The sequence below is a fragment of the Ranitomeya imitator genome, chromosome 4 (genome assembly GCF_032444005.1).
Source record: "Ranitomeya imitator isolate aRanImi1 chromosome 4, aRanImi1.pri, whole genome shotgun sequence".
Lineage (NCBI taxonomy): Eukaryota > Metazoa > Chordata > Amphibia > Anura > Dendrobatidae > Ranitomeya > Ranitomeya imitator.
In genome coordinates this window covers 587,735,593-587,807,681 of record NC_091285.1, presented here as the reverse complement: position 1 = coordinate 587,807,681, position 72,089 = coordinate 587,735,593, and positions in this window count along the sequence as shown.

The window sequence follows — 72,089 nt, the reverse complement described above, 5'->3', positions numbered from 1 at the left end:
GAAGGGGAAGAGTGTGGGTGGAGCTATGTGCATGAATAGTGTGGTGGTGATTATGTTCGTGTGTGTGCCGGTGTCTGCGTGAATCTGGGTCTGTGTGCTGGTGTGCCAGTGTCTGCATGAATCTGTGTCAATGTGCGGGTATGTGTGTGTGTGTCCCTGTGTAAGCAGCCATTGTCTTATAGGATTACTGCTCCCATCCAGCAATGAATGCTCACAGTGACAACATTGCCGATGATGGGAAAGTAGTCCCATCAGAAAATGGCTGTGCTCAGTAGTAAAAAAAGCAAAAACATACAGAACATACAACATATAGCATAGAGTACATACACATAACATACAACACATTACATAGAGTACCTGCTTACCAATCACCTAGTCCCCGAAGCCCTCGATTCTCCTGTAATAAAAATAACATGATAAACCAACCTATATTTACCTTTCCGCCGTGGTGCAGTTAATAACAAGTGTCCCACGACGATCTCCCTTGTAGAACACTGACATCGGCCGATGTCAGCGCTCTACAGGGGCCCCGCGATGAACTGACAGCGGGGGTAATCCTCCACGATGTATATCCCTCCGCCGCTGCTGGGAGAGAAGACACTTGAGTTCATTCTCTCGCCGGCAACGCTGTGTGAGAAAATTCCCACGCAGCATTGCCGTAAAGTGAGACAATAAACTAAAGTAACCTCTTTAGTGATGCACTGCAGGAGCGATTATCTCCTGTCAGTGCATCACAGGAGGCCTATAGAGCATGGACATCACTCGATGCCACTGTTCTATAGGGGATATCGTCGTGGGACACTTGTTATTAATTGGGCTGCGTGGGAAAGGGAGTATACGGTTGGTTTATTATTTTTTGCAGGTGATCAATGGTGGATGTAAGTATTGGTGAAATTAAGAATATTAAAATTATTTTTTCTGGCTGTGTCTTTTTTAACTCTTTCACTACTATAGGATTATTAATGTATAGGTATCTTATTGACGCCTCTCCATTATTAATATCACCTTACAATCAAAGGTGACATTAACCCCTTATTACAACAAATGCCGCTGCTACAGGGCAGTGGGAAGAGATAGGCTAAGTGCTGGAATTGGCGCATCTTACAGAATAAGACATCCGACCTGCCACTGCATTTTAAAATGGGAATACAATGGGAATAAAAGTTCTCCATTCTTCTGATCAGTGTTGTTTCCAATGGTCACATTCCACTGATTGATTTGTTATCACCTACCTAACCTGTGAATCATTGATTACTTGTTTTCACTAAAGAATATCTTTAATGTAAACTCCCATAATTGTACATCCCAGTTACAGTATGTGCAGGAGCCTTCTGTGTTTTACAGTCGACACTCCACAATAACAGGGATAACAGCTAAAAGATAGCTGACATTTATGACATCATATTATTTATCTTTCAGCTCCCATTTTAAATGCCTGGTTGTTTAATTATTTTGTCTCACTTCTCTTTCTGCTTTTTTATCATGATCTATTTCTCCTCGCATCTACTAGCATTTGTCAGAATATTGTTTTGAACTCATCTATCTAGACCTTCCTTCCACAAAAGAATTGGCTCCTGGTGGGACGTGTTTTTGAGTTTATTTCACTTAGACACCACTGTGCATAATTTACTCCAATGTGGTCATTTTATATCTTTTTTGGCTGTATACACTTATTTTGAATATTTTTCTTATATTGTACATATTAGTTGTGTTGAGTATCTGATAACAAACTGCATTCGAATCTACAGTACTTGTTTATTATTTTTCTTATTTTGGGCGAAGAACAAAGATAAGGAAGGTCATATTTGTAAGATGATGAAGCAAGCGCAATCTGTACAGATGAAGACATTCAGCTATTTAAATATTGCACAGCGGTGCCCAAGCTATTTGTGTAGCGTGGTCACTTTTAAGGCAAATGAGCTGGCGCCTCTGCAAATAATGCAAGAGCTCTTTGCTAATGGCATAGAACACAGTGTGGATTGATTGTTTGTAGGAAGGTGTGCGTATGGCGGTGGGTTTTTATACTGCACATACATGTATTTAGTATGTGAGTGTGCATGGTGTGTGCTAGTCTCTTAATTAGTAAGCGAGCATATGAGCTGAATGTGTGTGAAGGTATGTCTGTCCCTGACCGTCCATGTGAGCAGGGGCAGACATAACATTGGTGCAACTTCAGGACCAAGAAGTAACGATACCCACTTCTATCTCCGAAACAGGTGGAATGGTGTGTTATCAGAAGCTAATGGATTGCAATGGGTCCATATATTGCTTTTGGACAGGGGTCCGCTTCTGTCTGTGTCTTCTCTTGCATATTAGTAAAATAGTTCAGCAGTGTCCTTAGTAAGAAGTAAGAAGTTAGTTTTCCTTACACTGTGGTTGGTTTAATCAAAATCAATATAGCTCACAAGCTGGGACTGTTCTGTCCAGCAATATAATTGCTGTCTAAAGTTTAGTCATATTTTTATGTCTCTGTTATTACAGACATTGTATTTTTTGTGTGCATTAATCCTTCCTATATTTTATATTATAAGGTAACAGCACCATCTCCTGGCGGTTTTGATGTATACATTTTAGTTTAGTTTACAATGTATTATGGGAAGTTCCTAGGACACTGTGGGATTTTTCCTGTTGCACAGTGGTCTTATTATGACACTGTGAAGGGAACAGCAGCCATTGTTCATCCATGCCTTTGAGAAGAAAACACCACTCGCTTTTTTCGTATTCTTTAAACACCCTGCTCTAAGCATAGTTGGTAAGCATTATCTACGTGTTACAGTCCTGTGTTTATCAATACATTTGCTGTACTAAGTAGGTAATCATTAGTGTTGAGCATTCCGATACCGCAAGTATCGGGTATCGGCCGATACTTGCGGTATCGGAATTCCGATACCGAATTCCGATACTTCCCGCGTATCGGATACCGGAATCGGAAGTTGCCGAAATTCAAACAGCACGCAGCAGCCAATGAGGAATGAATTGAAGTGTGGGCATATCCTGTTTAACATGGTGGGCATGTAACTACTGGCAAGGCTGTGATTGGATGCTGAAATGATGTCACTCAGCACTATAAAAAAACGCTGCCGCCATTTTGCGCTCACTCTGCTGTGATTTCAGTTAGGGACAGGACGCTGTGTTCTAACTGAGGGCCAGTTGAGATCGCTGATTGCTTTATTTTCTTTTCCAAAGGCTAATTTAGCAAAACGCTGTGTGTTCTTCACTGTTCACCTTGCTCTTGCCTTGCAGCGCTGTTTTAACAGCGTTCTGCAAGGTCTCTGTGTGTGTGTGTGTGTGCAGCTCACTCTGTAGTCTGTGTGCAGCCATATACCCGGTTGTATTCAGCTCAGGGGGGGTTCACACTGCCTCACACAGTTGTCCTTTTTTGCTCCTAGTGCAGCCTGCTGCACATTTTTTCTCAAATTTCCTATTAGTGTTTTTCCACCCGTCTCCAGCTAAATTGTGGAAAAACACTACATAGGATAACCTAGAGGGGGTTTTTTCGGGCCTTGCAGCGCCGTTTACGGCTGTCTGCACGGTCTCGGTGTGAGCGCAACTCGCCCTGTAGTCTGTGTGCAGCCATAGCCGGTTGGATTCAGCTCAGGGTTCGTTACTGCCTCATACCTTGAAAAAAATTTTCCTTTTTTTCAACTAGTGCAGCCTGTTGAAAAATTTTTAAAAAAATTCCTATTAGTGTTTTTCCACCCGTCTCCAGCTAAATTGTGGAAAAACACTACATAGGATAACCTAGAGGAGGGTTTTTGGGCCTTGCAGCGCCGTTTACGGCTGTCTGCACGGTCTCGGTGTGAGCGCAGCTCGCCCTGTAGTCTGTGTGCAGCCATAGCCGGTTGGATTCAGCTCAGGGTTCGTTACTGCCTCATATTTTGATAAAAATTGTCCTTTTTTTCAAATAGAGCAGCCTGTTTAAAATTTTAAACCAAATTTCCTATTAGTGTTTTTCCACCCGTCTCCAGCTAAATTGTGGAAAAACACTACATAGGATAACCTAGAGGGGGTTTTTTGGGCCTTGCAGCGCCGTCTACGGCTGTCTGCACGGTCTCGGTGTGAGCGCAGCTCGCCCTGTAGTCTGTGTGCAGCCATAGCCGGTTGGATTCAGCTCAGGGTTCGTTACTGCCTCATACCTTGAAAAAAAATTTCCTTTTTTTTCAAATAGAGCAGCCTGTTTAAAATTTAAACAAAAATTTCCTATTAGTGTTTTTCCACCCGTCTCCAGCTAAATTGTGGAAAAACACTACATAGGATAACCTAGAGGAGGGTTTTTGGGCCTTGCAGCGCCGTTTACGGCTGTCTGCACGGTCTCGGTGTGAGCGCAGCTCGCCCTGTAGTCTGTGTGCAGCCATAGCCGGTTGGATTCAGCTCAGGGTTCGTTACTGCCTCATACCTTGAAAAAAAAATTCCTTTTTTTTCAAATAGAGCAGCCTGTTTAAAATTTAAACAAAAATTTCCTATTAGTGTTTTTCCACCCGTCTCCAGCTAAATTGTGGAAAAACACTACATAGGATAACCTAGAGGAGGGTTTTTGGGCCTTGCAGCGCCGTTTACGGCTGTCTGCACGGTCTCGGTGTGAGTGCAGCTCGCCCTGTAGTCTGTGTGCAGCCATAGCCGGTTGGATTCAGCTCAGGGTTCGTTACTGCCTCATATTTTGAAAAAAATTTTCCTTTTTTTCAAATAGAGCAGCCTGTTTAAAATTTAAAAAAAAATTTCCTATTAGTGTTTTTCCACCCGTCTCCAGCTAAATTGTGGAAAAACACTACATAGGATAACCTAGAGGAGGGTTTTTGGGCCTTGCAGCGCCGTTTACGGCTGTCTGCACGGTCCCCGTGTGAGTTAAACTTGCTCTGTAGTCCGATTTGCAGAAAACAAAAAAAAGTAAAGTTCACCAAACACCACTTAACACTTGTGTAGGCCACATTTGAAAAATAATAAAGTTTAGTCCACACTTTACAACATTAGTGTTTCTTACACCTGTTAGGAGGAGCATTTCAGGAATAAGCACACTAAGGCCTTAGTACTTTTCTGCTTATCTTTATCTGTCAACCAAGATGAAGAGGGCAGGGAGTAAGGCACGTGGGCGTGGGCGTGGGCGCGGAGCAGGGAGAGGACGTGGTGATTCTGTGCCTGCTGCGGCCACCGGTGACTCGTCGTCACTCAGTTTCAGCAGGGAACAGTCCTTCATGCGCAGCTTTGTCGGAGAGCGCCGTGCACCGCTGCTGCGTGAAGATCAAATTGAAGCCGTTGTTGGGTGGATGGCAGCTAACGCCTCGGCATCGACTTCAGTTAGTGCCACATCCTCTCAGGCACAGAGCACTGGAGAGCAGCCATCTGTCTCTTCACCACCTGCCAAATTGGCCAGGCAGTCAGAGAGCCCAGGACAGGAGCCGTCTCTACTAGAGTTGAGCGACCTTGACCTTTTTAGAGTCGAGCCGGGTTTTGCGAAACCCGACTATGTCCAAAGTCGGGTCGAGTGAAATCGGCCGATTATGACGTAAAGTCGGGATCGACCGAAACACGAAACCCAATGCAAGTCAATGGGGCAGCATAGTCGGCAGTGAGTGGGGGCCAGGAAAACACCTAGAGTGGCCATTTTAATGTCAAAACCATCCATTCTTCTTAATGAAGCTTGTCAAGCGTAATTTACCTTATAATAATTGGAAGGCATTTGAAATTGGGGGTCATTTGGCTAAAGTTGTGGGGGGTAGGGCTGGTTCAAGTAATTAGTGGGCCCAGGAAATCTGGACCACGTCACGGCAGTGGAGCAGGGAGAGGTAAGTATTTCAACTTTGCAAGTGCTGTGAACCTGAGCAAGCAGGGGGGGCCCACTCGTTGGCATTGGCACTGGCACAGGGCCCCTCAAAGTACAGCGGTGTGTTTGCACGGCGGGGGCGCCTCCCACCGGCAGCAACACTTTTGCGTACTATGAGAGGCCCTGTGCCAGTGACGTCGCCAACTAGTATTCCTCCCCCCACCTGATGAAGGAACCTGCACTTTCATCTGCACCTTCCTCTTTGTCCCCGTGTAAGGTGGTATGGTATGCGGGAAGAGCAACCTGACTTTCAGCAGGGTCACAATGTTGTTGTGTAGCGTGCACGGGGAATGTTGCGTTATGGGTCAATGTACCAGCAGACTCATCTATCACTGGCTGGGCAATGGGCACGATGAAGTGGAAACACAGATATAGGCCCAAAGAAGAAAGTGGGCTAAATGCAGTTCAAAATTGGTAACACAGGAATAACCAGGGGGCATTGCAGTGGAGGACAACTGGAATGAGAGGCTGACACAGAGAGTAGGGCCAAATCAGTAAGTAGTCGAAATGCAGTTCAAAATTGGCAACCGTAGTAAACAGGCGGCACAGCTTTGTTCAGTGGAGGAGAACAGCAAGGAGTGGCAGACACCGATAGTAGGCCCCAAACCAACTAGTACGCCAAATGCAGTTGTTCCATTTAACCACAATTTAATGAGAGCCTGAAGATAGAAGCTCAGGAAAGGCAACCTGGGGAACACCTTGGAGTGTAACACACCATCTCTCTCCACCCCATACCCATTTTGTATGGCCTAATGCAGTGTACTTTTCTACAACTACTAAACGAGAGTCGGAAGACCGAAGCAATGGCAAGGAAACCTGGGGAACACCTTAGAGTGTAACACACCCTCTCTCTACACCCCATACCCAATTTGAAGGCCTAATGCAGTGTAGTTTCCAAGAACTACTAAACGAGAGCCGGAAGATCGAAGCTCAGGAAAGGCAACCTGGGGAACACCTTGGAGTGTAACACACCCTCTCGCTACACCCCATACCCAATTTGAAGGCCTAATGCAGCGTAGTTTCCAACAACTACTAAACGAGAGCCGGAAGATCGAAGCTCAGGAAAGGCAACCTGGGGAACACCTTGGAGTGTAACACACCCTCTCGCTACACCCCATACCCAATTTGAAAGCCTAATGCAGCGTAGTTTCCAACAACTACTAAACGAGAGCCGGAAGATCGAAGCTCAGGAAAGGCAACCTGGGGAACACCTTGGAGTGTAACAAACCCTCTCTCTACACCCCATACCCAATTTGTAGGCCTAATGCAGCGTAGTTTCCGACAACTACTAAACGAGAGCATGAAGATCGAAGCTCAGGAAAGGCAACCTGGGGAACACCTTGGAGTGTAACACACCCTCTCTCTACACCCCATACCCAATTTGTAGGCCTAATGCAGCGTAGTTTCCGACAACTACTAAACGAGAGCCGGAATATCGAAGCTCAGGAAAGGCAACCTGGGGAACACCTTGGAGTGTAACACACCCTCTCTCTACACCCCATACCCAATTTGAAGGCCTAATGCAGTGTAGTTTCCAAGAACTACTAAACGAGAGCCGGAAGATCGAAGCTCAGGAAAGGCAACCTGGGGAACACCTTGGAGTGTAACACACCCTCTCGCTACACCCCATACCCAATTTGAAGGCCTAATGCAGCGTAGTTTCCAACAACTACTAAACGAGAGCCGGAAGATCGAAGCTCAGGAAAGGCAACCTGGGGAACACCTTGGAGTGGAACACACCATCTCTCTACACCCCATACCCAATTTGAAGGCCTAATGCAGAGTAGTTTCCAAGAACTACTAAACGAGAGCCGGAAGATCGAAGCTCAGGAAAGGCAACCTGGGGAACACCTTGGAGTGTAACACAACGTCTCTCTACACGACGGAAGGGCTGATTCTTAGGAAGGAAGGCTGTTGGAAATAAGCATTGCGCGTCCGAGGGTGATTATATTCTTATTAGGTATATACTCACCCTCGGACGCGCCCTGCTTCTTTATTTGGAATGAATGTTTATTTGCAATGTGGTGTTGACTTTCTCTATTATTTTGGTAATTAATGATTTTATTATTTTCATTATTTTGCATCTTCTCGGCAATAATATAAAGAAGACGCGACAGGACAACACTCGGTGGATGCCATATGTGTGTTTTCAATTTAAAAAAACTTTCAGTTAACTACTTGCAGGAGAAAGTAATTGTAGCTGGTGGCCATTTTTAGTACTGTACCAGATTAGAGTTGTGTGTTTGTTTTTAATGTTAAAATGTCTGCATTTGATATCTCACCAGTATTTTCTTTTTTATAAGCAAAATACTTATTTTTATATTTTCTGATGTTGGTTCCAGGGGTACACGGCCAGCAGTGCCCTGGTCAGTGTAGTAGTAGTTGAAAGAATGGACCGCAGACAGGCATCGAAGGCCTAAAATAATAACACATGGCTGTAGGCAATTTTAAATTGGTTACAGGGGTACACGGACAGCAGTGGTGTGGTCAGTGGAGGCCTAGTGGAAGGAGTGACCGCAGACAGGCATCGAAGGCCTAAAATAATAACACATGGCTGTAGGCAATTTTAAATTGGTTCCAGGGGTACACGGGCAGCAGTGACCTGGTCAGTGTAGTAGTAGTTGAAAGAATGGACCGCAGACAGGCATCGAAGGCCTAAAATAAAAAAATTGGGCTGGCTGTAGGCAATTTTAAATTGGTTCCAGGGGTACACGGGCAGCAGTGGTGTGGTCAGTGGAGGCCTAGTGGAAGGAGTGACCGCAGACAGGCATCGAAGGCCTAAAATAATAACACATGGCTGTAGGCAATTTTAAATTGGTTCCAGGGGTACACGGACAGCAGTGACCTGGTCAGTGTAGTAGTAGTTGAAAGAATGGACCGCAGACAGGCATCGAAGGCCTAAAATAATAACACATGGCTGTAGGCAATTTTAAATTGGTTACAGGGGTACACGGACAGCAGTGACCTGGTCAGTGTAGTAGTAGTTGAAAGAATGGACCGCAGACAGGCATCGAAGGCCTAAAATAAAAAAATTGGGCTGGCTGTAGGCAATTTTAAATTGGTTCCAGGGGTACACGGGCAGCAGTGGTGTGGTCAGTGGAGGCCTAGTGGAAGGAGTGACCGCAGACAGGCATCGAAGGCCTAAAATAATAACACATGGCTGTAGGCAATTTTAAATTGGTTCCAGGGGTACACGGACAGCAGTGACCTGGTCAGTGTAGTAGTAGTTGAAAGAATGGACCGCAGACAGGCATCGAAGGCCTAAAATAAAAAAATTGGGCTGGCTGTAGGCAATTTTAAATTGGTTCCAGGGGTACACGGGCAGCAGTGACCTGGTCAGTGTAGTAGTAGTTGAAAGAATGGACCGCAGACAGGCATCGAAGGCCTAAAATAAAAAAATTGGGCTGGCTGTAGGCAATTTTAAATTGGTTCCAGGGGTACACGGGCAGCAGTGACCTGGTCAGTGTAGTAGTAGTTGAAAGAATGGACCGCAGACAGGCTTAGAAGGCCTAACATAACAAACTTGGGCTGGCTGTAGGCACTTTTAAATTGGTTCCAGGGGTACACGGGCAGCAGTGGTCTGGTCAGTGGAAGTCTAGTGGAAGGAGTGACCGCAGACAGGCTTCCAAGGCCTAACATAACAAACTTGGGCTGGCTGTAGGCACTTTTAAATTGGTTCCAGGGGTACACGGGCAGCAGTGGTCTGGTCAGTGGAAGTCTAGTGGAAGGAGTGACCGCAGACAGGCTTCCAAGGCCTAACATAACAAACTTGGGCTGGCTGTAGGCACTTTTAAATTGGTTCCAGGGGTACACGGGCAGCAGTGGTCTGGTCAGTGGAAGTCTAGTGGAAGGAGTGACCGCAGACAGGCTTCCAAGGCCTAACATAACAAACTTGGGCTGGCTGTAGGCACTTTTAAATTGGTTCCAGGGGTACACGGGCAGCAGTGGTCTGGTCAGTGGAAGTCTAGTGGAAGGAGTGACCGCAGACAGGCTTCCAAGGCCTAACATAACAAACTTGGGCTGGCTGTAGGCACTTTTAAATTGGTTCCAGGGGTACACGGGCAGCAGTGGTCTGGTCAGTGGAAGTCTAGTGGAAGGAGTGACCGCAGACAGGCTTCCAAGGCCTAACATAACAAACTTGGGCTGGCTGTAGGCACTTTTAAATTGGTTCCAGGGGTACACGGGCAGCAGTGGTGTGGTCAGTGGAGGCCTAGTGGAAGGAGTGACCGCAGACAGGCATCGAAGGCCTAAAATAATAACACATGGCTGTAGGCAATTTTAAATTGGTTCCAGGGGTACACGGACAGCAGTGACCTGGTCAGTGTAGTAGTAGTTGAAAGAATGGACCGCAGACAGGCATCGAAGGCCTAAAATAATAACACATGGCTGTAGGCAATTTTAAATTGGTTACAGGGGTACACGGACAGCAGTGACCTGGTCAGTGTAGTAGTAGTTGAAAGAATGGACCGCAGACAGGCATCGAAGGCCTAAAATAAAAAAATTGGGCTGGCTGTAGGCAATTTTAAATTGGTTCCAGGGGTACACGGGCAGCAGTGGTGTGGTCAGTGGAGGCCTAGTGGAAGGAGTGACCGCAGACAGGCATCGAAGGCCTAAAATAATAACACATGGCTGTAGGCAATTTTAAATTGGTTCCAGGGGTACACGGACAGCAGTGACCTGGTCAGTGTAGTAGTAGTTGAAAGAATGGACCGCAGACAGGCATCGAAGGCCTAAAATAAAAAAATTGGGCTGGCTGTAGGCAATTTTAAATTGGTTCCAGGGGTACACGGGCAGCAGTGACCTGGTCAGTGTAGTAGTAGTTGAAAGAATGGACCGCAGACAGGCATCGAAGGCCTAAAATAAAAAAATTGGGCTGGCTGTAGGCAATTTTAAATTGGTTCCAGGGGTACACGGGCAGCAGTGACCTGGTCAGTGTAGTAGTAGTTGAAAGAATGGACCGCAGACAGGCTTAGAAGGCCTAACATAACAAACTTGGGCTGGCTGTAGGCACTTTTAAATTGGTTCCAGGGGTACACGGGCAGCAGTGGTCTGGTCAGTGGAAGTCTAGTGGAAGGAGTGACCGCAGACAGGCTTCCAAGGCCTAACATAACAAACTTGGGCTGGCTGTAGGCACTTTTAAATTGGTTCCAGGGGTACACGGGCAGCAGTGGTCTGGTCAGTGGAAGTCTAGTGGAAGGAGTGACCGCAGACAGGCTTCCAAGGCCTAACATAACAAACTTGGGCTGGCTGTAGGCACTTTTAAATTGGTTCCAGGGGTACACGGGCAGCAGTGGTCTGGTCAGTGGAAGTCTAGTGGAAGGAGTGACCGCAGACAGGCTTCCAAGGCCTAACATAACAAACTTGGGCTGGCTGTAGGCACTTTTAAATTGGTTCCAGGGGTACACGGGCAGCAGTGGTCTGGTCAGTGGAAGTCTAGTGGAAGGAGTGACCGCAGACAGGCTTCCAAGGCCTAACATAACAAACTTGGGCTGGCTGTAGGCACTTTTAAATTGGTTCCAGGGGTACACGGGCAGCAGTGGTCTGGTCAGTGGAAGTCTAGTGGAAGGAGTGACCGCAGACAGGCTTCGAAGGCCTAACATAACAAAATTGGGCTGGCTGTAGGCACTTTAAATTGGTTCCAGGGGTACATGGGCAGCAGTGTATGGTCAGTGGAAGTCTAGTGGAAGGAGTGACGGCAGACAGTCTTCGAAGGCCTAACATAACAAAATTGGGCTGACTGTAGGCACTTTTAAATTGGTTCCAGGGTAACACGGCCAGCAGTGGCCTGGTCAGTGTAGTAGTTGTAGAAAGAAGGGACCGCAGACAGGCTTCGAAGGCCTAACATAACAAAAATGTCAAAACAATGGTATTGTCAGTGCCAGGCATTGAAGGATGTCAGCGGCTAGACTACACATTGGTGAAGCTGTGAGAGATAATTTTGCTAGTGGTAGAGCACTGTTTGAGCTGGGGGGGGGAACTGTCTTGTGGCCGGCGGTACAGGCACAGGGCCCCTCATATTACAACGGTGTGTCTGACGTTGGGTGCGCACCACCACCGCCAGAGACACTTTATTGTACTATGAGGGACCCAGTGGCAGTGCCGTCGACCAAAAGCGGCCACACCCACCTCTTCAGACAAACAGCACTCTCAAGGGTCCAAGCGCAAAGTGGCGATAGCACGGCCCCGTGTGGGGAGTTTGGCCATTTCGTGAGGTGGAAACATGTCGTATGCTGGACAATCAGGTGAAGAAAATTACGAGATTGGAAAAGTCATTCAGAATAGTCCACAGGCAAGACCTTTTCATAGGAAAGCTAGGTGTCAGCCGGGCAGGGTGGGGCAAAAGATTTTGAAATCCAGTTGTGGTTCATTTTAATGAAGGTTAGATCATCTACATTTTGGGTAGCCAGACGAGTCCTTTTTTCTGTTAGTATTGAACCTGCAGCACTGAATACTCTTTCTGATAGGACACTAGCTGCCGGGCAAGCAAGCTCCTGCAATGCATATTCTGCCAATTCTGGCCAGGTGTCTAATTTGGATGCCCAGTAATCAAATGGGAATGACGGTTGAGGGAGAACGTCGATAAGGGATGAAAAATAGTTTGTAACCATACTGGACAAATGTTGTCTCCTGTCACTTTGAATTGATGCTGCAGTACCTGTCCTGTCTGCGGTCATAGAAAAATCACTCCACAACCTGGTCAGAAAACCGCTCTGTCCAACGCCACTTCTGATTTCTGCCCCTCTAACACCTCTGGTCTGCTGGCCCCTGGAGCTCGTGTGAGAACGATCACGGGCGCTGTGTGCAGGGAATGCCAGAAGCAAACGGTCAACAAGAGTTGATTGTTTTGTTGCTAATATTAGTTCCAAGTTCTCATGTGGCATAATATTTTGCAATTTGCCTTTATAGCGAGGATCAAGGAGGCAGGCCAACCAGTAATCGTCATCGTTCATCATTTTTGTAATGCGTGTGTCCCTTTTGAGGATACGCAAGGCATAATCCGCCATGTGGGCCAAAGTTCCCGTTGTCAAATCTGCGGTTGTGCTTGGTTGAGGGGCAGTTGCAGGCAAATCTACGTCACTTGTGTCCCTCAAAAAACCAGAACCCGGCCTTGCCACGCCACCAATTTCCCGTGCCCCCGGGAAAGCTTCCTCATTAAAAATATACTCATCCCCATCATCCTCCTCATCCTCCACCTCCTCTTCGCCCGGTACCTCGTCATGTACACTGCCCTGACCAGACAATCGCTGACTGTCATCAAGGCTTTCCTCTTCCTCTGGTGCAGACGCCTGATCCTTTATGTGCGTCAAACTTTGCATCAGCAGACGCATTAGGGGGATGCTCATGCTTATTATGGCGTTGTCTGCACTAACCAGCCGTGTGCATTCCTCAAAACACTGAAGGACTTGACACATGTCTTGAATCTTCGACCACTGCACACCTGACAACTCCATGTCTGCCATCCTACTGCCTGCCCGTGTATGTGTATCCTCCCACAAAAACATAACAGCCCGCCTCTGTTCGCACAGTCTCTGAAGCATGTGCAGTGTTGAGTTCCACCTTGTTGCAACGTCTATGATTAGGCGATGCTGGGGAAGGTTCAAAGAACGCTGATAGGTCTGCATACGGCTGGAGTGTACAGGCGAACGGCGGATATGTGCGCAAAGTCCACGCACTTTGAGGAGCAGGTCGGATAACCCCGGATAACTTTTCAGGAAGCACTGCACCACCAGGTTTAAGGTGTGAGCCAGGCAAGGAATGTGTTTCAGTTGGGAAAGGGAGATGGCAGCCATGAAATTCCTTCCGTTATCACTCACTACCTTGCCTGCCTCAAGATCTACAGTGCCCAGCCACGACTGCGTTTCTTGCTGCAAGAACTCGGACAGAACTTCCGCGGTGTGTCTATTGTCGCCCAAACACTTCATAGCCAATACAGCCTGCTGACGTATGCCAGTAGCTGCCCCATAATGGGAGACCTGGTGTGCAACAGTGGCAGGTGCGGATGGAGTGTTTGTGCGACTGCGGTCTGTGGACGAGCTCTTGCTTCTGCAGGAGGACGAGGAGGAGGAGGAGGAGGGGGTGCGAACGGCTACAGACAACTGTTTACTAGACCGTGGGCTAGGCAGAACTGTCCCAAACTTGCTGTCCCCTGTGGACCCTGAATCCACCACATTTACCCAGTGTGCCGTGATGGACACGTAACGTCCCTGGCCATGCCTACTGGTCCATGCATCTGTTGTCAGGTGCACCTTTGTGCTCACAGATTGCCTGAGTGCATGGACGATGCGCTCTTTAACATGCTGGTGGAGGGCTGGGATGGCTTTTCTGGAAAAAAAGTGTCGACTGGGTAGCTCGTAGCGTGGTACAGCGTAGTCCATCAGGTCTTTGAAAGCTTCGCTTTCAACTAACCGGTAGGGCATCATCTCTAACGAGATTAGTCTAGCTATGTGGGCGTTCAAACCCTGTGTACGCGGATGCGAGGCTAAGTATTTCCTTTTTCTAACCATAGTCTCATGTAGGGTGAGCTGGACTGGAGAGCTGGAGATCGTGGAACTAGCGGGGGTGCCGGTGGACATGGCAGACTGAGAGACGGTGGGAGATGGTATTGTTGCCGCCGGTGCCCTAGATGCAGTGTTTCCTACTACGAAACTGGTGATTCCCTGACCCTGACTGCTTTGGCCTGGCAAAGATACCTGCACAGATACAGCAGGTGGTGCGCTAAATGGTGGTCCTACACTGCCGGAAGGGATGTTGCGTTGATGACTAGCTTCATTGGCCGAGGGTGCAACAACCTTAAGGGACGTTTGGTAGTTAGTCCAAGCTTTCAAATGCATGGTGGTTAAATGTCTATGCATGCAACTAGTATTGAGACTTTTCAGATTCTGACCTCTGCTTAAGGAAGTAGAACATTTTTGACAGATGACTTTGCGCTGATCAATTGGATGTTGTTTAAAAAAATGCCAGACTGCACTCTTTCTAGCATCGGATACCTTTTCAGGCATTGCAGACTGAGCTTTAACCGGATGGCCACGCTGTCCTCCACCAGGTTTTGGCTTTGCCACGCGTTTTGGGCAAGATACGGGCCCGGCAGATGGAACCTGTGGCGATGTTGATGCCTGCTGCGGCCCCTCCTCCTCCTCTGCTTCAGAACTGCTGCCGCCTGCACCCTGTTCCCCCAATGGCTGCCAATCGGGGTCAAGAACTGGGTCATCTAATAACTCTTCTTGTACCTCCTGCGCAACTTCGTCTGTGTCACCGTGTCGTTCGGTGGTATAGCGTTCGTGATGGGGCAACATAGTCTCATCAGGGTCTGATTCTTGATCAGCACCCTGCGAGGGCAATGTTGTGGTCTGAGTCAAAGGACCAGCATAGTAGTCTGGCTGTGGCTGTGCGTCAGTGCACTCCATGTCAGATTCAATTTGTAATGGGCATGGACTGTTAACTGCTTCACTTTCTAAGCCAGGGACGGTATGTGTAAAGAGCTCCATGGAGTAACCCGTTGTGTCGCCTGCTGCATTCTTCTCTGTTGTTGTTTTTGCTGAAGAGGACAAGGAAGTGACTTGTCCCTGACCGTGAACATCCACTAACGACGCGCTGCTTTTACTTTTACCAGTTTCACGAGATGAGGCAAAAGAGCTAGAGGCTGAGTCAGCAAGATAAGCCAAAACTTGCTCTTGCTGCTCCGGCTTTAAAAGCGGTTTTCCTAATCCCAGAAAAGGGAGCGTTCGAGGCCTTGTGTAGCCGGACGACGAACCTGGCTCCACAGCTCCAGACTTAGGTGCAATATTTTTTCCCCCACGACCACCTGATGCTCCACCACTACCACTACCCTCATTACCAGCTGACAATGAACGCCCCCGGCCACGACCTCTTCCACTAGACTTCCTCATTGTTTTAAAAACGTAACCAAACTAACGTTATTTGTTGCAGTCACACAACTTACACGGTGAGCTATAACTTCAGTATGATTTAGCTACCCCTTTACAGGTTGGTGAGACCACAGCGAAAATCAGGCCCAATGTTACACACTCTTTTTTTGGTGGCTGCAAATTAGAGAGATGCCCCACACGCAGGACTGTCACTGAAGCACAAATGTTAATATTAATGTCACACTATTATTTTTTTTTTATTTTTATTTTTTTCAGGAACACTTTAGAAACCCCCCAAAAAAAAAAAAATAGATTTTTGCAGGGAGAATTTAGAAAACAAATGTAACAAACTATATGCTTTCTATGGGCCACTGAGTGAGAGATGACGCACACAGGAATCAGGAGTGGCACACAAGCCCAGAGGCCAATATTTTTCTACCAATGATTGATGGAGTTATTTTCTCTGGTAGATTTTGGAACCCAAATCAAGGAAAAAAAATGTAGGCTTTCTATGGACCACAATTGGAGAGAGAGAGAGAGAGAGATGGCACACCCAGGAGTCAAGACTGGCACACAAGCAGAAAGGCCAATATTAATCTCCCATTTTTTTTTTTTGGTTGTTTTTTTTTTTTTTTTTTTCAGGGAGACTTTAGAAAAAAAAATAATAAAAAAAATATGATTTTATCAGGAAGAATTTAGAAACCAAATAAAATAAAATGATTTTTTCAGGGAGAATTTATAAAACAAATAAAACCAAAAATAGGCGTTCTATGGCCCACTGACTGAGAGATGACGCACCCAGGAGTCAAGACTGGCACACAAGCAGAAAGGCCAATATTAATCTCCCACTGTTTTTTTTGGTTGTTTTTTTTTTTTTTTTTTCAGGGAGACTTTAGAAAAAAAAATAATAAAAAAAATATGATTTTATCAGGAAGAATTTAGAAACCAAATAAAATAAAATGATTTTTTCAGGGAGAATTTATAAAACAAATAAAACCAAAAATAGGCGTTCTATGGCCCACTGACTGAGAGATGACGCACCCAGGAGTCAAGACTGGCACACAAGCAGAAAGGCCAATATTAATCTCCCACTGTTTTTTTTTTTTTTTTTCAGGGAGACTTTAGAAAAAAAAATAATAAAAAAAATATGATTTTATCAGGAAGAATTTAGAAACCAAATAAAATAAAATAATTTTTTCAGGGAGAATTTAGAAAACAAATAAAACCAAAAATAGGCGTTCTATGGCCCACTGACTGAGAGATGACGCACACAGGAGTCAGGAGTGGCACACAAACCCAGAGGCCAATATTTTTCTACCAATGATTGATGTAGTTATTTTCTCTGGTAGATTTTAGAACCCAAATCAAGGAAAAAAAATATAGGCTTTCTATGGACCACAATTGGAGAGAGAGAGAGAGAGAGAGAGAGAGAGAGAGAGAGATGGCACACCCAGGAGTCAAGACTGGCACACAAGCAGAAAGGCCAATATTAATCTCCCACTGTTTTTTTGGTTGTTTTTTTTTTTTTTTTTTCAGGGAGACTTTAGAAAAAAAAATAATAAAAAAAATATGATTTTATCAGGAAGAATTTAGAAACCAAATAAAATAAAATGATTTTTTCAGGGAGAATTTATAAAACAAATAAAACCAAAAATAGGCGTTCTATGGCCCACTGACTGAGAGAGAGAGAGAGATGGAACGCTTAGTACTGGCACACAAGCCCAAAGGGCAATATTAATCTCCCTTTTTTTTTCCAGGGAGAATTTCTGAAACCCAAAAAAAAAATAAAATAGGCTTTCTATGGCCCACTATTTGTGAGAGAGATGGGACGCTCAGGACTGGCACAGATGGCACGCTCAGGACTGGCACAGAAGCCCAGAGGCCAATATTAATCTCCCTTTTTTTCTGGGAGAATTTATAAAACCAAAAAAATATTTAAATAGGCTTTCTATGGCCCACTATTTGTGAGAGAGATGGCACGCTCAGGACTGGCACAGATGGCACGCTCACAACTGGCACACAAGCCCAGAGGCCAATATTAATCTCCCTTTTTTCAGGGAGAATTTCTAAAACCCAAAAAAAAAATAAAATAGGCTTTCTATGGCCCACTATTTGTGAGAGAGATGGGACGCTCAGGACTGGCACAGATGGCACGCTCAGGACTGGCACAGAAGCCCAGAGGCCAATATTAATCTCCCTTTTTTTCTGGGAGAATTTATAAAACCAAAAAAATATTTAAATAGGCTTTCTATGGCCCACTATTTGTGAGAGAGATGGCACGCTCAGGACTGGCACAGATGGCACGCTCACAACTGGCACACAAGCCCAGAGGCCAATATTAATCTCCCTTTTTTCAGGGAGAATTTCTAAAACCCAAAAAAAAAATAAAATAGGCTTTCTATGGCCCACTATTTGTGAGAGAGATGGGACGCTCAGGACTGGCACAGATGGCACGCTCAGGACTGGCACAGAAGCCCAGAGGCCAATATTAATCTCCCTTTTTTTCTGGGAGAATTTATAAAACCAAAAAAATATTTAAATAGGCTTTCTATGGCCCACTATTTGTGAGAGAGATGGCACGCTCAGGACTGGCACAGATGGCACGCTCACAACTGGCACACAAGCCCAGAGGCCAATATTAATCTCCCTTTTTTCAGGGAAAATTTATAAAACAAAAAAAAAAATTAAATAGGCTTTCTATGGCCCACTATTTGTGAGAGAGATGGCACGCTCAGGGCTGGCTGGCACAGATGGCACGCTCAGGACTGGCACACAAGCCCAGAGGCCAATATTAATCTCCCTTTTTTTCTGGGAGAATTTATAAAACCAAAAAAATATTTAAATAGGCTTTCTATGGCCCACTATTTGTGAGAGAGATGGCACGCTCAGGACTGGCACAGATGGCACGCTCACAACTGGCACACAAGCCCAGAGGCCAATATTAATCTCCCTTTTTTCAGGGAAAATTTATAAAACAAAAAAAAAAATTAAATAGGCTTTCTATGGCCCACTATTTGTGAGAGAGATGGCACGCTCAGGGCTGGCACAGATGGCACGCTCAGGACTGGCACACAAGCCCAGAGGCCAATATTAATCTCCCTTTTTTTCAGGGAGAATTTATAAAACCAAAAAAAAAAATAAATAGGCTTTCTATGGCCCACTATTTGTGAGAGAGATGGCACACTCAGGACTGGCACACAAGCCCAAAGGCCAATATTAATCTCCCACTGTATTTTTATCAGGGAGAATTTATACACCCCACAAAAAAAAATACAGAAAAATGAAAAGGCTTTCTATGGCCCACTATGTGAGAGAGATGGCACACACAGGGATGGCACTCTAGCAGAAATGCCAAATTGCCAATCTTAATCTCCCACCAAAAAAAAAAAAAAAAAAAAACAGGGAATGTCCTACAATTACTATCTCCCTGCCTGCAGTAATCTCAGCCAGGTATGGCAGGCAGCTACTATCTCCCTGCCTGCAGTAATCTCAGCCAGGTATGGCAGGCAGCAATAAGGAGTGGACTGATGCACAAATGAAATAAAAAGTGTGGACAAACAAAAAAGATAGCTGTGCAGAAAGGAAGGAACAAGAGGATTTGTGCTTTGAAAAAAGCAGTTGGTTTGCACAGCGGCGTACACACAGCAATGCAGCTATCAGGGAGCCTTCTAGGGCAGCCCAATGAGCTACAGCGCTGAGGGAAAAAAAAAAAAAAAAAAAAATTCCACTGTCCCTGCACACCGAGGGTGGTGTTGGACAGTGCAAATCGCTGCAGCACAAGCGGTTTTGTGGTTAATGGACCCTGCCTAACGCTATCCCTGCTTCTGACAAAGCGGCAGCAACCTCTCCCTAAGCTCAGATCAGCAGCAGTAAGATGGCGGTCGGCGGGAACGCCTCTTTATAGCCCCTGTGACGTCGCAGACAGCAAGCCAATCACTGCAATGCCCTTCTCTAAGATGGTGGGGACCAGGACCTATGTCATCACGCTGCCCACACTCTGCGTTTACCTTCATTGGCTGAGAAATGGCGCTTTTCGCGTCATTGAAACGCGACTTTGGCGCGAAAGTCGCGTACCGCATGGCCGACCCCGCACAGGGGTCGGATCGGGTTTCATGAAACCCCGACTTAGCCAAAAGTCGGCGACTTTTGAAAATGTTCGACCCGTTTCGCTCAACCCTAGTCTCTACTTCTGTTCTCTGAATCTCTTGGCTTGGAAACAGGGGGCCAGCCAAGCAGCATTGGAGAAATGGAAGAAGAGGCAGTGTGCAGTGATGCCCAACAGCTTTGTCTCTCTGACTGAAGAGGCGGGTGGGCCAGTGCCTGCGGTGACCACAGCGCAGTACGCATCTGATGATGAAACTCAGGTGCCGCTTTCTGGTGCGTACTGTGCTGCCGAGACTACCCAGGAGGAGCAGTTGGTGGCAGAGGGTAGTGGAGATGATGAGGTCCTTGACCCATCGTGGCGTGAGGAACAGGAAGGTGGTGGGAGCAGCTCAGAGGAAGAGATTCCCCTTACGGGCCAAAGAGGGAGAGGGAGGGGGAAGACTGCGGAGCCTGTAGCCTCCATTTTTGCGCCCGTTAGGAGCCTGTCTCTTTCCAAAGCCAAAAAGGGCGCTCCCAAGACTTGCAGTGCCTGGTCCTTTTTTGACACAGTTGCAGATGACATTTGTTTTGTCAAATGCAAGCTGTGTCATCAGAAAGTCAAAAGAGGTAAAAGTGTCAGCAACCTCAATACCACAAATATGTGGAAACATGTGCGGACCAGGCACACGGTGGAGTTACAGAAACACAGTGAAGACGTAGGCCAACCAACAGCGGCAGCTACCACCGCTTCAGCTCGTGTTGCCTCTTCCTCCACTGTTGTCCAGACACCTCGTGTAATTCCACCCACAGCACCACCTTCCCAGTCATCCTCACACTCCCAGTCTACTCTACAGCCATCGGTAGTACAGGCATGGGAGAAAAGGCGGGCATTCTCGGCCAACCACCCCCGAGCACAGGCTCTGAATGCAGGCATTGCCAAACTGTTGTCCCTGGAAATGCTCTCATTCAGGCTGGTGGAGACTGACAGCTTCCGTGACTTGATGGCATTGGCAGTCCCACAGTATAAGGTGCCCAGCCGCTTTTACTTCAGCAGGCAAGCTGTCCCTGCCCTGCACAGGCATGTTGAGGGAAACATAAAACATGCGCTACTGAACGCCGTCAGTAGCAAGGTCCACCTCACCACCGATGCGTGGACCAGTCAGCATGGACAGGGGCGATACGTTTCCCTCACTGCCCATTGGGTTAATGTTGTTGAGCCAGGTACAGATCGTGCGAGTGGCGCAGGACGTGTCCTGCCCACTCCAAGGATTGCAGGAATCCAGTCTGTACGCATTGACTCCTCCTCATACACAAGTTCCTCAGAATCATCTCTGCAGGAGCCGTCACAGTCCACCTCCCATGAACGTTTACCTATGACCGACATGAGCACAGCCGTGGCCAAACGTCAGCAGGCCGTCTTGAAACTAGTTTCATTGGGGAATCGAAGCCACACAGCGCAGGAGCTCTGGAATGCCATCAAGCAGGAGAGCGATGTGTGGTTACTGCCAGCGAATCTCCAGCCAGGCATGGTAGTGTGTGACAATGGCCGAAATCTGGTGGCAGCTTTGGCCCTTGGCAACCTCACTCACATCCCATGTCTGGCACATGTGCTCAATTTGGTTGTGCAGAGTTTTCTGAGGGACTATCCGGATCTTGATGCACTGCTGCACAAGGTCCGCCTAGAGTGTGCTCACTTGCGGCGTTCCAGCTTGGCAAGATCCCGCATTGCTGCTCTGCAGCGCCGATTCTGCCTTCCGGAACACCGCATCATATGTGACCTACCTACCAGGTGGAATTCCACGTTACATATGTTGGAGCGGTTGTGTGAGCAGCAGCAAGCAGTTATGGAGTACCAGCTGCATCAGGCGCAAAAAAGTCGCAGTCAGCGCCGATCACACTTCACAACCACAGAGTGGGCCACTATGAAGGACGTCTGCCTGGTTTTGCGTCCTTTTGATTATTCCACGCGGATGGCAAGTGCAGATGATGCACTAGTCAGCATGACTGTCCCCCTTATCTGCCTGCTTCAGCAAACTTTGCAAGGGTTAAGGGATGATGTTGTGGAAGAGGTGGAGGATGAGGAGTCACCTTTTCCATCAGCTTCTGGACAGTCAGCGCCACGTGGTTCCTCACAAAGGGGTACGCAGGGGCCACTTTGTGAGGAGTATGAGGAGGAGTCAATGGAGGAGGAAGAGCTCCGTCCAGAGGAGGGAGCGACACAATTGTCCAGTGGTCAGTGTGTACAGCGAGGGTGGGGTGATGACGAGCGGACAGAGATCATGTCTCAAGCAGGGGACAGCGTTTCTGGGCCAGTTGGCAGTCTGCAGCACATGGTGGATTTCATGCTGCAGTGCCTGAGAAACGACCGCCGCATCGACCACATTCTCAACATGCCTGATTATTGGGTGTTCACCCTCCTCGATCCTCGCTACCGGGACAACGTCCAAAACCTCATCCCAGCATTGACCCGGGAGCGTAAAATGCGGGAGTACCACGACACACTGGTGAATTCCATCATCTTCTCCAGTCCAACTGAGAGGAGTGCTGCTAGTGCTTTACAAAGCAGCTCAGTGCGTCGAGGCAGTGGGGGAGGCTCTGCCCAAAGAGGGAGCAGAAGCAGTGCCTCTGCCCAAGGCAAGCCCAGTATGGCACAACTGTGGCAAACTTTTGTGTGCCCGCCCCAAATGTCTACACCATCACCGGCGGCTCCAGTCAGCAGGAGGCAACGGTTCCGTCAGATGGTGACAGACTACATGGCTTGCCCTCTTACTGTACTCCCAGACGGCTCTTCCCCGTTCAAGTTTTGGGTCTCTAAGCTGGATACATGGCCAGAGCTAAGCCAGTATGCATTGGAGGTGCTGGCTTGCCCTGCGGCTAGTGTCTTATCGGAACGTGTCTTTAGTGCCGCAGGTGGTGTACTAACAGACCGTTGCATGCGACTATCCTCCGATAACGTTGACCGGCTTACTTTCCTGAAAATGAACCATTGTCATCCAGGTCTCCTGCTGTGTTCATCTTTCTACCACCTGAACTGCTATTCCTGGGCTCCAACACCGCCAGTTGCGGCTCAGAAGTGCAGGCTGCACAGTAAAAACATACGACCCAGTGTTATTGGGTTTCAGTAACGTCAGCTGATCCCCAGCTGTGTAGCCGGCAATGTGTCCTGCGACCGCCACGCTGGCACAACATCCTAAATGGAAGGGAACCTGTCCCCCCCCCCCCGTCATTTGTTACTGAAAGAGCCACCTTGTGCAGCAGTAATGCTGCACAAGGAAAAGGTAGCTCTTTTAGTTTAGCTCCTTGCACACGCAGAACTTAACACTTATAAAATGTGTTCACTGATACCGTTATACTATCCCGGAGCTGGGACTTTCCTTCGTAATGTGACGCAGCACAGCCGTCATTCCTACCCCCTTGCTGCCATGCGCTGCCTCCTCAACGTTGTTTTAAGCTGTCACGGAGGCTGCGCTGTTCTGTTATCCCTTGGCCATGCCCTATTTGCGCTGCCTGTCTTCTGACATAATTTGGTGTCAGGCTGGCTGCGCCTGTGCGGCCGCGCTGCCCGAGATCCCGCCTCGCAGTGTCTTCTGATTGAATCACACTGCGGGCCTGGGATCCATGGGCATGCGCAGTGCATATCTTCCCCTCGGGCTCTCGCTCATCTCCCTCCGCCTTCTTTAGACTGTGCGCTGTCAGCTGATCCCTAATAGCATGCCACGGCCGTGACACCGCACAGTCTGAAGAGGGGAGTGAGAGTCGAGGATATGCACTGTGCATGCCCATGGATCCAAGGCCCGCAGTGGGATTACGTTAGATGACACTGCGAGGTGGGATATGGAGCAGCGTGGACGCACAGGCACCGACAGCTGTGCTGCGCCCCATTACGAAGGAAATTCGCACCTCCGGGACGGTTTAACGGTATAAGGGGACACATTTTTAGTGTTTACTTCTGTGTTTGCAAGGAGCATAATTAAAAGAGCAACCTTTTCCTTTTGCATCTTGCTGCACAAGATGGCTCTTTCAGCTACAAACGTCTTGGGGGGGGTTAAAGGTTCCCTTTCAACTTGCTCCAATCAGGCTTCGGCCTACACTCTGTTCCTCTGCTCCTCCTGCTGTCCCTGGGCTCTAACACCGCCAGTTGGTGCCTGGAAGTGCTGTCTGCACAGTCAACAGTCGCTCCTCTGTTATTGGGGTTCAGTAACGTCAGCTGATCCCCAGCTGTGTGTGCGGCAATACCTCCAATCTGCTCCTCCTGCTGTCCCTGGGCTCTAACACCGCCAGTTGGTGCCTGGAAGTGCTGTCTGCACAGTCAACAGTCCCTCCTCTGTTATTGGGGTTCAGTAACGTCAGCTGTTCCCCAGCTGTGTATCCGGCAACGTGTCATGCGACCGCCACGCTGGCACAACTAAAATGTAAGGGGACCTGTCCCCCCCCCCCCTAGGCGTTTGTTACTGAAAGAGCCACCATGTGCAGCACTAATACTGCACAAGGAAAAGGTCGCTCTTGAAAGTATGCTCCTTGCAAACGCTGAAGTACACACTCATGTAATGTGTCCCCTCACACCGTCCAACCGTCCTGGAGGTGGGACTTTCCTTTGTAATGTGACGCAGCACAGACGTCATTGCTACCCCCTTGGCACCGTGCGCTGGCTCCTTAGCGTTGTTTGATTCCGTCATGGACCCTGCGCTGTTATGTTATCCCTTGGCCATGCACAGTTTGCGCTGCCCGTCCTCTGACATCATTTGTTGTCGTCCTGGCTGCGCCTGTGCGTCCACGCTGCCCGAAATCCCACCTCGCAGTGTTGTCTAATGTGATCCCACAGTGGGCCTGGTATCCATGGCCATGCGCAGTGCATATACTAGCCTCTCACTCCCCTTCTTCACGCTTCTTCAGACTAGGCGGCGTCAGCTGATCCCTTATAGCATGCCACGGCCGTGACGCCGCACAGTCTGAAGAAGCAGGAAGGAGGTGAGTGAGAGGCGATGATATGCACTGCGCATGCCCATGGAACCCTGGCCCGCAGTGGGATTACATTAGATGACACTGCAAGGTTGGATCTCGGGCAGCTTGGACGCACAGGCACTGCCAGCCTGACACCTAAATGATGTCCGAAGACGGGCACCGCTAACTGTGCATGTCCAAGGGATAACATTACAGCGCGGGCTCCGTGACAGAACCAAACAACGTTGAGGAGGTGGCGCACGGCACCAAGGGGGTTGGAATGACGGCTGTGCTGTGTCACATTACAAAGGAAAGTCCCACTTCCGGGACGGTTTGACAGTATGAGGGGACACATTATATGAGTGTGTACTTCAGCGTTTGCAAGGAGCATAATTTTAGGAGCCACCATTTTCCATGTGCAGTATTACTGCTGTACAAGATGGCTCTTTCAGCAACAAATGCCTGGGGGGGGGTTAAAGGTTCCCTTTCAACTTGCTCCACTGCAGGCTTCGGCCTACACTCTGCTCCTCTTTGATTCCCTGGGTTTCAACACTGTCAGTTGCCACCTGGAAGTGTTGTCTACACAGAAAAAACACTAGCTGATGTGTCAGTGGGGTTCAGCACCGCCAGCTGTTCCCCTGCTGTGTAGTCGGCAACGTGTCCAGCACAAGCCACGCTGGCACAACAGACCAAAAGCTGCCACCAGTGCAGGCTTCGGCCTACACTCTGCTCCTCTCCTCCTCCTGCTGACCCTGGGCTATAACACCGCCAGTTGTAGCCTGGAAGTGCTAGCTGCACAGAGAAAGACAACCGCCAATGTGTCAGTGGGGTTCAGCACCGCCAGCTGTTCCCCTGCTGTGTAGCCGGCAACGTGACCTGCAAACGCCACGCAGGCACCTGAACTGAAATTGAAGGAAGCCTGCCCCCACCCCCAGGTGTTTCTATGTATAACAGCCACCTTGTACAGCAGTACTGCTGCATTTGTACAAAGTGGCTGACTTTTTCTCCTTGCCCACGTGGAACTCAACACGTACAAAATGTGTCTCAGTAGAGACCATTACATTGTCCCTGAGGTGTGACTTTACTTTTCAATGACACGCAGCACCCCCCTTGGTAGCGCTGCCCGTCTTCTGACATCATTGGTTGGCTGGCTGTGCCTGTGCGCACGCCCTGCCCAACACAACGCCCCTCGTTGTCTCATTTATTTTGACAGCGAGGGTGTGATTGATGGGCATGTGCACTGCATATGTTCGCCTGTCTTAACTCATCTCCTTCCGCCTTCTTCAGACTGTGCGGCCTCATGGCCGCGGCATGCGACAAAGGGATCAGCTGAGGCCGCACAGTCTGAGGCAGGTGTAAGGACATGAGTGAGCGGCGAACATATTTACTGCACAAGGCCATGAATTCTAGACCCGCAGTGTGAATTTTAGAAATCACACTGTGGCTCTGGGATTCATGGCCATCGATAACCGCACCGGCCAACATGAAATGAGGTCAGAAGACGGGCAGCGCTCACAGGGCATTGCCAAGGGATAACACAAGAGCGCAGACTCCTGTACAGCAAATAACAACGCTCAGGAAGCAGCGCCCAGCACAAAGGCGTTATTTTTCGACACCTGTGCTGCGTGTCATTAAAAAGACAAGTCACGCCTCCACTACAGTTCAACTGTATACTGGGCTAAATTGTGTACGTCTTTCATTCTGCGTGTGCAATGAGCAAAATGTAAAGAGCAACCTTTCACTTGTGGAGCATTACTGTTGCACAAGATGTGGCTCTTCTAAAGTTAAACACCTGAGGGTGGGTTAAAGGTGACCTTTGAAATTGGTTCAATTAGGCTGCGGCCTACACTCTGCTCCTCTCCTCCTCCTGCTGACCCTGGGCTCTAACACCGCCAGTTGGGGCCCGGACGTGCTAGCTGCACAGAGAAAAACACCAGCCAATGTGTTAGTGGGGTTCAGCACCGCCAGCTGTTCCCCTGCTGTTCAGCCGGCATTGTGTCCAGCACAAGCCACGCTGGCACAACCGACCAAAAGCTGCCACCAGTGCAGGCTTCGGCCTACACTCTGCTCCTTTCCTCCTCCTCCTCATGCTGACCCTGGGCTCAAACACCGCTAGTTTTTGCCCGGAAGTGCTAGCTGCACAGAGAAAGACACCGGCCAATGTGTCAGTGGGGTTCAGCACCGCCAGCTGTTCCCCTGCTGTGTAGCCGGCAACGTGACCTGCAAATGCCACGCAGGCACCTGAACTGAAATTGAAGGAAGCCTGCCCCCCACCCCCAGGTGTTTCTATGTATAACAGCCACCTTGTACAGCAGTACTGCTGCATTTGTACAAGGTGGCTGACTTTTTCTCCTTGCCCACGTGGAACTCAACACGTACAAAATGTGTCTCAGTAGAGACCATTACATTGTCCCTGAGGTGTGACTTTACTTTTCAATGACACGCAGCACCCCCCTTGGTAGCGCTGCCCGTCTTCTGACATCATTGGTTGGCTGGCTGTGCCTGTGCGCACGCCCTGCCCAACACAACGCCCCTCGTTGTCTCATTTATTTTGACAACGAGGGTGTGATTGATGGGCATGTGCACTGCATATGTTCGCCTGTCTTAACTCATCTCCTTCCGCCTTCTTCAGACTGTGCGGCCTCATGGCCGCGGCATGCGACAAAGGGATCAGCTGAGGCCGCACAGTCTGAGGCAGGTGTAAGGACATGAGTGAGCGGCGAACATATTTACTGCACAAGGCCATGAATTCTAGACCCGCAGTGTGAATTTTAGAAATCACACTGTGGCTCTGGGATTCATGGCCATCGCTAACCGCACCGGCCAACATGAAATGAGGTCAGAAGACGGGCAGCGCTCACAGGGCATTGCCAAGGGATAACACAAGAGCGCAGACTCCTGTACAGCAAATAACAACGCTCAGGAAGCAGCGCCCAGCACAAAGGCGTTATTTTTCGACACCTGTGCTGCGTGTCATTAAAAAGACAAGTCACGCCTCCACTACAGTTCTACTGTATACTGGGCTAAATTGTGTACGTCTTTCATTCTGCGTGTGCAATGAGCAAAATGTAAAGAGCAACCTTTCACTTGTGTAGCATTACTGTTGCACAAGATGTGGCTCTTCTAAAGTTAAACACCTGAGGGTGGGTTAAAGGTGACCTTTGAAATTGGTTCAATTAGGCTGCGGCCTACACTCTGCTCCTCTCCTCCTCCTGCTGACCCTGGGCTCTAACACCGCCATTTGGGGCCCGGACGTGCTAGCTGCACAGAGAAAAACACCAGCCAATGTGTCAGTGGGGTTCAGCTACGCCAGCTGTTCCCCCGCTGTGTAGCCAGCAACGTGTCCTGCAAACGCAACGCTGACACAAAGCTGCCTCCAGTGCAGGCTTCGGCTTACACTCTGCTCCCCCTGCTTACCCTTTGCTCCAGCACCGCTAGTTGTGGCTTTAGGAAGACAATCTTGAATAGGCAACGCATCCGGGTTCCAGCACCGTCTGCTGGTTCTCGCCAGTGTCTTTGTCACGGGTACTCCCTCCTGCCCAGCCTGGTTCCAGCACCGTCAGCTGTTTCCGGGTAGTGTCAAGGTCACTGAGACGCCTATGCGTTGCCCCGTCGTGGTGCGGTCGGGTTAGCCAACTCCAGGGTGCCTCCAGTTTAGGAGCTTCCTATGTGGGCTGCTTGAACTGGTAGTCAAGGCTGGTTCTGTAGTGCCAGTAGGCCCAGCTCCCCCTGTAGGACTGTTGGGGTTCGGTAACTGCGGCTGCCTCGCGGCCTAGCTGTTCTCTCCTCTCCTGTGGGCCTTGGGGCCCACCACCTGGTTCCAGCACCGTCAGCTGGTTCCGGGCCGAGCCTTTGGCTTAGGTGCCTCCTCCTGGGTATCCGAGTTCCGCCATCGCCAGGCGGTCCTTGGTAGTGCTTTTAAGCGCGGGCACCTACAGCTTAGTAACCGGGTTCCAGCACCGTCAGCTGGTCTTCGGTGCCATTGGCTCTTGCACACTGGGGCAGCGCATCTGGGTTCCAGCACCGCCAGCTGGTTCTCGGCAGTGTTCTTGTCACAGGTACTCCCTCGTGCCAAGCCTGGTTTCAGCACCGTCAGCTGTTTCCGGGTTGTGTCAAGCTCACTGAGACGCCTATGCGTTGCCCCGTCGTGGTGCGGTCGGGTTAGCCAACTCCAGGGTGCCTCCAGTTTAGGAGCTTCCTATGTGGGCTGCGTGAACTGGTAGTCAAGGCTGGTTCTGTAGTGCCAGTAGGCCCAGCTCCCCCTGTAGGACTGTTGGGGTTCGGTAACTGCGGCTGCCTCGCGGCCTAGCTGTTCTCTCCTCTCCTGTGGGCCATGGGGTCCACCACCTGGTTCCAGCACCGTCAGCTGGTTCCGGGCCGAGCCTTTGGCTTAGGTGCCTCCTCCTGGGTATCCGAGTTCCGCCATCGCCAGGCGGTCCTTGGTAGTGCTTTTAAGCGCGGGCACCTACAGCTTAGTAACCGGGTTCCAGCACCGTCAGCTGGTCTTCGGTGCCATTGGCTCTTGCACACTGGGGCAACGCATCTGGGTTCCAGCACCGCCAACTGGTTCTCGGCAGTGTTCTTGTCACAGGTACTCCCTCGTGCCAAGCCTGGTTTCAGCACCGTCAGCTGTTTCCGGGTTGTGTCAAGCTCACTGAGACGCCTATGCATTGCCCCGTCGTGGTGCGGTCGGGTTAGCCAACTCCAGGGTGCCTCCAGTTTAGGAGCTTCCTATGTGGGCTGCTTGAACTGGTAGTCAAGGCTGGTTCTGTAGTGCCAGTAGGCCCAGCTCCCCCTGTAGGACTGTTGGGGTTCGGTAACTGCGGCTGCCTCGCGGCCTAGCTGTTCTCTCCTCTCCTGTGGGCCTTGGGGTCCACCACCTGGTTCCAGCACCGTCAGCTGGTTCCGGGCCGAGCCTTTGGCTTAGGTGCCTCCTCCTGGGTATCCGAGTTCCGCCATCGCCAGGCGGTCCTTGGTAGTGCTTTTAAGCGCGGGCACCTACAGCTTAGTAACCGGGTTCCAGCACCGTCAGCTGGTCTTCGGTGCCATTGGCTCTTGCACACTGGGGCAACGCATCTGGGTTCCAGCACCGCCAGCTGGTTCTCGGCAGTGTTCTTGTCACAGGTACTCCCTCGTGCCAAGCCTGGTTTCAGCACCGTCAGCTGTTTCCGGGTTGTGTCAAGCTCACTGAGACGCCTATGCGTTGCCCCGTCGTGGTGCGGTCGGGTTAGCCAACTCCAGGGTGCCTCCAGTTTAGGAGCTTCCTATGTGGGCTGCGTGAACTGGTAGTCAAGGCTGGTTCTGTAGTGCCAGTAGGCCCAGCTCCCCCTGTAGGACTGTTGGGGTTCGGTAACTGCGGCTGCCTCGCGGCCTAGCTGTTCTCTCCTCTCCTGTGGGCCATGGGGTCCACCACCTGGTTCCAGCACCGTCAGCTGGTTCCGGGCCGAGCCTTTGGCTTAGGTGCCTCCTCCTGGGTATCCGAGTTCCGCCATCGCCAGGCGGTCCTTGGTAGTGCTTTTAAGCGCGGGCACCTACAGCTTAGTAACCGGGTTCCAGCACCGTCAGCTGGTCTTCGGTGCCATTGGCTCTTGCACACTGGGGCAACGCATCTGGGTTCCAGCACCGCCAGCTGGTTCTCGGCAGTGTTCTTGTCACAGGTACTCCCTCGTGCCAAGCCTGGTTTCAGCACCGTCAGCTGTTTCCGGGTTGTGTCAAGCTCACTGAGACGCCTATGCGTTGCCCCATCGTGGTGCGGTCGGGTTAGCCAACTCCAGGGTGCCTCCAGTTTAGGAGCTTCCTATGTGGGCTGCGTGAACTGGTAGTCAAGGCTGGTTCTGTAGTGCCAGTAGGCCCAGCATCCCCCGGTAGGACTGTTGGGGTTCGGTAACTGCGGCTGCCTCGCGGCCTAGCTGTTCTCTCCTCTCCTGTGGGCCATGGGGTCCACCACCTGGTTCCAGCACCGTCAGCTGGTTCCGGGCCGAGCCTTTGGCTTAGGTGCCTCCTCCTGGGTATCCGAGTTCCGCCATCGCCAGGCGGTCCTTGGTAGTGCTTTTAAGCGCGGGCACCTACAGCTTAGTAACCGGGTTCCAGCACCGTCAGCTGGTCTTCGGTGCCATTGGCTCTTGCACACTGGGGCAACGCATCTGGGTTCCAGCACCGCCAACTGGTTCTCGGCAGTGTTCTTGTCACAGGTACTCCCTCGTGCCAAGCCTGGTTTCAGCACCGTCAGCTGTTTCCGGGTTGTGTCAAGCTCACTGAGACGCCTATGCGTTGCCCCGTCGTGGTGCGGTCGGGTTAGCCAACTCCAGGGTGCCTCCAGTTTAGGAGCTTCCTATGTGGGCTGCGTGAACTGGTAGTCAAGGCTGGTTCTGTAGTGCCAGTAGGCCCAGCTCCCCCTGTAGGACTGTTGGGGTTCGGTAACTGCGGCTGCCTCGCGGCCTAGCTGTTCTCTCCTCTCCTGTGGGCCATGGGGTCCACCACCTGGTTCCAGCACCGTCAGCTGGTTCCGGGCCGAGCCTTTGGCTTAGGTGCCTCCTCCTGGGTATCCGAGTTCCGCCATCGCCAGGCGGTCCTTGGTAGTGCTTTTAAGCGCGGGCACCTACAGCTTAGTAACCGGGTTCCAGCACCATCAGCTGGTCTTCAGTGCCATTGGCTCTTGCACACTGGGGCAGCGCATCTGGGTTCCAGCACCGCCAGCTGGTTCTCGGCAGTGTTCTTGTCACAGGTACTCCCTCGTGCCAAGCTTGGTTTCAGCACCGTCAGCTGTTTCCGGGTTGTGTCAAGCTCACTGAGACGCCTATGCGTTGCCCCGTCGTGGTGCGGTCGGGTTAGCCAACTCCAGGGTGCCTCCAGTTTAGGAGCTTCCTATGTGGGCTGCGTGAACTGGTAGTCAAGGCTGGTTCTGTAGTGCCAGTAGGCCCAGCTCCCCCTGTAGGACTGTTGGGGTTCGGTAACTGCGGCTGCCTCGCGGCCTAGCTGTTCTCTCCTCTCCTGTGGGCCTTGGGGTCCACCACCTGGTTCCAGCACCGTCAGCTGGTTCCGGGCCGAGCCTTTGGCTTAGGTGCCTCCTCCTGGGTATCCGAGTTCCGCCATCGCCAAGCGGTCCTTGGTAGTGCTTTTAAGCGCGGGCACCTACAGCTTAGTAACCGGGTTCCAGCACCGTCAGCTGGTCTTCGGTGCCATTGGCTCTTGCACACTGGGGCAACGCATCTGGGTTCCAGCACCGCCAGCTGGTTCTCGGCAGTGTTCTTGTCACAGGTACTCCCTCGTGCCAAGCCTGGTTTCAGCACCATCAGCTGTTTCCGGGTTGTGTCAAGCTCACTGAGACGCCTATGCGTTGCCCCGTCGTGGTGCGGTCGGGTTAGCCAACTCCAGGGTGCCTCCAGTTTAGGAGCTTCCTATGTGGGCTGCGTGAACTGGTAGTCAAGGCTGGTTCTGTAGTGCCAGTAGGCCCAGCTCCCCCTGTAGGACTGTTGGGGTTCGGTAACTGCGGCTGCCTCGCGGCCTAGCTGTTCTCTCCTCTCCTGTGGGCCATGGGGTCCACCACCTGGTTCCAGCACCGTCAGCTGGTTCCGGGCCGAGCCTTTGGCTTAGGTGCCTCCTCCTGGGTATCCGAGTTCCGCCATCGCCAGGCGGTCCTTGGTAGTGCTTTTAAGCGCGGGCACCTACAGCTTAGTAACCGGGTTCCAGCACCGTCAGCTGGTCTTCGGTGCCATTGGCTCTTGCACACTGGGGCAACGCATCTGGGTTCCAGCACCGCCAGCTGGTTCTTGGCAGTGTTCTTGTCACAGGTACTCCCTCGTGCCAAGCCTGGTTTCAGCACCGTCAGCTGTTTCCGGGTTGTGTCAAGCTCACTGAGACGCCTATGCGTTGCCCCATCGTGGTGCGGTCGGGTTAGCCAACTCCAGGGTGCCTCCAGTTTAGGAGCTTCCTATGTGGGCTGCGTGAACTGGTAGTCAAGGCTGGTTCTGTAGTGCCAGTAGGCCCAGCATCCCCCGGTAGGACTGTTGGGGTTCGGTAACTGCGGCTGCCTCGCGGCCTAGCTGTTCTCTCCTCTCCTGTGGGCCATGGGGTCCACCACCTGGTTCCAGCACCGTCAGCTGGTTCCGGGCCGAGCCTTTGGCTTAGGTGCCTCCTCCTGGGTATCCGAGTTCCGCCATCGCCAGGCGGTCCTTGGTAGTGCTTTTAAGCGCGGGCACCTACAGCTTAGTAACCGGGTTCCAGCACCGTCAGCTGGTCTTCGGTGCCATTGGCTCTTGCACACTGGGGCAACGCATCTGGGTTCCAGCACCGCCAACTGGTTCTCGGCAGTGTTCTTGTCACAGGTACTCCCTCGTGCCAAGCCTGGTTTCAGCACCGTCAGCTGTTTCCGGGTTGTGTCAAGCTCACTGAGACGCCTATGCGTTGCCCCGTCGTGGTGCGGTCGGGTTAGCCAACTCCAGGGTGCCTCCAGTTTAGGAGCTTCCTATGTGGGCTGCGTGAACTGGTAGTCAAGGCTGGTTCTGTAGTGCCAGTAGGCCCAGCTCCCCCTGTAGGACTGTTGGGGTTCGGTAACTGCGGCTGCCTCGCGGCCTAGCTGTTCTCTCCTCTCCTGTGGGCCTTGGGGTCCACCACCTGGTTCCAGCACCGTCAGCTGGTTCCGGGCCGAGCCTTTGGCTTAGGTGCCTCCTCCTGGGTATCCGAGTTCCGCCATCGCCAGGCGGTCCTTGGTAGTGCTTTTAAGCGCGGGCACCTACAGCTTAGTAACCGGGTTCCAGCACCGTCAGCTGGTCTTCGGTGCCATTGGCTCTTGCACACTGGGGCAACGCATCTGGGTTCCAGCACCGCCAGCTGGTTCTCGGCAGTGTTCTTGTCACAGGTACTCCCTCGTGCCAAGCCTGGTTTCAGCACCGTCAGCTGTTTCCGGGTTGTGTCAAGCTCACTGAGACGCCTATGCGTTGCCCCGTCGTGGTGCGGTCGGGTTAGCCAACTCCAGGGTGCCTCCAGTTTAGGAGCTTCCTATGTGGGCTGCGTGAACTGGTAGTCAAGGCTGGTTCTGTAGTGCCAGTAGGCCCAGCTCCCCCTGTAGGACTGTTGGGGTTCGGTAACTGCGGCTGCCTCGCGGCCTAGCTGTTCTCTCCTCTCCTGTGGGCCATGGGGTCCACCACCTGGTTCCAGCACCGTCAGCTGGTTCCGGGCCGAGCCTTTGGCTTAGGTGCCTCCTCCTGGGTATCCGAGTTCCGCCATCGCCAGGCGGTCCTTGGTAGTGCTTTTAAGCGCGGGTACCTACAGCTTAGTAACCGGGTTCCAGCACCGTCAGCTGGTCCTCGGTCGTGCCATTGGCTCTTGCACACTGGGGCAACGCATCTGGGTTCCAGCACCGCCAGCTGGTTCTCGGCAGTGTTCTTGTCACAGGTACTCCCTCGTGCCAAGCCTGGTTTCAGCACCGTCAGCTGTTTCCGGGTTGTGTCAAGCTCACTGAGACGCCTATGCGTTGCCCCGTCGTGGTGCGGTCGGGTTAGCCAACTCCAGGGTGCCTCCAGTTTAGGAGCTTCCTATGTGGGCTGCGTGAACTGGTAGTCAAGGCTGGTTCTGTAGTGCCAGTAGGCCCAGCTCCCCCTGTAGGACTGTTGGGGTTCGGTAACTGCGGCTGCCTCGCGGCCTAGCTGTTCTCTCCTGTGGACCTTCGGGTCCACCACCTGGTTCCAGCACCGTCAGCTGGTTCTTGGCAGTGTCTTTTGCTCTTGTACCTTCTGCTCCCCATCCTGGTTCCAGTACCGTCAGCTGGTTCCGGGCAGAGCCTTTGGCTTAGGTGCCTCCTTCTGGGTATCCGAGTTCCACCAACGTCAGGTGGTCCTTGGTAGTGCTTTCAGGCACGGGTACCTCCTGCTTAGTAACCGGGTTCCAGTATCGTCAGCTGGACCTCGGTAGTTCCATTGGCTCTTGGACCTTCGGCTACCCATCCGGGTTCCAGTACCGTCAGCTGGTTCTCGGCAGTGTCTTTTGCTCTTGTACCTTCTGCTCCCCATCCTGGTTCCAGTAACGTCAGCTGGTTCCGGGCAGAGCCTTTGGCTTAGGTGCCTCCTTCTGGGTATCCGAGTTCCGCCAACGTCAGGCGGTCCTTGGTAGTGCTTTTTAGCACGGGTACCTCCTGCTTAGTAACTGGGTTCCAGTAACGTCAGCTGGTCCTCAGTAGTTCCATTGGCTCTTGGACCTTCGGGTAGCCAGCCGAGTTCCAGTTCCATCAGCTAGTTCTCGGCATTTTCTCAGCCTTCTTGTACCTTCTGCTACGTTTTCACGTTGAAGACCCTAAAGACGACATCACGGAAGACCACCCCTAAGATGACGACGACGACCCTGGAGATGACGACCCTGAAGACCACCCCGATGACGACGACGGCGGAGACGACGACGGCGGAGACGACGACGACGGCGGAGACGACGACGGCGGAGACGACGACGGCGGAGACGACGACCCTGGAGACGACGACATGGAAGACCGAGAAGCAGAAGAACAAGAGGCTGCAGAACAAAGAGCAGAAGAACATTAAGCATAACACTTAATATCAGAGCAAAAGATATGTAAATTATATGCAGAAGAAGACTAAGCAGTGTATGGGGGTGAGTCCGTTCCTCCTCGTGGTGCCCCTGGATAAAGCCTGATGCTGCAGGCCAAACTGAACGCGGACAAATGTAACTTTTGTGACTGGCAGAACGGAAGGTGTAATCTTCAAACTTTTATAGATAACAACTACGGGAATGCCTGTCACAAATGTGTATATGATGTAAAAGTAGAATAGGAAGAATAATATTAGTTGGATAAAATGAATATGAAGAATGTAATTAAAAAAAAAGATTTAGAAGAAGATGAATAAGGTGAAGAAGTTGATGTCAAAGATGCTGATGATGATGAAGATGAAAGTGTGGGAAAATTTAAAAAAAAAAAAAAAAGGGGAAGGGCGTGGAATAGTGAAACATCAATATTTAAAATAAAAATACATAGTCAATATCTTTGTCAATCCTAACATCTTTAAAAAAATAAAAAATCATGTTATTCTATTTGATTGGGCTACGCCTCTATGACTTTAATGTCTCCGCCACCTCCCCAAATACATCCTGCATTATTCTTAGTTGTTCACCTTCATGTAGAATAAACTTACAAGGAAAGAAAGGCTTTATTTTAATTCCGATATTTTGGTCCCATTGACTTGCATTGGGATCGGATATCGGTATCGGCGATATCCGATATTTTTTGAATATCGGCCGATCCAATCCGATACCGATACTTTCCGATATCGGAAGGTATCGCTCAACACTAGTAATCATCAGTTTATATTACCTCATGTTACCTGTGTATTACCTCATATTACTGTGTATTGCAGACTAGCTTTTTTATGCACTGTGCAGTTATATATTCTGAAATGCTCATGTTATTGCATCCTATAGTTTCACCCTTTCCTGTCATATCTGCAATCAATAAAAGAAGGTTACAACTTTACAGCCTCTTTTCTTAACCCCTTTACCCCCAAGGGTGGTTTGCACGTTAATGACCGGGCCAATTTTTACAATTTTGACCACTGTCCTTTTATGAGGTTATAACTCTGGAACACTTCAACGGATCCCAGTGATTCTGACATTGTTTTCTCATGACATATTGTACTTCTTGATAGTGGTAAAATTTCTTTGCTATTACCTGCGTTTATTTGTGGCGAAAATTTTGAAAATTTTGCAATTTTCCAACTTTACATTTTTATGCAATTAAATCACAGAGATATCTCACACAAAATACATAATAAGTAACATTTCCCACATGTCTACTTTACATCAGCACAATTTTGGAACCAAAATTTTTTTTTGCTAAGGAGTTATAAGGGTTAAATGTTGACCAGCAATTTCTCATTTTTACAACACCATTTTTTTTTAGGGACCACATCACATTTGAAGTCACTTTGAGGGGTCTATATGATAGAAAATACCCAAGTGTGACACCATTCTAAAAACTGCACCCCTGAAGGTGCTTAAAACCACATTCAAGAAGTTTATTAAGCCTTCACAGGAATTTTTCGAATGTTTAAAAAAAAAATGAACATTTAACTTTTTTTCACAAAAAATTATTTCAGCTCCAATTTGTTTTATTTCACCAAGGGCAACAGGAGAAATTCGACCCCAAAAGTTGTTCTACAATTTGTCCTGAGTACGTTGATACCCCATATGTGGAGGTAAACCACTGTTTGAGCGTATGGCAGAGCTCGGAAGGGCAGGAGCGCCATTTGACTTTTTAATGCAAAATTGACTGGAATTGAGATGGGATGCCATGTTGCGTTTGGAGAGCCCCTGAGGTGCCTAAACATTGAAATTCCCTACAAGTGACACCATTTTGGAAAGTAGACCCCCTAAGGAATTTATCTAGATGTGTGGTGAGCATTTTGACCTACCAAGTGCTTCACAGAAGTTTATAATGTAGAGCCATAAAAATAAAAAAATCATACTTTTTCACAAAAATGAATTTTCGTCCCCAATTTTTTATTTTCCAAAAGGTAAGAGAAGAAATTGGACCCCAAAAGTTGTTGTAAAATTTGTCCTGAGTACGCTGATACCCCATTTTTGGGAGTAAACCATTGTTTGGGCGCATGGCAGAGGTCGGAAGGGAAGGAGCACTGTTTAACTTTTTCTTTTTTTTTTTGTTTCAATAATTTTTATTTAGAGAATAACACAATAGTCTCCCAACATGGGAGTTTTGAAAGTACAACAAGAAACTGCTCTTATATCAATAGAAACATAGTATAACCTATACAGTAGACTGTTGTGTACATTCGTATAAGACAAAACCCAGACAAGACAGAGACAAAAGGGGAAATAGGTTAGGACATGAATCATAAAAATCCACTTTACAATATTTTTTCTCACAATAATACACTTCAGGCCGACACCGACAAAGATTAGTTTTCAGGTCACAACTCACAGAGTGGGAGAGAGAATGAGAACAAAAAAAAAACAAAAAAACCCATATACTCATATATATCGCCATTTGGTCCAACTAGTGACCACCAGTCAATACCTCATGGAGAGAGTGTAAGGGCAAGCGTCAATTGATCCCCGGGATTCAAGTCTAGCCACGGGGACCAGACCTGGAAAAAGGAGTTCCAACCATCAGTTCTCGTAGCCTGGATGCGCTCGTACATCATGATAGTGTTCATTCTGTCCTTGACTTGGGGCATTGGAAGCGACGGAGTCCTCCACTTTGATGCTATGTGTATTTTAGCCGCCATACCCAACAAGATCACCAGTCTAAATAGTCTTTTGGATACTCCTGGTGGTTTTAATCCGAGTAAGAATGTCCGTGGGTCCAGTGGTATCTCTCTTCCAAACATCCCATCAATCAAAAGCTTCACCTCTCTCCACAGACCCTGTTTGACTTTTTCAACGCAGAATTGGCAGGAATTGAGATCGGACGCCATGTCGCGTTTGGAGGGCCCCTGATGTGCCAGTGGAAACCCACCCAATTCTAACTGAAACCCTAACCCAAACACACCCCTAACCCTAATCCCAACCATAACCCTAACCACACCCCTAACCCTGATCCCAACCCTAATCCCAACCATAAATGTAATCCAAACTCTAACTTTAGCCCCAACCCTAACCCTAACTTTAGCCCTAACCCTGACTTTAGCCCCAGGCCTACCCTGACTTTAGCCCCAACCCTAACCCTAACTTTAGCCCAACCCTAACCCTAACTTTAGCCCCAACCCTAACCCCAACCCTAACCCTAACTCCAACCCTAACTTTAGCCCCAACCATAACCCTTATGTTAGCTGCAACCCTAACCCTTACTTTAGCCCTAACCCTAACTTTAGCCCCAACCCTAACCCTAACCCCAACCCTAACTTTAGCCCCATCCCTAACCTTAACATTAGCCCCAACCCTAACCCTAGCTTTTGCTCCAACCCTAACCCTAACTAGTGGGAAAATAGAAATAAATGCATTTTTTAAAATTTTATTATTTTTCCCTTACTAAGGGGGTGATGAAGAGGGGTTTTATTTACATTTATAGCTGTTTTTTTAGCAGATTTTTATGATTGGCAGCCGTCACACACTAAAAGACGATTTTTATTGCAAAAAATAGTTTTTGTGTCTCCACATTTTGAGAGCTATAATTTTTACATATTTTGGTCCACAGAGTCATGTGAGGTCTTTTTTTGCGGGACGAGTTGATGTTTTTATTGGTACCATTTTCGGGCACGTGTGAGGTAGAATGAACAAAAGCCAGCTATTGATGGATTTCTTTTGGGGAGGCGCTTATACCGTTCCACGTTTGGTAAAATTGATAAAGCAGTTTTATTCTTCGGGTCAGAGCGATTACAGCAATACATCATTTATATTTTTTTATGTTTTGGCACTTTTATATGATAAAAACTATTTTATATAAAAAATAATAATTTTTGCATCGCTTTATTCTGAGGACTAACTTTTTTATTTTTTCGTTGATGATGCAGTATGGCAGCTCGGTTTTTGACGGACAAGATGCCGTTTTCAGCGGTACCATAGTTATTTATATCCGTCTTTTTGATTGCGTGTTATTCCACTTTTTGTTTGCAGTATGATAATAAAGTTTCATTTTTTGCCTCGTTTTATTTATTTTTTTACGGTGTTCACTGAAGGGGTTAACTAGTGGGACAGATTTATAGGTTGTGTCGTTATGGACGCAGCAATACTAAATATGTGTACTTTTATAGTTTTTTTTATTTAGATAAAGAAATGTATTTATTGGAACAATAATTTTTTTCTTTATTTAGGATTTTTTTTTTTTTTTTTTTTGCACATGCAATTTTTTTTACATTGCCCCAGGGGGGGGACATTATGCTATGTCAGCAATCTGACACTTTGCAGTGCACTGTGTCAGATCAGCGACCACACAGGCACTGCAAGAGGCTTGCCGGAACCTGCAAACCACCTCCCTGCATGACCCAAAAGGCCCCCCCCGCGGCCATTTGGATCCAGGCCTGCAGGAAGGAGGAGGTAGGAGACCCTCGGAACAATGCAATCACATCGCATTGCTCCGAGGGTCTCAGGGAAGCACGCAGGGAGCCCCCTCCCTGCGCAATGCTTCCCTATGCTGCTGGAACGCTGCGATAATCTTTGATCGCAGTGTGCCGGGGGTTAATGTGCCATGAGTGGTCCATGACCACTCCTGGCACATAGTGCCGGATGTCAGCTGCGATAGTCAGCTGACACCCAGCCCTGATCCCCCCGTGAGTGCGGCTGATCGGTAATGACGTACTATCCCGTTGGTGGTCATACGTGTTAGGGGTCGAGTTCATGCCTCTGCACAGGGGGAATCTCAAGCCATCTCCACTGCGGTCTCCCATTCTTCGCCAGCCGCAGTGGAGCCTGCTCAGCGGAGACGACGGTCCCAGTGTCTGGCTCAGCCTGATACGGTGCGGATGATTACTGCTGCGCTTCCAGGCTCAGCCATTGTAGTCAGTACTGGTCAGCGGCGAGCAGACATCTCTGGGACTAAGTCCTGCTTTTTCCCTTCTGAGCATGCCCAGGGTAAGACCTCTCATTGGAGGTCGAGGGTCACATGCTCAGGTACTGCAGCAGCTCTCATTGGTCCTCAAGAAAGGTCCTGCAGTTGCTCAGGTACTGTAGCTGCTCCCATTGGTCGTCTATGAAGGTCCCAAAGTTGCTGCAGCTATAAAAGGTTCACATGGCCGCACGGCCATGCGCTAGTATTAACCTATATTATGAGCTCAGCATCAGTGTGGTCATGCTTGCATGTGGTCAGTGTTCGGCTAAGATAAGCCCCTAGAATACCGGCACCTCCAGTGAGGAGTTTGTGTATGGGGATTCAGGGTTTGGCTGAAATAAGCCTCTAGAATACCGGCACCTCTGGTGAGGAGTTTTGTGTGTGCTATTCTGACTGCATGACCACTGTCGGCTCTATTAGGTAGCTGTTCCCCTGTGAGGTTAACAGGGCACAGCGTTCTCTTTCTCAAGCGAATCTGTGAAGTAACAGAGTTCACTTATACCGCCATATAGTACTGTCTTTTACTAGCAGCAGGTTCTCTCCTGCACGGTGGACCCGGGTTGCGAACACACCTACTACTCAATATGTATATATACTGTATACTTGGTGCGTTCCGCCAACCCTAACAATACAGGCCCATACCACCTCGACGGGATAGTACGCCAGATGTCAGAAAGGGGTTAAAGAAGACAGGGGGTTTAGCTACATGTCTCATTGCACACCCTGCTACTGTGTATGAGGACAATATAGAGACATAACCTCATAAAAGTAGTAGGACATTAACAAATGTAACAGTTTTCCTGAACACTCTGAAGCACATTCCCTGAGCAGATTTTCGTTCAGATCTCTGGGAATACATTGTGTCTTTTCCGTTATATTCCACAGATTACTCCAGCAAGCTCTGAGAAATAAAGCTAATTATTTTCCTAGAAGCTTGTATACTTTATTACAGCGTTATACTCACCTAAGGGGGAGGATAGATATAATTTTCAAAAGGAGGATTAAGCAGCACGATGACTGCAAAAAAATGAAAAGTAACAAGAAAACAAGCAGATATCATTGACAGCAACACTATTGCAAGCAATTATATTTGCCAGACTCTAGAAGAGGTTACGCTAAAATCAATGACAAAAGCAACATGAAATATCTTCCACACCAATTGCTGCCAGTGGAATTGTTGTTCCGGAAACAATTAATGTAGCTTAGTAGGTTTCCAAATCCGCTCTTTAAACATTACTCATTATGCTGTACCTAACCAATTTTGTGAACCTGCATTAGACACTAAATGCGAAGAATTGTGAACTTTTATGGGGAAGGGACCAGGGAGTCATACAAGCAGTACTGACGGCCATGGCTCCCACTCCAGCACCCCCTGGTCCTTCCTTCAATAGCATGATTCCAAACCATCTGGTAGCAGACAGACCAGGGCCAGTGATACACTCAGCACTTTGTTTATTGCATATTAACCCTTACTGTCTTGGATGTTCATTATGATGTACTGTATATTGCATAGGGTAATTAAGACTGCAGCATATATTTCCATCATCGATATTAGGTACTTACTAGTTTACAGGCTCCATATGTATAAACAACTATAAATGGAGTGGTTCTTATTATAACCTCTGCACAGTGAATTTTTCATTTTCTGTTGTATATGTGGCCATCTCCTTTCTTTTAATTACCCTATATACTTGAGTATAAGACGAGACCCCTAATTTTGCCACAAAAAAATGGGAAAACTTTATGACTCGAGTATAAGCCTAGGGTGGGAAATGCAGCAGCTACTGATAAATTTCAAAAATAAAAATAGATACCAATAAAAGTAAAATTAATTGAGACATCAGTAGGTTAAGTGTTTTTGAATATCCATATTGAATCAGGAGCCCCATATAATGCTCCATAAAGCTCATGATGGGCCCCATAAGATGTTTCATACAAAATACACCCCATATAATGCTCCATAAAGTTTATGATGGGCCCCATAAGATGTTTCATACAAAATGCACCCCATATAATACTCCATAAAGTTTATGATGAGCCCCATAAAATGCTTCATACAAAAAAAAGCTGCACAAAGGTTGATTATGGCCCCATAAGATGCTCCATAGAAACATTTGCCCCATATAATGCTGCACAAAGGTTGATTATGGCCCCATAAGATGCTCCATAAAAACATTTGCCCTATATGCTGATGCTGCAATTAAAAACAAAATGACATACTCACCTCTTGTCCTGAGCAGGCGGTGACACCAGCAATTGCCATATTCACCTGTCCCCGTTCCACCGCCATGCGCCGCTCTGTCTTCCGCCTCTCTGCAGTGACTGTTCAGGCAGAGGACAGCGGGCACACTAAACACGTCATTGCGCTTTCTGACCTGAACGTCACAGCCAGAGGACGTGGAAGACACAGTGGTGCTCAGCGGTGGAACGGGGACATGTGAATATAGCATAGCTTTTTAAAATAATTGTTTAATAAAAATCAATATTTTTTAGACATTATTTTGCATTTGGAGGATCCTTCTTTTCCTTATCAGTTCATCTAACTGAATCAAGACTGTGTGACGATGCGTCAGCCTTCACATTCTTACACCCTGGCCTAAATGTGATAAAGAACTTGAATCTAGAGTAAAATAAGGGCCATCTGTCCTGTCTAAGAGATAGCCACTTACCTGATTCAATGTAACCTAAATTCTTATGGTTTGTGATCACAGTGATTTGATGAACTGATCACTACAAAAAATTCCTCCATTCCTCAAAAGCTAATTTAGCAGCGAGTAACTCACAATTCTCAACATAATAATGTCTTTCGGCAGAAAATTTTTTATTTGTGTCAAATTCACATGGCCACAAATTAGTCAGAGTTTTGGATAAAACAGGCTCTACCCCGATCACTGAAGCATCCACCTCCACAATGAATGGTTTCTGAAGACTGGCTAAGAATAGAAGCAGACATAAAATACATTTTTCAATATACCCAATAGCATCCAGTGATCAAACCTTGAGGTCCGCTCCCTTATATGTGAGGTCAGTAAGAGGTTTAACAATCTGAGGCCGGGTTTACACTTGCGTTTGGCTGGTCTGCGTAAGGCTGCGTACTTCCTCCTTTGAGCTCTGCCTACTTCCACATGCATCCTGCGTACATATCTTTAATATTGGGTACACATGGACATGCGTTGTATGCAGATGCGTCCACATGCGGCATTTAGACATGCCCAGCGAACGCAACATGTTGCATTTTCTTGCGGTTGGCAGGCACGTCAAAATGCTGCTTGCGGACGCATCCTCATACAATGCTTGTCCCTGTGTACCCAATGATAAAGATAGATATGCAGGACGCATGTGAAAGTAGGCGGAGCTTAAGGGAAGAAGATCGGAAGTAGGTGGAGCTTAAGGGAAGAAGTACGCAGCCCTACGCACTCTACCCAAACATAAGTGTGAAACCGGCCTGAGTAAACCCCTTAATAAATTTCCTATAACAGTTGGCGAAACCTAGAAACATTGCAATGCCTTCAGGTCACCAGGTTGAACCCAATCTGTTATGGTTTGCACCTTCCCAGCAGTCATTTTAAACCCATCGGCTGATAAAATGTATAACCAGAAATGAAGTCTCCTGCACAGAAATAATACATTTCTCAATTATCACATAACAATTTTTTTTCCTCATTCTTTCTAATACAACACAGACATGATGAAAGTCCAAATCAGGTGAGAAAACAAAAATGTCATCAAAGTAAAATAACAGCTAATCTCCCAATTCAATCAGAAAATATGTAATTCATAAAGATTTGAAGCACTGCATGTGTGTCATTTACCCAAAAGTTATGACAAGATTTTCTAACAGACTCTCCGACATTAAAAACGCAGTTTTCCACTCATCACCCCTCCGGATGCATATCAAATTGTAAGCACCTCTAAGGTTAAGTTTAGAAAACAATTTAGCCCCCGTAAGCTGATTACAAAAGCCGGGGAAGAGTGGAATTGGGTATGTATTCTTAACCATGATTTTGCTCTGCTCTAGGGAAATTGAGGCAAATATAGTGAGCCTCATCTTTCTTTTTTACATAGAAGAATCGAGCAGCGACATGGGAGGAGGAAGAACAGACACGACCCTTCCGTAATCATCCGTTCACATAATTTTTCATGGCTATATATTCAGGCCCAGATAAATTTTAAAGGCGGCTTTAGGTAATATTGCACCAGAAACAAGATCAAAAGCGTAGTCATAAGGATGATGGGAAGGTAATTTCTCAGGCTCTTTGTCAGAAAACACATCTCTGAAGTCTTTCAGGTACATTTGCAGACTCTGCAGATTTGCAGAGTATACTTGCACAGAGCTTAGATATTTCTTATGACATTTGGGGCCCCAAATGGAGCAGATCTGTATTCTTCCAGCTAGGGTCATTAAGCTAGCATAATGTAAAATGTCAAGTATGCATCCCTCTTGATGGAGCCATGGTGTCCTGGCAGCTGTCCAGTAGAGTGTTTCTGGCTATGGTTTTGTAAAGTGACCCCTTTGATGGAGTCATGGTGTCCTGGCAGCTATCCTGCAGAGTGTTCCTGGCTGTGGTTTTGCAAAGAGTCTCATTCCTGATACAGAGGCCCTTTTTATAGTTCACAGCTCTTTTTCAGGCATTTGTCGACATGACTGTGGAAGGTGACAGGGGTTCATCTCTCATAGCTTGAGTATTTCATCAAGCAGCTTAGTTTGTATTCCTCTGTTTTGCAAGTGTTTTGCAAAGTGTTTTGCAAGTACCAGCGAGAGCAGCAGCCGTCTGATAAATACTCCTGTGTTATAAAAAAATAAATTAATAAAAAAATGGCATGTGATCCTCTGTATTTTTGACAGCTAGCAAGGCAAAACTGACAGCTAAGGGCTGCAACACTCAGCTGTCAGCTTTAGCATGGCTGATTATCAAGAATAAAGGGGTCCCGTGTGTTTCTATTATTTAAATAAATAATTTAAAAAATGGCGTGGGGTCCCCATAATTTTTGAGAACACTCTCACTAAAGCAGAGAACAACAGAGTGGTATTTTCAAACTGGTAAGGGCCATGGATATTGGCTCCCCAGCCTAAAAATAGCAGCCTGCAACCGCCTTAGGAAAGGCTCATCTATTAGATGCGCCAATTCTGGCTCTTTGCCTGGCTCTTCCCACTTTCCCTGTTGCGGTGGAAAGTGGGGTAATATTTATGGGGTTGAGTTACTAATGGAGAAGCATCTATAAAAAGCCTATATATTACTGATCCCATAATCATATGGTAAATAAACATACAGCCAGAATGAAGTCCTTTATTTGAAGTAAAAACTGTGTATTACTTAACAGCATTTTATCTTAATTAACCAGACATCTATTTTCAGCAAGCCAGGAGGAATAGACTGTTATCTATATATTGACTTTTGAATTTATTTGTTTCTTTCTGGTTGGTCAAAAGTCTGAAATGTTGACTCTTCTTTTAGGTTAAACTGATATTTCCAAATGTATGAATACTAATGTTTTGCATCTTTAAACATCTCCTACAACTTCTTGCCTACAAGTTTTGCAAGACAGTGATACAGGGTCATTAAACAATGATGTTTGCTGATATGTTGATTACACATTGTCCAGGCCAGTCAGTTTGCTGACTTGTAAAACAGAGGATGAAAAACTATGGAAACAGATTACATAATCAAACAATGCAAGTTGGTCTCATCACCATTCTTCCCCTTTAACTGTGAATACTAGCTTGAAGGACATTTTTTTTTAACTATAAAAAGGATAGATACCTCCATATAGAGAGATATCTCCAGATATTCAGAAAGCCAAGAGATCCAGACATCCAGAGATCCAAAGAACCAGAGAGTCTGTACAGGACAGCAGCAAATACATCATGGCTCCATCACGAGGGACACAGATTTGTCATTCTACAGAATGCCAGCTTAGGGAACCACTGCCTCTGCTGGAAGGATACAGATCTGCTCCATTGATCATCATGAATCCATGGGGGTCAGGAATGGGACCCACCAGTCACTTAGTTCCATGGAGGTATTCGGAAAAGCCCGGTTGTGGCCCTGTGGTCAATTGGCCATGTATCTCAGTGAACTGTCATCTTCCTAAGCTTGTTGTTATCTCCTCTCTCTGTGCATGCCACAGGTGGGGTAGTCGTCCCTGGAAGCTCTGAAGTCACAGCTGTTCTTATCCTGTAAGGGTGAGACTCTGTAATGTGCACCATCTTGGGTATTTTGCTGGGACTGGTCTATGTGTTATTTGCATGTTTTGTGGTTAAATAAAGTATTGCCACACTGCTTTACCCTCACCCTGTGTTGTCTGAGTAGCGCTTTGCTCATAGGGAAAGGAAAGCGGGCATTTTGTGTTATGATCCCTGGCGCATGCGGTTTCGGCTAGCGGACCAGAGCACCCGTTTACCCCCGTGTCTCCACAGTGAGTATTTTTATTTTTTTTAAAAAAGAACTTGTGTGTTTATTTACAATATGACTAGAGGATTAGTAATGCATATGTGTCTTATTGACACCTCTCGATTATTAACTTGTGGGCTTGATATCATCTAACAATACAAAGCTGACATTAACCCCACAAATATTTCCTCACTTTCCACCATGACAGGGCAAGTGGGAAGATAATTGGCACATCTAATAAATGTGCATTTTCTGTGGAGGCTGCGGGCTGCTATTTTTAGGCTGGGGGTGCAATATCCATGGCCTGCCACCAGCCTGAGAATATCAGCCCCCAGCTGTCTGCTTTCGCTTGGCTGGTTGTCAAAAATGGGGGGGCATCATGCTGTTTTTAAAATTATTTATTTAAATAATAAAATGCTAAAGCTGACACTTGGAAGTTGCAGCCCACAGCTGTCAGTTTTACCTGTCTGGTTTTCAAAAATTCTTTGAAACCCACATAATTTTAGTAAAAATGTATTAAACCCCTTTCTGCCAGCTGACAGAATAGTACGTCAGCTGGCAGTATCCCCCGCTTTGAGGTGGACTCCGGCGGTGAGTCCACCTCAAAGCCGCAACATGTCAGCTGTTTTCAACAGCTGACATGTGCCCGCAATGGGCACGAGCAGTGGGAGCCTGCTCTCACTGTTATCATCAACAAAAAGCGAAGGCTGATGGGAGTATTAGTTCCACCACCCAACGCCTGTGAACGAAGGTAAATTTTTAACCTCCGATCACAGCTGTGGGAATAGGCTGTCATTTGACAGCATGGGAACCTGAGATCTCTGACCGGTGATAGTGATCTTACCACAGATCAGAGACATTGTTTGTCATGACAGCATGGCAAACAATGGATGTTTGGTCCCCCCATTCATGTGAATGGGGTTCGGCTTTGGGTTTGGTTACTGTTCTGGTTCCCGAACCAAACTTTTTTTTAACTATTCGGCATAACCCGTCAGACCTGAATGTCCAGGGGTCCGCCCATCACTAGTCTTAATTAAGGTTTAATAACAGTTTAACAAGTGTTTTATAAACAGACCATGTGATGAGTACAGGTCATTTACAGAGAGGAGTGACAGTATATGGTACTTTGTGGAGAGAACTGTGCAAAGCTTGCGCTTGAAAAATATTGCATTGTTTTAAAATATTCTATTGATTTATAATATAATAAGAAAGGGTAGGGTGAGAATGGGGCAAATAGGAGAAAAAAATGAGAAATTGGGGGGAATTAATATATGGGAAAATAATACAGAAAGCATTATACATAAGTTGGATCAAAAAGCAATCTGATTATACAATTAATATTGAACCAGTTTAATCAGTTTTAATCAGTTTTAATCATTGAACTCACTTATACTTAGTCTTGGAGTAAACTCCACATTTTCCACCTTAACAAATATCTCTTAGTTTGTTTATCCCTTATTGCAAAATTTTACTCAAATATGTTGTTTATCAAAATTCTATCTATTATTTCTGTTATATTGGAATGATATTTCCATTTGGTTGCTTATATATATAAGTTAAGAGTATTTGACAATTATGTGTCAAAGTTTTCTTGGTAGATCCTCGATACCTCGTGAAAATAAAACTAATTGTGGCGTAAGTGGCATATTAACATTCGTTAATTTAAAGAAGAGATAGTGTATATATGTCCACATCTTCCTCAGAACAGGACAATTCCCAAAAATATGAAATATGTTCCCAATCTCTCCACAGTTACTCAAGCAGAGGGGGGAATGAGCAGGATATAATAAACAGAGTTTTTGCGGAGTATAATACAATTGCATTGTTAGCAGAATAGATGTGCAGTTTTTTAAAATCAAATTTGTTGACTTTGCCAAATTTTGTCAAATAATTAGATTTATGCCAAATAAATTTAAGTGAATCACACTACTGGAATACTTAATACTTGTAATATCTTGGAAAATACACATAGGTGCGATGAGAGAGAGAGAGATCTCAGCTGACCATAACAGCTAATGTGGCACCCCAGGAGTTCGGGTACCACAGTAGTGCTGCCTTCCTCTCGGGGAGGGTAGTACTATGCCTGGAGACAAGAGGGATCCCTTTGGCAGGTAATCTCACACACAACACCTTCTGAATCCAGGCCAGGAGGGGGAGCTCTTAACCCTGTTTTAGGGCAGCTTCCCTGTATAACGATCCTGGTCTGGGGGAGGAGTCAGACAGTTGGTCCAGAGAGACCAGAGAATTGAGTTCAGTCTGGAGTAGACAGCAAAGGAGAAGAGGAGAGATTGAGGGCTCAAGGAGGTGACGATTAGGCCCCTAAGAGCCAGAGTGCAGAAACCGGGCAGCGGGAACCCGAGGTTGTGGATAGCTGTAAGGTCCACAGCAGAGTCGGAGGGCATAGGACTATAAGTATACTGCCCTTACCATACATGAGGCAAAGAAGCAGATAGAGCCTGGAGTCATCGTGTCAGGGACCCCCCAGAGTACAGCTCAATCTGGCTGCCATGCAGGTTCTGTCCCAGGACAGGAGAGAGAAAGGAGTGCTTTGCCGGCAAACCACAGGTAGCAAGGTACTATAAACCCAGCACATAGAGGAAGGCTCGCAACCTGACCTGTCAAGGGGACTTCTTCTTGTTTACGGGCTGCTTGGACTCCTTCTGTACCCTGGACTGAGCCCTACTACAACTCCAGTAAACCAGGTAAAGACTGCAACTCTGTGTCTTCTATTATTTACCGGCAACCCACCATCCCTGCCATACACCTTGGGAGCTCTGGGGACCCCGCTTCACCTGTGGGAAGCGTCACCATCTTGCTGCAACAACACCACCCCAGAGGACCCCTTTAAGCAGCGTCGGTCCCCTCTGACCGAAAGCCACAGGTGGCGTCACGAATAGACTGTATTAAAGCCTTTAAAGACTTTCACCTTTTTATTGAGTCCTAGGGCCACGGACTGGGTCGCAGCCACCGTGACATCCCCTTTAAGAGCGACTGGACCCGGTACTGAGTGTCCCCATTGCCCTGGTGGGTGACTCTCTTACACTCTACAGGCAAGAAACATATAGCACCCCACTGATCGTAAGAGCTTACACTCTATGGGCGAATGAGAGAGAGGACCCCACTGACCATAAGACCTTATGCTGTGTTCACATTTTGTTTAAGCAGTCATTGAGTGAAGGACCCTCGGACACGGGCTGCAGCATTTCCGGGTCCATCACCGCTAGTGCATATAGAGCATCTGCTAGCTCTATCTGCGCTAGCGCGATCAAATCTCGGCACTTGGGTTAACGCAGCCCGTTTAATGCATGTGTTGAATGGGCTGCTTTAACGCAACATGAACCTAGCCTTACACTCAGAGAGAGAGAGAAAGAGGACCCCAATGATCAAAGGATTTTATACTCTACAAGAGGTGGAGACCTACCCAGTGACTCTGGAGATGAAAAATGACTCTGTTGTACATACCGTGCTCCTCTGGAAACCGCTCCTCAGGTATTGACCACCACTGTACAAAGTATAATAATGCATAAAATGTCAAAGCTGTAGAGCATTATGGAGAAGTCCTGCATGGCAATGCAAAATGACGTTACGCTGCTCTCTGACGTTGCAATAGTGTAGGAAATGGTATCGGGCAATTTTTTTTTTCCAATCCGTGAATCATATCCCAAAATGTTTAGGAATCTGTAAATGTAAGGAAATTCGACTGAAACTTGAACTTCCGTGAATTTATCCACTGATCTCTAGTTAATAAATTGGTCAACATATTTAAAAGCCAGAACATAAAGAGGGAAGCATTTTGATCAGTGCTATTTTGGTGCTTTAGTTTACCTATGTCACTTCAGACAAACATAGCATAGTAATATTATTACTGTATATACATCCTGATTTTATACAGTGTATATAATAAATAAAATAATAAATAGGTACCGATGAAACAGAATGTGTTTTTATGTCTCTATTATTGTAAAATAATAAAGCAATATTAATAATAACAAGACAGAAGTTGTTTACCTCAGCATGGGAGGATTTACTGTACAATACACCGCTGATTACAGAAAGCGAAGGTATTAAATGAGTGACACTTTAACAATGCCATATAAACAGCATGACCTTTTTTATCCAGTGAGGTTTGATGTCAGTGGTAGATTTGACGTGCATACAAATTGGCCGCTTGAAAAACAAAACCAAGTCTAGAATCATATTTAATATGACCTGGAAAGATTGCAAAATGTTGCTGTAGTGTTTGAGGTATTATTATTATTATTATTATTTATTTATATAGATAGGTATAGAATTCCCTGGATGATAATACACTCTGTTGTTCTAGTTTGTGTTATTTATTAATTTGGCACATGGTTGCCTGTAACCCCTTAACCCCGGAGCCTGTTTTCAGCTTCCTCCTGACCGTTCTAAATTTTACAATTCTGACGAGTGTCACTTTATGTGGTAACAATTCTGTAAAGCTTCAATGTATCCCAGTGATTCTGAGATAATTTTTTTCACAACACATGGTAATGGTAAATTTAGGCGGATATTTTTTGCATATATTTGTAAAAATAATGGAATTCTGGCAAAAATATACAAACATTTGCAATTTTCAAACATTTTTAATTTTAATGCCCTTAAACCAGAAAGATATATTACACAACACGGTAAATAACTAACATTTATCACATGTATACAAAATTTAAAAAGCAAATTTTTTTTAGGGACACTTTTACATTTGAAGTGACTTTGTGGGGGATCACTCAATTCTTGATAATCAGAAATGATAAAGCTGATACAGCGACAGACTGGGGTACCAGTAACATTGACTTTGGGGGGTCCCCCTTTCACCTGCATACTAATATTGCATTACCCCCATTGACAAATGTACCTATATCTCTATTTAATAATACACTGGGTAGTTTGGTTAATGAATGATGAGATTCTGCTTTTTTCTATACAGAGTGAATCAAGTGAATTATGCCAAGTACTGCCCATACAGCGTGGTTGGGGGCCCAGATCTGTCCAGGGGCCCACTGGGTGATGGCCCTGTTACCCTGTGGGCCAGTCCGAGCCTGAGCTGATAGCTGAGGTTCCAGCCCGCAGCTCTCTGCCTTGCCAGCGCTGGTTTTCAAAAATAGAAGTGACCCCATGTCATTTTTTAAATTTATTTATCTATAGTACAGGTGCCGGCTGATGAATACTCCTATCAGATATGCCCACTCTCACTGTTGTCAGCGACAGCAGGCGTAGGGCTGATGGAAGTAGTACTCTGTCATCAGCCAATGCTTGTAACCAGTGGTAAACTATTTAAATTTTAATTTTTACTTCCACATTGCTTTAATTACTGTGAATACCTGAAGGGCTAATAAACTTTTTATGTGTGCTTGTGAGCACTTTCACAGGTGCAATTTATAAAATGGTGTCACTTTTAGGTATTTTGTGTCATATAGACCCAAGCCATTTTTTTAAAATTATTTAATTTAAATAAATAATGAATTTTCATGGTGCTTGCGGTGATCTCATTGAGGTCATCGCAGTTCATTGTCCCTGCTCACAGTGAAGTCCAGGTGGGAATGCAGCCTCTGTGACCTGTGGTAACCTCGATGACGTCACCGCTAGTCACTGAAGCTGCACTCGCAGCATCTCATTCTTCCATGGTTTTCAGCCTGGATGGCTGCATGGCACCTTTGTGGTAGACCGCATATCTCAGACATGGATTACTGTGTTGGACACAATGGCTTATCTTCCCTTAGGATAGGTAAGGGATATGGTTGTTTATTATTTTATTTTATTTTTTCAGGGGACAAGGGCTTTAATGGAATAGGCATAAGGTGAGTATTATGGTTGATTATTATTTTTTTCTTTTCTACACGAGTGTAAGGTGAGTATATGCTTTTTTATTCTTATTTCGAATAAAGGAGTCCATGTCTTTCTTTCAAATAAAGAATTTTATTCTGGTTGAGTCTTTTTTACAATATAGCAATGGGGTTAGTAATGGAGAGGCGTCTGTAAGATGCCTCTCCATTATTAACCTGTGGCGGTGATGTCAGCTGCCATAAAACAGCTGACATCAACCTTACAAACATTAGCCCACTTGCCACCGCCACAGTGCAAATGGCAAAAGCAGGGCAAAGAGCCAGAATTGGTGCATTTAATAGATGTCTGGACCAAAAATCTTTGTTCGACTGAACACGCCAGACCCAAACATCCACAGGTTTGCCCATCACTAGTTGTGAGCGTCTTTAACACACAGGTGCTATCCCAAACTTTTTTTTTTTCGCAAGTGTAACATGAGAAAATGAACCATACATTTTGTCGGGCAATTTCTCTTGAGTACACCAATAGTTCGCATGTGGTGAAAAACTACTATTTGGACACACTGCAGGGCTCCGAAGGGAAGAATCACCAACTGAATTCTGGAGCTTAATTTTGGTTGGAATAGATTGCGGATGCCATGTCATATTTGCAGCGCCCCTGATGTGCCAAAACAGCAGAAACCCCCACAATTGACCACATTTTACAAATGACATCTTGCAATGAATTCATCTATGAGTGCAGCTTTCATATTGTCAACACGATTGTGTCACAGAATTTTCCACCATTGGGAAGTGAAGTAAAAATAACTACATTTTTACAAAAATGTTGTTTTAGCCACAGATTTTACATTTTCACCCTGTAAAATGGATAAAAATGGCACCAATATCTGTCATAAAATTTCTGCTAAACGTGGCAATACCCCATATGTGGCTGTATAGTAATGCTCATCCAAACGGTGAGGCTTCGGAGCGGCTGAGCGCTATTTGACGCTTGGAGAATACATTTTCGTAGAAAAGAGCTGGATCCCCTCTCAAGTGACCCCATTTTGGAAATTACATCCCTCTGGGAATTTATGTTCAGGTGCAGTAACGATTTTGACTCTATGGGTGTTTTCCACAAACAATCAGCAGCGGATGTTGCTGAGTGAAAATTCAAATATGCCATTGCAGTGCCCATACATTGCAGTGCCCAGTACATTGCAGTGCCTGTACATTATGCTCAGCTTTTACTTCTAGAGACACACACCCTATAGCTTAACCAGGCTCTCATCGCTACAGAAATGTCAAACATGTGGATGCTAAATATGGTTTAAGCACACTGGGGTTCAGGAGAAAGAGGGGCATTTGGATTTAGGAATGCAGAATTCACTTGTTTTGTGGAAGAGGAGAAATATCGCTTTTCCAGAGCCGTTGTGATACCAGTAACATGGAAGCCTCCTTTAATTCCATTAACAGATGACTGACCTGAGTGGGGACTTGCTCTTTTTGTGAATTGGGTTGAGGCTTTTATTGGGAACATTTTACATAACATTTTGGATCACATTTATTCTGAGCACTTATATTGGGGTTTCTATTTAAATCTCAGTTTGACATGATTTAGTTGTAACTCCTGATGGATCCATTCACTATAATGAGGCAGCAGAGTTACTATGGACACCATCTGGTCTATATTCAGTGGTGTCCTTTTTTTCAGACATGCCCAAAACTTTTGCTAATCGTGGTTTTATTCACGCTTAAAAAAATGGACACAGCCAGATCATGGGCCAGATGGCATCCACAGTGTCTCCATTTGCGTCACTAAGCGGAATCTTCTGCCTGGGTTCCGTCTGAATCACGTATTTCAGAGATTTACCCTGGTGCACTCAGCGTAGAGCACAAGATAAATGTGAGCCGAGCCTTATTGCGATCTTTGGGAGGCAGAATGAAAAAATAAACATCAGGTTGAGAATTGCTTTTATTTATTTATTTTGTGCCATTTCTCATACAGTACAAGTGTTTAGATGATTTTATTTTTCTGGTCGGTGCTATTACAGCAATACCAGATGAATATTTTTTTTATGTTTGGCTGCTATCGATCAATAAAGAGCGCTTTTTTTGAAAAACAAAAAACAGTTTTTGCTTTACCAAATTTTGAAATCTATAACTTTTCTATATTTCTGCCAACATAGCCATGTGAGGGCTTATTTTTTGCAAGACAAGTTGACGTTTTTCTTAGAACCATTTTTGGGCACAACATTTTTTATTGCTTTCTATTTCGATTTTTGGGAGGCATAATAAACAAAAACCAGTAATTCAGGTTTTTTGTTCTGTCGTTTACTGTGTGGTAAAATTTATAAGGCAGCTTTATTCTTCGGGCCAGCACCTAATAATAATAATCTTTATTTTTATATAGCACTAACATATTCCGCAGCGCTTTACATTTTGCACACAGTATCATCACAGTCCCCGATGGGGCTCACAATCTAAATTCCCTATCAGTATGTCTTTGGAATGTGGGAGGAAACCGGAGCACCCAGAGGAAACCCACGCAAAAACCGAGAGAACATAAATTTTTTATTCATTTGACTTTTTGATCGCGTTTGATTCCACTTTTTTTGTAAGTATGATTAAAAAGCACAGTTGCCATAGTTTTGCCACTTTTTATTGCTCTTTTACGGATTTCACTGAACGGGTTAAATAGTGTGACAGTTTTATAGGTCGAGTTGTTCTGGATGCGGAGATACCAAATATGTGTAATTTTTTTATTTTTATTTACATAAATATACTTATTTATGTAAATTAGCACTACTGGCACTAAATAAAAAAGTTATGAATAAGGGATACTAACTGAAACACACAATGAATTCAAATATTTTTAATCCTGTTCTCATAATATCTTTTTAAAGCCACAGTAAAAGTTAGATTTTAATCTTATCCTGTTGGTGCTGGAATCTATTCTTTTGACCTTTTTATCCACTAAATATACCGAATGGTGGAATAAATAAAAAAACGGAAAACTTAGGGAAGCAGCAGGAATAAAATATGAGCAAAAACTCTCCATTTTTAATCTGGTCTGGATAGGTCCTCATTAAATATGTGCTCCAATAATATGTAATTAAAGCAGACAATTTCCTAACCTTTTCTCAAGAGCTGGACATAAAGAAATGGCTGTGATATATGTAATTTCTAAAACCTATAAGCCATTTCATACAGTGGCATGTAAAACTTCGTTCTCTCTGGGTCAAATTTGCTGTTATTGTGAACAGTGAAGCAAGTTAAAGTCATTTTTTACATTTTAAAAATTACAAATAAGGGGAAGGAGCTGATACAAAAGTTTGGGATTCCTTGGAGATTTGAGTACTCAGAAAACGTTTGACCAAGGTTGTAGACCTTAATTAGCCTTCTAGGACTATGGCTTGTTTACTATCACCATTAGGAAAGGACAGGTGTTGCAAGCTTTATGCAAACCCAACCTACAAAAACCTTTTGCTAAAAACAGCAGCCATTGTTTCTTCTAAGCAGCTACCTAACAGCAGCTAACAGGACTTCTTCCTCAGGAAATGCCACATACATACAGTTGTATGTGGCATTTCTTGAAGAAGTCATTGTACTTTGAAACGCGTTGAATAAACCACACTCTAGTATGTGAATAATTTTGGACCCTCAAGTTACTCGGCGGCGTAGATCAAATCCATGTTTTTACCATTCATCTCTGTATGTAAACCACACATTTGATTTCGATTTTGGTGGTAATTAGTGGTAAGTGACTTAAGAACCCATTATATCTAAACCATATTGTAAGCCGCATATTAGTAACATTTAATTAACTACAGGCAGTGCATATGTAGCACTTACTAAAAGGTCCTTTAATTCATGAAGATTTTTCTGTGCATATAAGACTGGGAAAATATATTCTCATACCAGCAATTTTCAAGGCTGCAGAGAATTTGGGTCAGAAGATTCAAGATTCATCTCTACTAAAATATTTATAGTGTTCAGTGCGCATATATTTATTGCACAAATGTCTGATTAATTGGATGGTTCTGACCATGGGGATGTGTACTGATTTGCCCTTTTTCTGTCCTGAAGCTAAACAATACAAAGAAGATAGCAATTACATCATTGGAATAGTGCATCTAAGACTTTTCTGGGGGGTTTACTTTGGTGAATATTCTGTATATCTCAGACAGAAGCTAAAAAATGAAGTATGAACAGAGCCTTTAAAGAAAATTCATTATATAGTAATTTGATACATCTATTTTTTTTTTTTTATAATAATTAGCAGTATCCTTTTGAAAAGCAAATTACTTACCGTATGCCAAATCTTCATCTGAAGATAAGATAGTTGACCTCATTATTTCACTGTACAGGAATAGAGATGAACTCATATTTCAATGTTCGGTTTAGATTATGATCGCCGAATTTTCAATATTCGCAGATTTATTAGTCGAATATTCGCCGAACGTAGCTGAACGCCATTTAAGTCAAGAGGAGGCAAAAACAAACTTATGCACAACACCTTCAAAAGGGCCCAAAAGCTTCCAAAACAGATCAAAATAGGGGGAGACACCAAGAAAGTGGCCTCAATTCACCCACAGTGCAAATTGTAGCATGGCACGGCAGCAATCAGCCATGCATAAGGTATCAGGGTTGGGCCAGCATTTACAGCTTTCAATTGAGCTTCAAATTAAGACAAAGTACGTGATGGATTGGTGTAGGCCTCCTGTGCTGGGAGCCCTGATACCACATGCACAGCTCAATCTGTTTTCCTGCTCAGCCACACTCAGGTGGCACAAATAACGGTTTTGTAGGCTACTATCAGAAAAGTCTAAGGATAGTAACAAGGGTAATTGACTGAAAGGAAGTGGAGGCCTGCCTGTCTCGGAGGCCTACTGCTACAGGCAACACACATGAAAGAGACCCAACCAGGAGTCTACACATTTACAAAAAATAGTGGCAGACACCATAAAAGTGGTATCAATTTCACCACAGTAGAAATAGTATAATAGGCATCAGCATCTCTTCCACTACAGCACATGGACACCCATCACATGGACACCCAACCAGGAGTATTGATATCTCCAAAAAATAGTGCCTGACACCACTGAAGAGGCATCAGTTTCACCAGAGTAGAAATAGTATAATGGACAATGATATCTCTTTCATTACAACCAACCCAGCAGATGCAGAGACCCAATCAGGTGTCTCCACATTTCCAAAAATTATTGGCAAACACCACCAAAGTGACATTAATTTCACAAGAGTAGAAATAGTATAATAAGGATCGACATCTCTTCCACTACAGCCAACCCATCACATGGACATCAAAGCAGGATTCTTCACATTTCCAAAAAGTAGGGCCTGACACCACAGAAGTGACATTAATTTCACAAGAGTAGAAACAGTATCATAGGGACCAACACATCTTCCACTACAGCCTACCCAGCAGATGTAGACCCAATCAGGAGTCTTCATATTTCAAAAAATGAGGACCAAAGTGGTATAAATTTCACGAGACTAGAAATAGTATAATAGGGACCGACACGTCTTCCACTATAGCCAACCCAACAGATAGAGACCAACCATGACTGTTCACATTTCCACAAATTTGTGTTAACATCTGCAGCAGCAGCAGCAACAGCAGGCACAGAAGCCACACTAAAGATATCCCAGAGTGCAGTTACACGAGATTAATGCAGCACACTAAAAATGCAACATTGCCTAGTCTACAGGAAACAGGAAACAGGAACACATGGGCTACTTGCACAGTGAACAAGTCTGTATGATCATGTTCACACACCACCAAGAAACCTGAAGACACAAAAGAGAATAGTGAAACCAAAAACACTCAGTTTGAAAAAATGTTGCAGTAATCCGCAAGTGCTAGTAAAAGATGTAAAAAACAGGGTATTTGGTTGATACGTTTTTTGCAAAAAATGTATACTAAGCTGCTCTACCAATCTTCACGGTATAACCTTATCAGAGCAGTCCTAACTAATGTATGCAATCCCTATCTGATGTATTTAAAAACCTGATCATCTGTATATAACCTGTGTGAACAGGGTTCAGAGAGGAAAAATCCATGTGTGCATACACCGTTCGGACAAGGCCTTCCCTGGATGCAGGTTCAGCGGAGACATCTTTTGCTCAAACTCGGCCTAGAGAGCTGTCCACAACTCTTTAGCTGTATGACTGCAATCTCTAAGGCATATCAGTTTTAACACTGCCTGATTGCTGTGATCCCTGGCTGTGCAGTGGTGGAGATTTACTCTGCACGGTTGGGACCCATGTCTCATTAAGGCAGAGCCTGCAGACGCCCCGGAAAAGGGAATCTTTTAGATGACTCAATTCTGGTGCTTTGCCTAGCTCTTCCCACTTGCCCTGATGCAGTGTCAAGTGGACTAATAGGTTTGGGGTTGATGTCTGCTGTTTTATGGCCACTAAAATTAAGCCCTGGTGATAGTAATAGAGAGTTGTCTATAAGACACATCCACAGTTAGACTGTAAAAAAAACAAAACAGCAGGAATAAAGTCCTTTAATTTAAATAAAAACATTGACACCTTTATTTCTTTATTTGAAATAAAAATAAAAATGATATTCCTTATCTGCTTGACAAGAAGATAATCTTCCGATGCCCATTTCACCTGTAAAAGACTAAAAATAATGAACAACCATATTCCTCACCTGTCCTACAATCCTGACGAGATTAGCTCTCCTACATATATATGGCATGCTGAACGTTTGAATGATCATTCACCTAATTCATGTCACTGCGAGACACTGTTTCTGTGCTATGACGGGCAGCTCAGTGTCTCTGCTAGATGGCAGGCTGAACGCTTGCATCATGCCAACAATTAGCATTGCCCACTAGATGAAGCAGAGCTAGTTTCCCCAACAGACAACTGGATTATCTTCTCGTAGGACAGGTGAGGAAAATGGTTGTTCATTATTTTTTGTCTTTTACAGGTGACTTGGGTATTGAAGAATTATCTTCTCTTTGGACAGATAAGGAATATGGTTGTTTATTATTTTTTGTCTTTTACAGTGACATGGGCATCAATCAGAGGCATAGCCAGGGTTTTGGTCCGGGGGGGGGAGGGGGCGAAGCTTCTGAGCGGTCCCCTAACCAGGTAACCTTGAGTACAACTCGATGACGCGCCCTAATACTGGAGGAGAACCTCAGCAGATGACCGAGCTGTTACTGAAGATAATCTCTATATAAAGACCAATATGGATATTACCGCCATATGGTCAGTGGTAGATACCAGCCCTACAGAACATATAACAAATCACTGCACAGTTACAGATAATGTCTTACCGCTGACGTCATTTCTGATGGAATCGTTCATTTTTCCCGTCTTTTACATCTGGCCCAGACCGACATGACAACTTCTTCCAGCAACGACTCACCTGCAGAGAATACAACAAAGACACGTTTCACTTCTCATATTCCAGCCCCATGACCACCTATTCCCAACCGGCACAAACTCCTCATCCTGCTGATATCCCAAATACTGAGCCACTGCTGCCATATGTGTCCCTATTACTGCCCGTGATACCTTAATACTGAGCCGCTGCTGCCGTATGTGTCACTATTACTGCACCTGCTGTGTGGTTCTCTGTGCCCTCTAAATTCGAAAGCAACTCTCTACAATATAGTAATGCCAGGTGCAAGTGCCCTAGAAAACAGTGCCCATATTTTGCCCCTAGAAAGTAATAGTGCCCTGTGTGCCCCTTTGATAGCCACAGTAACCAGTGTTCCCCTATAACTATAAGTGCCCACTTTACATTTAATAAAGTCCCAAATCTCCCCCCTGTACAGCTCTCCTTTACACAGCAATATGCAATCTTATACACAGTATAATGCACCCACACAGTATACTGACTCCTTAGTAGCCCCCAAACTGTTTGATGGCTCGAACAATGTATAATGACCCCCCACACTGTAATCTCCACACTGTATTATGGCCCCCTAGATAGCCTCCATATACAGTAGCATAATACACCAAATAGATCACAATATAGTATAATGCACTCCCCATAGGCAAACTCTATAGCATACGGCAGCCCCCATAGGCAGACACTGTAATAAGGCAGCACCACCATAAGCAGACCATGTAATAAGGCAGCACCCCCATAGGCAGACCTTGTAATAAGGCGGCAGATCCTGTAATAAGGCAGCACCCCATAGTCAGACTCTGCAATAAGGCAGCTCCCATAGTCAGACCCTGTAATAAGGCAGCAACCCTATAGGCAGACCCTGTAATAAGGCGGCAGACCCTGTAATAAGGCAGCACCCCATAGTCAGACTCTGTAATAAGGCAGCCCCCTGTTATGGACCTGGTGGTTAGGAGCACCCGGAACGACCTGATGGTTAAACTCACACAGGACAAGCTCTGGGAAGTGGGAGCTCTGCTGCCCGCAACCCCTAATCCTATCACACAACTAGAAATAGCCGTGGAGCGTACCTAACTCGGCCTAGACGCCTCTTCACAGCCTAAGAGCTAACTAGCCCTAGAGATAGAAAATAAAGCCTACCTTGCCTCAGAGAAATTCCCCAAAGGAAAAGGCAGCCCCTCACATATATTGACTGTGAGTAAAGATGAAAGTCACAAACACAGAAATGAAACAGGTTTCAGCAAAGGGAGGCCAGACTTACTAAACATACTGAGGATAGGAAAGGTATCTTTGCGGTCAGCACAAAAAACTACAAAAAGACCACGCAGAGTGTGCAAAAAGACCTCCGCACCGACTCACAGTGCGGAGGTGCCACTCTGCATCCCAGAGCTTCCAGCTAGCAAGGCAAAATCATGATAGCAAGCTGGACAAGAAAACAATGAACAAATAATTAACTAGCAGGGACTTAGCTTCTGCTGGAATAGACAGGTCACCAGAAAGATCCAAGAGCGAACTGAACCAGTACAAGAACATTGACAGCTGGCATGGAGTAACGATCTGAGTGTCTGAGTGAAGTTAAATAGAGCAGCCAGCCAAAGAATAAACTACGTCACCTGTGGAAGGAACCTCAGAAGCAGCAGCTCCACTCACAGCCACCAGAGTAAGTCCATGGACAGAACTCGCCGAAGTAACATTCATGACCACAGGAGGGAGTTCAATACCAGAATTCACAACAGTACCCCCCCTTGAGGAGGGGTCACCGAACCCTCACCAGAGCCCCCAGGCCGATCAGGACGAGCCAAATGAAAGGCACGAACTAGATCGGCAGCATGAACATCAGAGGCAAAAACCCAGGAATTATCTTCCTGACCACAACCCTTCCACTTGACCAGGTACTGGAGTTTCCGTCTCGAAATACAAGAATCCAAAATCTTCTCCACCACATACTCCAACTCCCCCTCGACCAACACCGGGGCAGGAGGATCAACGGAGGGAACCATAGGCGCCACGTATCTCCGCAATGACGACCTATGGAACACATTATGGATGGCAAAAGAAGCTGGAAGGGCCAAACGAAAAGACACAGGATTGAGAACTTCAGAAATCTTATACTGACCAATGAAACGAGGCTTAAACTTAGGAGAGGAAACCTTCATAGGAACATAACGAGACGACAACCAAACCAAATCCCCAACACGAAGTCAGGGACCAACACAATGCCGGCGGTTAGCGAAACGTTGAGCCTTCTCCTGGGACAATGTCAAATTGTCCAAGACATGAGTCCAAATCTACTGCAACCTGTCCACCACAGTATCCACACCAGGACAGTCCGAAGGCTCAACCTGCCCTGAAGAGAAACGAGGATGGAAACCAGAATTACAGAAAAAAGGCGAAACCAAAGTAGCCGAGCTGGCCCGAATATTAAGGGCGAACTCAGCCAAAGGCAAGAAGGACACCCAATCATCCTGATCAGCAGAAACAAAGCATCTCAGATATGTTTCCAAAGTCTGATTAGTTTGTTCGGTTTGGCCATTTGTCTGAGGATGGAAAGCCGAAGAAAAAGACAAATCAATGCCCATCTTAGCACAAAAGGACCGCCAAAACCTCGAAACAAACTGGGAACCTCTGTCCGAGACGATGTTCTCCGGAATGCCATGCAAACGAACCACATGCTGGAAAAACAATGGCACCAAATCAGAGGAGGAAGGCAATTTAGACAAGGGTACCAAATGGACCATCTTTGAGAAGCGATCACAAACTACCCAAATGACCGACATCCTTTGAGAGACAGGGAGATCTGAAATAAAATCCATGGAAATATGCGTCCAGGGCCTCTTCGGGACCGGCAAGGGCAAAAGCAACCCACTGGCACGAGAACAGCAGGGCTTAGCCCGAGCACAAGTCCCACAGGACTGCACAAAAGAATGCACATCCTGTGACAAAGCAGGCCACCAAAAGGATCTAGCCACCAAATCTCTGGTACCAAAGATTCCAGGATGACCAGCCAAGACCGAACAATGAACCTCAGAGATAACTCTACTAGTCCATCTATCAGGGACAAACAGTTTCTTCGCTGGACAACGGTCAGGTCTATCAGCCTGAAACTTCTGCAGCACCCGCTGCAAATCAGGGGAGATGGCAGACAAAATTACCCCCTCTTTGAGAATACCCGCCGGCTCAGGAACACCCGGAGAGTCAGGCACAAAACTCCTTGACAGGGCATCAGCCTGCACATTCTTAGAGCCCGGAAGGTACGAAACCACAAAATCAAAACAGGAGAAAAACAGCGACCATCGAGCCTGTCTAGGATTCAACCGTTTGGCAGACTTGAGATAAGTCAAATTCTTGTGATCCGTCAAGACCACCACGCGATGCTTGGCTCCTTCAAGCCAATGTCGCCACTCCTCGAATGCCCACTTCATGGCCAACAACTCTCGATTGCCAACATCATAATTGCACTCAGTAGGCAAGAATTTTCTAGAAAAGAAGGCACATGGTTTCATCACCGAGCCATCAGAACTTCTTTGCGACAAAACAGCCCCTGCTCCAATCTCAGAAGCATCAACCTCGACCTGAAACGGGAGCGAAACATCTGGCTGGCACAACACAGGGGCAGAAGAAAAATGACGCTTCAACTCCTGAAAAGCCTCTACGGCCGCAGAGGACCAATTGACCACATCAGCACCTTTCTTGGTCAAATCAGTCAACGGTTTAGCAACACTAGAAAAATTAGCGATGAAGCGACGGTAAAAATTAGCAAAGCCCAGGAACTTCTGCAGGCTCTTCACAGATGTCGGCTGAGTCCAATCATAAATGGCCTGAACTATAACAGGGTCCATCTCGATAGTAGAAGGGGAAAAAATGAAACCCAAAAATGAAACCTTCTGAACTCCAAAGAGACATTTTGACCCCTTCACAAACAAGGAATTCGCATGAAGGACCTGGAACACCATTCTGACCTGCTTCACATGAGACTCCCAATCATCCGAAAAGACCAAAACATCATCCAAATATACAATCATGAATCTATCCATGTATTTTCGGAAGATGTCATGCATAAAGGACTGAAACACAGATGGAGCATTAGAAAGCCCGAATGGCATAACCAGGTACTCAAAATGGCCCTCGGGCGTATTAAATGCTGTTTTCCATTCATCGCCCTGTTTAATTCGCACAAGATTATACGCCCCTCGAAGATCTATCTTGGTGAACCAACTAGCCCCCTTAATCCGAGCAAACATATCAGACAGCAGCGGCAAAGGTTACTGAAATTTGACTGTGATCTTATTAAAAAGGCGGTAATCAATACAAGGTCTCAAAGAACCATCCTTCTTGGCCACAAAAAAGAACCCTGCTCCCAACGGTGATGACGACGGGCGAATATGACCTTTCTCCAAGGATTCCTTTATATAACTCCGCATAGCGGCGTGCTCTGGCACAGATAAATTGAACAGTCGGCCCTTAGGAAACTTACTACCAGGAATCAAATTAATAGCACAATCGCAATCCCTATGAGGAGGTAGGGCACTGGATTTGGGCTCATCAAATACATCCCGGTAATCTGACAAAAACTCAGGGACTTCAGAAGGAGTGGAAGGCGAAATTGACAGCAATGGAACATCACCATGTACCCCCTGACAACCCCAGCCGGACAGACATAGATTTCCAATCCAATACTGGATTATGGACCTGTAGCCATGGCAACCCCAAAACGACCACATCATGCAGATTATGCAACACCAAAAAAGCGAATATCCTCCCGATGTGCAGGAGCCATGCACATGGTCAATTGAGTCCAGTACTGAGGCTTATTCTTGGCCAAAGGCGTAGCATCAATTCCTCTCAATGGAATAGGATAATGCAAGGGCTCCAAGAAAAAACCACAGCGCCTGGCAAACTCCAAGTCCATCAAATTCAGGGCAGCGCCTGAATCCACAAATGTCATAACAGAATAGGACGACAAAGAACAAATCAGAGTAACGGACAAAAGAAATTTAGACTGTACCGTACCAATGGTGGCAGACCTAGCGAACCGCTTAGTGCGCTTAGGACAATCGGAGATAGCATGAGTGGAATCACCACAGTAAAAACACAGCCCATTCCGACGTCTGTGTTCTTGCCGTTCAGCTCTGGTCAAAGTCCTATCACATTGCATAGGCTCAGGCCTATGCTCAGAGAATACCGCCAAATGGTGCACAGCTTTGCGCTCACGCAAGCGCCGATCGATCTGAATGGCCAAGAACATAGACTCACTCAGACCAGCAGGCGTGGGAAATCCCACCATGACATCCTTAAGGGCTTCAGAAAGACCCTTTCTGAAAATTGCCGCCAGGGCACACTCATTCCACTGAGTAAGCACAGACCACTTTCTAAACTTCTGACAGTATACCTCCACTTCATCCTGACCCTGACACAAAGCCAGCAAGATTTTCTCTGCCTGATCCACTGAATTTGGTTCATCATAAAGCAATCCAAGCGCCAGAAAAAACGCATCTACATCACGCAATGCAGGATCTCCTGGCGCAAGGGAAAATGCCCAGTCTTGAGGGTCACCACGCAACAAAGAAATCATGATTTTTACTTGTTGAACGGGGTCACCAGAGGAGCGGGGTTTCAAAGCTAGAAACAGTTTACAATTATTTTTGAAATTCAGGAACTTAGATCTATCCCCAGAAAACAAATCAGGAATTGGAATTCTAGGCTCTAACATCGGATTCTGAACCACAAAATCTTGAATGTTTTGTACCCTTGCAGTGAGATGATCCACACAAGAGGACAGACCTTGAATGTCCATATCTACACCTGTGTCCTGAACCACCCAGAGGTTAAAGGGAACCTGTCACCCCGTTTTTTGAGATTGAGCTATAAATACTGTTAAATAGGGCCTGCGCTGTGTGTTCCTATAGTGTATGTAGTGTACCCCGATTCCCCACCTATGCTGAGAAATAACTTACCAAAGTCGCCGTTTTCGCCTGTCAATCAGGCTGGTCAGGTCGGGAGGGCGTGGTGACATCGCTGGTTTTTCCTCAGCTTTACGTTGGTGGCGTAGTGGCGTAGTGGTGAACAAGCAGCGCGCGATCTGCGCTGTAATCCCTTGCATCGGTGGGGGCGGCCATCTTCCTGGGGCCGCGCGTGCGCAGATCGAGTGCTCTGCTGCACGGGGCTTCAGGAAAATGGCCGCGGGATGCCGCGCGTGCGCATTAGAGATCGCGGCGGCCATTTTCCCAAAGCCGAGATGCAAACTCGGCTTTGGGAAAATGGCCGCCGCGATCTCTAATGCGCACGCGCGGCATCCCGCGGCCATTTTCCTGAAGCCCCGTGCAGCAGAGCACTCGATCTGCGCACGCGCGGCCCCAGGAAGATGGCCGCCCCCACCGATGCAAGGGATTACAGCGCAGATCGCGCGCTGCTTGTTCACCACTACGCCACTACGCCACCAACGTAAAGCTGAGGAAGAACCAGCGATGTCACCACGCCCTCCCGACCTGACCAGCCTGATTGACAGGCGATAACGGCGACTTTGGTAAGTTATTTCTCAGCATAGGTGGGGAATCGGGGTACACTACATACACTATAGGAACACACAGCGCAGGCCCTATTTAACAGTATTTATAGCTCAATCTCAAAAAACGGGGTGACAGGTTCCCTTTAAGGGGAAAAGAAAGACAAAACACACTGCAGAGAAAAAAAAATGGTCTCAGAACTTCTCTTATCCCTCTATTGAGATGAATTAATACTTTGGGCCAGCTGTACTGTTATGGACCTGGTGGTTAGGAGCACCCGGAACGACCTGATGGTTAAACTCACACAGGACAAGCTCTGGGAAGTGGGAGCTCTGCTGCCCGCAACCCCTAATCCTATCACACAACTAGAAATAGCCGTGGAGCGTACCTAACTCGGCCTAGACGCCTCTTCACAGCCTAAGAGCTAACTAGCCCTAGAGATAGAAAATAAAGCCTACCTTGCCTCAGAGAAATTCTCCAAAGGAAAAGGCAGCCCCCCACATATATTGACTGTGAGTAAAGATGAAAGTCACAAACACAGAAATGAAACAGGTTTCAGCAAAGGGAGGCCAGACTTACTAAACAGACTGAGGATAAGAAAGGTATCTTTGCGGTCAGCACAAAAAACTACAAAAAGACCACGCAGAGTGTGCAAAAAGACCTCCGCACCGACTCACGGTGCGGAGGTGCCACTCTGCATCCCAGAGCTTCCAGCTAGCAAGGCAAAATCTTGATAGCAAGCTGGACAAGAAAACAAAGAACAAATAATTAACTAGCAGGGACTTAGCTTCTGCTGGAGTAGACAGGTCACCAGAAAGATCCAAGAGCGAACTGAACCAGTACAAGAACATTGACAGCTGGCATGGAGTAACGATCTGAGTGGAGTTAAATAGAGCAGCCAGCCAAAGAATAAACTACGTCACCTGTGGAAGGAACCTCAGAAGCAGCAGCTCCACTCACAGCCACCAGAGGGAGTCCATGGACAGAACTCGCCGAAGTACCATTCATGACCACAGGAGGGAGTTTGATAACAGAATTCACAACAGCCCCCATAGTCAGACCCTGTAATGAGGCAGCACCCCCTTAGTAAGACCCTGTAATAAGGCAGCACCCCCATAGGCAGACCCTGTAATAAGGCAGCACCCCTATAGGCAGACCCTGTAATAAGGCAGCCCCCATAGTCAGACCCTGTAATAAGGCAGCCCCAGAGTCATACCCTGTAAAAAGGCAGCACCCCTATAGGAAAACCCTGTAATAAGGCAGCACCCCCATAGTCAGACCCTGTAATGAGGCAGCACCCCTATAGTGAGACCCTGTAACAAGGCAGCCCACATAGTCAGATCCTGTAATAAGGCAGCACCCCCAAAGTCAGACCCTGTAATAAGCCAACACCCCAATAGTCAGACACTGTAATAAGGCAGCCCCTATAGGCAGACCCTGGAATAAGGCAGCCACCATTGTCAGACCCTGTAATAAGGCAGCCACCATTGTCAGACCCTGTAATAAGGCAGCACCCCCATAGTCAGACCCTGTAATAAGGCAGCCCCCATAGTCAGACCCTGTAATGAGGCAGCACCCCCATTGTCAGACCCTGTAATAAGGCAGCACCCCCATAGTCAGACCCTGTAATGTGGCAGCACCCCTATAGTCAGACCCTGAAATAAGGCAGCACCCCCATTGTCAGACCCTGTAATAAGGCAGCACCCCCATAGTCAGACCCTGTAATGTGGCAGCACCCCTATAGTCAGACCCTGAAATAAGGCAGCTTCCTTTGTCAGACCCTGTAATAAGGCAGCACCCCCATAGTCAGACCCTGTAATAAGGCAGCACCCCCATAGTCAGACCCTGTAATGTGGCAACACCCCTATAGTCAGACCCTGATATAAGGCAGCCCCCTTAGTCACACCCTGTAATAAGGCAGCACCCCCATAGGCAGACCCTGTAATAAGGCAGCACCCCCATAGTCAGACCCTGTAATGTGGCAACACCCCTATAGTCAGACCCTGATATAAGGCAGCCCCCTTAGTCACACCCTGTAATAAGGCAGCACCCCCATAGGCAGACCCTGTAATAAGGCAGCAGCACCCATTAAAAAATAAATAAATACTCACCTCTCTTCTTCCTGGTTCCTGCACTGCTCTCACTGATCTCCTGACAGCAGGCGCCGGGCAGTAATGACATCGCGTGCCGCTGTCAGTGTCGGCGATGTCAGACGCCGACACTGACAGGGGGATGATGGGAGGAGCGCAGCGCTCCTTCTCCCATCATTGCGATCAGCTGTATTTGCTAAATGCCACAGAAAGTAACTGTATCGGAGCGCTGCGCACGCCGATACAGTTACAGTAGCGTACCTTCGGGTGGGCCCCCTCAGAGCACCGGGCCAGGGGCGCTCACACCCTCTGCCCCCCGGTAGCTACGCTATTGGCATCAATGGATTATGTGTAAAGGAGTCAGTGCCTTTATTTCAATTGAAATGATTTTATTCTTGCAGTGTGTTTATTTTAAAAACTTACTATAGCGTTAGTGATGGGGGTGAGTGTCTTTTAGGCGTCTCTCCATTACTAACCCCTGGGCTTGATGTCAGCTGCCATAAAACATCTAACATCAACCCCAAACCTATTACCCCACTTACCAGTGCCACAGGGCAAGTGGGAAGAGCTGGCCAAAGTGCCAGAATTGGCGCGTTTAATAGCTGTGGGCTGCAGCTTTAGGCTGCATCCTCCTGCACTCCTCCTGCATCCTGTGTTAGCGCCGGCCGGCCGTAAAGCAGAGCACAGCGGTGACGTCACCGCTCTGCTTTACGGCCAGCGCTTACACAGGATGTAGGAGGAGTGTAGGGAAGCGGACGCCGGGGACGTGACAGGCACCGGAATGTGAGTATGTGTTTTTTTTTTTTTTACATTTTCAATGGTAACCAGGGTAATCATCAGGTTACTAAGCGCGGCCCTGCGCTTAGTAACCCGATGTTTACCCTGGTTACCTGGGGTCTTCGGCATCGTTTGTCGCTGGAGAGCTGTCTGTGTGACAGCTCTCCAGCGACCACACAATGACTTTCCAACGATCACAGCCAGGTCGTATCGCTGGTCGTGATCGTTGGAAAGTTGCTAAGTGTGACGGTACCGTTAGGGTTCGGGCTAGGGTTGAGGCTAGGGTTAGGGCTGGGGCTAGGGTTAGGGTTGTGTTGGGGTTACAGTTGGGGTTACGGTTGTGGTGTTGGAGGTTACGGTTGTGGTGTGGGGGTTACGGTTGTGGTGTAGGCATTAGGGTTGTGTTGGGGTTAGGGTTGTGTTAGGGTAAGGGTTGTGTTGGGGATACAGTTGTGTTGGGGTTACGTTTGGAGTGTTGGGGTTATGGTGGTGCTGGAATTGTTTTTAGGGTTGTGGTTATGGTTAGGGTTGGGATTAGGGTTAGGTTAGTGATTAGTGTCAGGGGAAGGGCTGTGCTAGGGTATGTTTCCACAGTCAAGATTGCATCAGGATTTGACGCAGGTAAAATCTGCACCAAATCTGCACCTGAGGTCACTGGCAGGTCACCTGCATTTTTTTATGCATTTTTCCATGTGTTTTTGATGCGTTTTTTCATGCGGATTTGTGTGTGTTTTTGTAAGCTCAATAAAGATATACAAAAAAAAAAGAATGGTGATATTATTGTCCATCCTCTTTATTTACATACTCCATTGAAGAATAATGTTTACATACAGAGATAGAAAGATAGATGATCGATAACAGATAGATGATAGATAGACAGATAGATGATAGATAGATGATAGATGGGATAGATAATAGATAGATAGATAGATAGATAGATAGATAGATAGATTTATCGTATCTATCTATCGTATCTATTATCTATCTATAAATATATCTATCGATATATCGATAGATAGCTAGATAGATATATCGATCGATAGATAATAGATATGATAGATAGATGATAGATACGATAGATAGATACGATAGATAGTGATAGATAATAGATAGATAAATAGATAGATACAATAGATAGATAATAGATAGATACGATAGATAGATAATAGATAGAAGATAGATAGATAATAGATAGATGATAGATAGATAGATAGATAGATAATAGATTATCCATCTATATATATATAATTGTCTAAGGGTCTGTTTGTCTGTAACTGAAATCCCGCGGCGCTGATTGGTCACGCCAGCTGCCCGCGACCAATCAGTGACAGTCTGGCCGTGAATTGGAGCGGGATTTAAACCATGCTTCAGTGATTGGTCGCCCCGGCCGGCCACGACCAATCAGCGATATTGATTTAAACATCACTTTGTAAATAAACTACATACATATTCTAGAATACACAATGCGTTAGAATCGGGCAACCATCTAGTAGATATGTAATAACAAGGTCGATAGTTATTAATGAATGTTTAATTTAAAAAAAAAAACAGGAAAAAAATTGCGTGGGCTCCCGCGTAATTTTCTGCACCAGAGGGGTAAAGCTGATGGCTGGGGGCCAATATTTGTAGCCTGGGAAGGGGGTAATACCCATGGCCCCTTCCCAGGCTATGACTATCAGCCCGTAGCTGTCTACGTAGCCTTTACTGGTTATTAAATTAAGGGGACCCCCCAAAAAATGATGTGGGGTCCCCATATATGTTATAGCCAGAAAGGCTACGCAGACAGCTGCAGGCTGATATTCATAGCCTAGAGAGGGACCATGGTTATTGGCCCCACTGGCTACAAATACCAGCCCCAGCCACCCCAGAAATGGTGCATCTGAAAGATGCACCAATTCTGGCACTTAGCCCCTCTCTTCCCACTCCCCTGTAGCAGTGGGATATGGGGTAATAAGGGGTTAATGTTACCTTGCTAATGTAAGGTGACATTAAGCTCAGTTAGTAATGGAGAGGCGTCAATAAGACCCCTATCCATTACTAATCCTATAGTAGTGAAAGGGTTAAAAAAAAGACATGGCCAGAAAAAAGTATTTTAATATTCTTAATTTCACCATACTTACCATACTCGATAGCCTGCAAAAAATTAAAAATAATAAACCAACTGTATACTACCTTTCTGCCGTAGTCCAATTGATAACGAGTGTCCCACGATGAGCTCCCCTATAGAACAGTGACATCCGGTGATGTCACTGCTCTATAGGGCCTCCAGTGACACACTGACAGGAGACAATGGCTACTGCAGTGCATCACTGAAGAGGTTACCTGAGTTCAGGGTCTCAATATTAGGGTTGGCGGAACGCCATATATATTATTAGGTTCGTTCACAACCCGGGGTCCACCGTGCAGGAGAGGAACCTGCTGCTGGCAAATGGCGGCGCTATATGGCGGTATAAGCAAGCTCTGTTAACTCCACAGAGTCACTAGGAACAAGATGCTGTGCCCTGTTAACCTCACAGAGGTACACAGCTACCAACCAGAGCAAACTGTGGTCAAGCAGTCAGAGAAAACAGACAAACAACTCCTTACCGGAGGTGCCGGTATTCTAGCAGCTTATTTCAGCCAAGGCTCTGAATACACTCATACAAACTCCTCACCGGAGGTGCTGGTATTCTAGGGACTTATTTCAGCCAAATCCTAACCGCATCCAGACATGACCACACTGGCGCTGAGCTCATAGACTTTGGTTTGATACTAGCGCATGGCCGTGCGGCCATGCAAACCTTTTATAGCTGCAGCAACTTCAGGACCTACCTATAGGACCAATGGGAGCTGCTACAGTACCTGAGCAACTTCAGGACCTTCCTAGAGGACCAATGGGAGCTGATGCAATATCTGAGCATGTGACCCCCGACCTCCAATGAGAGGTCTTACCCGA